At 44.5% G+C, this 71,293-nt stretch overlaps 2 protein-coding genes across 4 annotated transcripts; one reads left to right on the forward strand and one right to left on the reverse strand.

Moving 5' to 3' along the window:
• Positions 1–6,045: 6,045 nt before the first annotated feature.
• On the reverse strand, positions 6,046–24,209 carry CD48 (CD48 molecule). Its single transcript, XM_017966404.4, has 4 exons — positions 24,100–24,209; positions 11,941–12,246; positions 8,352–8,618; positions 6,046–6,417 (listed from the first exon to the last, which is right to left on the reverse strand). The coding sequence occupies exons 1-4, from the start codon at positions 24,179–24,181 to the stop codon at positions 6,338–6,340; spliced, it is 735 nt and encodes a 244-aa protein (XP_017821893.1). The 5' UTR covers positions 24,182–24,209; the 3' UTR covers positions 6,046–6,337.
• A 20,531-nt stretch (positions 24,210–44,740) lies between these two features.
• Positions 44,741–58,817, forward strand: SLAMF7 (SLAM family member 7). 3 transcript variants are annotated; one of them, XM_002760177.6, is made up of 7 exons: positions 44,741–44,827; positions 51,201–51,521; positions 53,134–53,406; positions 53,595–53,714; positions 54,613–54,716; positions 56,190–56,252; positions 57,100–58,817. In XM_002760177.6, exons 1-7 carry the CDS (start codon positions 44,773–44,775, stop codon positions 57,169–57,171), a joined length of 1,008 nt encoding a protein of 335 aa, XP_002760223.4. In that variant the 5' UTR covers positions 44,741–44,772; the 3' UTR covers positions 57,172–58,817. The 3 variants fall into 3 exon arrangements, with proteins under 3 accessions (XP_002760223.4, XP_008982992.4, XP_054103648.2); XM_008984744.5 differs by lacking the exon at positions 54,613–54,716; XM_054247673.2 differs by lacking the exon at positions 51,201–51,521 and having other exon boundaries at positions 53,134–53,443; positions 53,593–53,714.
• The last annotated feature ends 12,476 nt before the right edge of the window (positions 58,818–71,293 follow it).

The following is a 71,293-nucleotide window of genomic DNA, read 5'->3' on the forward strand; positions in this document are numbered from 1 at the left end:
ATCGTTTCTCATCTTTTACAAATGCAAATGCTTCATATTTGGCCAGATGCTAAGTGAAATTCTCCTTTGCTCACTCAAAGCTGATTTTAAACTGGGGAAAGATAAACATGTAAAGGATGTAAAGGATGAGGCAGAAAATGGGTCCACTGCATGCTAGCTGAATCTCCCTACCAGTGAGATTTTCTCACTAGTTTTCAAAAAAAATAAGCAGGCCTCAGTCACATTAGGAAAAGAGATCTCTCTCATGAATATGACTGATTTTGTGAAATCATAACCCCAGAATTATTAAGACAAAGAACATTTCATACTTTGAAAACTGCTTTACTTTTTCAGAGCCCCCAGCCAGGATGGTTATTCCCATCTGGAAATTAGGCAACTGCTTTATTTAGATATCTTTTTATGGAAATCTTTCCAGCAACCAGATTGTTTTGTCCTTCTAGGCCATCCCTGCAGCCTCCTCCTTGAAGGATTTTCCACACAGACTCCCCTGACCTGTCTAACACCTCTCCTTCTTCAGTCTCTGATTCCAAAAGGAAGCTCTCTCTCTCTCTCACCCTCAAAAGAAGATTCAATCTTCCTGACTTATCTCAGACTTAAATAGTTCTTCCATCTAGCAATTGTCAGATTTGACACATGCAGCCATTGACATTATTGGAATTAGATTACTGATTTTCTTTATGGTGATCTTCCAGATGAGAATGATACATGTAGGAAGGCAAGAGCTATGCCTGCCATTCTCAGTGTTAAATCTGGAAAGGTGTTTTACTCATAGCAGCTGCTCAGTGAATACATCTAACCACTTTTTTGAACAGTCTGAACTTGGTTTGTTGGGAGCTGACATCAAAGAATTATTTTCCCCCATTCACATGAGGACTATGTCAAATCTGCCTCCCATCACTTAAGGATGTTTTGGGAAAATCATTCAGTTTCATTTCTAGCATTTCCAGTAACTTAAGAGTACAGCTCAGATGTAAAACTCCCCTTTTACTTTTTCCTGTCACTTCAGCCCAGGCTTGTCTCATGATCTAAAAATCTGTAATAGGGAAGAGGGTGTGGTCTGATCTTTCCCCTTCAATTGTATCTCATCTAGTTCCAGCTTCTCAAATGATATAGGGCCAGGAGGAGAGGATCAAATTATGTCTTAGTTACCTGGCTCCTGGTGGTTGTCTCTGTTTTTTGTAGAGCACAGGTGCAACGGCTGTCAGGGTGGGGGCGGGGGACTCTCCACTGAAAAGTGTGCTGATGTGGGAGATCTCTGGCTTGGCCTCTTCCGGCCCTCCTCCCACTCAGCTCCCACCAATGATGTATCAATAAAACTTCTTGCCGCTGGGATCTGCTTACCTGGTGGCTAGAGTGGCAAGACAACTGAAGCTTGACTATGCCTGCAGTCCAAACCACTACATTCTTGCCATGCCAAACAGTGGGTGTGCAGGCTGCTCCCGATCCTGCTGCAATGTCGTGTTTCTGTCATGAAGAAAATCAACAGATCCACTACGCAACCAAGAAATGAGACATTAGTCTCCCTTTCTTTTGCATTCCTTGAACCTCTCACATGGTACTCTTGGAGGTCTCTTTCATGTGGCACTATGGGTGGAGAACCTTACCCACAGGGAGGGAAGGGGAAAGCTGCAGGTCTCCCCAAACTCCAACACTTTTGATCCTGATCATCCTCTTTCTCTCTTCTCTCCTTAGACTTCTGTTTATAAAGTGGGGGTAAAGAGCACTGGGATAGTAAAACCAGTTCGGTCACCGCCCCCCAGCCCTAGAGATGGTGCTGCCCCCAATTTATTTGCAGCTTCCTAGAATGTGAAGTCTTTTTGTCCTAGTTCTAAATATGAGGCATTAGGGAAAGTGCCTTTGGGAATCCTATTGCAAATATCTGTTGAGAGAACCAACCAATGTGTTTGCTGCATTGTCAGCTCCTTAGGGAGTCCCTGTCCAAGTTAGTCATGGGGATGGGAGGCACTTGTTGAGGGGACTATGCTTCCTATGTCAGTAAAGGAAGAAGGAAACAAACCAAGGCATTGCCTATCAGGGAATGTGCAGACCTTCAAGGGCAGCTGAAACATTGGAGGCAGAATTGGCATGGTGAGGTCTGAGTGAAAAATGGGAGTAATGAAAAAAATGTATCATCAGGATGGAGTCGGACAGAGGAATGGAACAATGAGAGATGGAAAGATGATGGGAATAGAACATAATGGTGACAAAAATTTGTAGAAGGTGATGGAAGAGAGAAGAGGAAAGACAGATAGGCTGGAGTTGGGGGAGGGGACTAGGCAAAAGGAGTGGGCTCTGACTCGCCCAACTGGAACAAAGGGCTGGGCAGAGCAGCTGGTGAAAGAGAATAGAGCCTGTGGTTAGCATTTGCCAGCTGGTGCAGGTGGCTCTGAGCTAAATCCATCCTCTGCCCCATCATGCAGTCTTCTAAAGAAGTTAGAGATGGGGGAGGAGGAGTGGAAAGAATTGTGGGGAAGAGAGAGCACACTCTCCAGGTTCAGGGGCTGCCCCCTTCACAAATGCACTTGAACATAGCCCAAGAGCACTGTGGAGGAGGCTGATCCTTTTATTCCTGGACAAGAAGTGGCAGTGAACAAGGGAAGCTTTCTAAGGCTGCTTTGTCATACCAACAGTTGTGTAAAATTATCCTGGCCAAAGAAACCATTTAAAGTCCAAATCCTCAGTAAAGACTTTCAGAAATACTTCCACTCCCAACACCCCGCAGCCCTGTTCCATAAAGAAAGCCGTTCGGGTAACGAGCTCAGCACAGAGCTGGGCTCAGTCAGTGTTCCTTCTCAATAAGCAGCTTCCAGCATGAGACCCCTAGCATAGGTAGATACTTGCTAAATATAGGTGGTCAATGAATGAACTCATTGATCTATTTATTTATATGTGCCCCTACCCGTTCCCAACACAAGGGCCCAATCCAAGCTGTTGGTTTGTGCAAAGCCAGATAGGAGGGTTACATTCTCTTAGTTCACAGGAGCTCCTGGCCTTGTCTACCTTCCATGTGTAACCTCATGCTGGCTGTTGAGACAAGCTGGTTCCCACCCCAGACCTACTGATTCAGAGTCTGCATTTTCACAAGATCCCCAGGTGATTTACTGGCAAACTGGAGTTTGAGAAGCCCTGACCTAATCCAAGCCTTTAAGTTTTACTTAAACTCGCTGCGGGGGAGCCAGCAGAGGGCAGTGCAAAGGAGCTTGCCTGAGCAGCCTGAGGGACGGGTGAAGCACCTTATCCTGAGCCCTCAGTTCACAAGAGGATGCTCATGACTAGAACTTGAGGCAAATTCTGGAGTGTCCTCTTTGCACAAAGACAGATGGGCTTGAGTATACTGATAAGGGAACACACTAACCCCCCCACTTTTTTGTTTTTAATATACAGGGTCTTGCTTTGTTTCCAAGGCAGGAACAGCCGTGGCTTTTCCCAGGCATGATCACAGCACACTACAGCCTCCAGACCCTGGCCTCAAGTGATCTTGCGACCTCAGCCCTGGGAGTAGACGGGACTCCAATGTACGCCATTGTGCCCAGCTTCTCATTAACTTATTATTATTATTATTATTGAGATGGAGTCTTGCTCTGCAGCACAGGCTGGAGTGCAGTGGTGCCACTTCGGCAGAGGTTGCGGTGGTTCCTTAGCAGCTGAAGAATGTGCTTATTTGTGACAGAAAGTGGTATTTGTTTCCTTCTTACCACTTGTTTATTCCTCTGTGTGTGTGTGCATGTGCGTACGTGTGTGCGTGTGTGTGCGCGCGCGCGTGCCCGTTTGCATATAGCTCCCCAAAAATCTTTTTCCACTGGGGCCGGGCGCGGTGGCTCAAGCCTGTAATCCCAGCACTTTGGGAGGCCGAGGCGTGTGGATCACAAGGTCAAGATATCGAGACCATACTGGTCAACATGGTGAAACCCCGTCTTTACTAAAAATACAAAAAATTAGCTGGGCATGGTGGCACGTGCCTGTAATCCCAGCTACTCAGGAGGCTGAGGCAGGAGAATTGCCTGAACCCAGGAGGCGGAGGTTGCAGTGAGCCGAGATCGCGCCATTGCACTCCAGCCTGGGTAACAAGAGCGAAACTCCCTCTCAAAAAAAAACTTTTTCCACTGAAAAAAGTGAGGGGAAGGGGAAGGGTGCTGCTTGCTTACAGAAAGAACAAGGTCCACCTGGAGGACGCAGGCTGCTCACAGGTGAGTTGGGATGGGACTGCAAGCTGCTCACAGGTGAGTTGGGATGGGGATGCAGGCTGCTCAGAGGTGAGTTGGGATGGGGATGCAGGCTGCCCAGGGGTGAGTTGGGATGGGGATGCAGGCTGCTCAGGGGTGAGTTGGGATGGGGATGCAGGCTGCCCAGGGGTGAGTTGGGATGGGGATGCAGGCTGCCCAGGGGTGAGTTGGGATGGGGATGCAGGCTGCCCAGGGGTGAGTTGGGATGGGGATGCAGGCTGCCCAGGGGTGAGTTGGGATGGGGATGCAGGCTGCTCAGGGGTGAGTTGGGATGGGGATGCAGGCTGCCCAGGGGTGAGTTGGGATGGGGATGCAGGCTGCCCAGGGGTGAGTTGGGATGGGGATGCAGGCTGCCCAGGGGTGAGTTGGGATGGGACTGCAGGCTGCCCAGGGGTGAGTTGGGATGGGGATGCAGGCTGCCCAGGAGTGAGTTAGGATGGGGATGCAGGCTGCTCAGAGGTGAGTAGGGATGGGACTGCAGGCTGCCCAGGGGTAAGTTTGGATGAGGATGCAGGCTGCCCACAGGTGAGTTGGGATGGGGATGCAGGCTGCTCACGGGTGAGTTGGGATGGGACTGCAGGCTGCCCAGGGATGAGTTGGGATGGGGATGCAGGCTGCCCAGGGGTGAGTTGGGATGGGGATGCAGGCTGCCCAGGGGTGAGTTCAGAGAGGGATGCAGGCTTCCCAGAGGTAAGTTGGGATGGGGGTGCGGGCTGCCCAGAGGTGAGTTGGGATGGAGATGCGGGCTGCCCAGAGACGAGTTCAGATGGAGATGCAGGCTGGTCAGAGGTGAGTTCCATTGCACCCACTTTCTGTTGGGCAGATCCCATCACATGGTTCCAGCTAAACAGAGATAGCTGGGAAAAGGAGTTTTTCACTCACCCAGGGAAAAATGGAGGTCTCTTTCATGTGGCACTATGGGTGGAGAACCTTTCCCACAGGGAGGGAAGGGGAAAGCCACAGGTCTCCCCAAACTCCAACACTTTTAATCCTGATCATCCTGACAGGCAAACAGCACTGTCACTGTCACTGTCACTGAGGAGTTGGAGTGGGGTGGGGATGGCCACGAGGGGAGTGAAAGAGACTGGTCTGAAAGCAGTCTGTGGTGGGTGGTTTTCTGAAGGGTAGTGCATGCTGTGGCGACCCTCTCAGCTCCAGGCACATGAGGAGACTTAGTGGCGGGGACATTAAGCAGAAACCCCAGGTGTTATGTCAGTGGTGAACCTAGGGGATCCTATCTGCATATAGTAGATGACTCTGGTGAGACCACTGTGTCAGTCTGATGGTTTTATTGGATCCCATGACACAACTAGGAGTTGAGGAGTTGCCTACACAGCGACAAAGGAAAAGAGGAGCAAGAACTGAGCTCCCTGCGCAAGGCGTGTGGGGCGGGAGGGCTTCTTCTTTTTTTTTTTTTTTTTAATTTTTTCTTTTATTTAAAAAATTAAAAAAATATATATGGAACGCTTCACGAATTTGCATGTCATCCAAAGCTTCTTAGGAGATACAGCTGCATCCATCCTTCTGAGGACGCAAGCCTGAACCCATGTTCACAGGAGACTTAAGGAGAGTGGTCCTCAGAGAGGCCAGAGCAAGGCAAACCACTGGAAAGGAGGTGAAGGCTTGACAGGGGAGCTGGAACCCCGGGAGGCTTGGCATGGATTTTGGAATAAGGATCAGAGGTAGCACAAATTGGCTTCTCGGCTGAGCTGACACACAGGAGCCTGTGGCCCCAGGCTCTCCCCCGTGTCCTCAGATTCGTTTCTCCCAGCTGATGGAGCAGGCACTGTCTGACAGATTTGGGACAACTTCAGGAATCCAGTTAGTTAACAATCATATCCAGTATTTATTTTTAAAAAACAAAACATTCACATAGTGTTGTTACAATTTTTGGTGGGAAAAATGCATGTGTATCTCTATATGTGTACTAGAAAACTAAAAGACGATATAAAACTAATTAATAGTCAGTTTTTAAACATTAACCTGAAAATTCTCAGATATAATTCAGCAGCACACGGCTCATCCTTTACAGCTTCGGTCCCGGTGAGGAGCATGGTTACTGGCAGGCAAGATCCTCTGGCCTCGGAGTTTCACTTGAGGTAAAAGAGCTCATCTCAGGTAAATAACAAGCCAAGAATGGTGGGCACGGTGATCACTAGCCAACTTGCAATCCATTCCACAGCAAAGGACCGGACTGAAAGAACAAGAAACCCCTATTCTTAGGCATCTTAACTGACGTGTTGAGAAGGGTCAGGGGTACTGGACACTGGTGTGGGAGCTCACAGAGCAAGGGAATGAATTTCTTCCCTGAATCCAATCCCATTTGCCTGGGACATCTTCTTCCTCAATCTTCTCAAACATAAAGTATAAAAAGTGCAGAAATTTCTTAAATAGCACTGGCTTAGCTGGGTCCTGTGCTCAAAGGTTACCTTGACATATCTGTGGCCTGGGAAAGCATCACCGCCATACTCTAGACATTGAGATAGGGTAGGTTTTCGGGTGTAGACAGATGACTGCATGATACAATGCACAGCTGACGTTAGAGAGAAAAGGACCATTTCCTTTTCTTATTTCTCCACCCCACTAAGTATCTGCACCAACTAGAAAAAAGAAGGGAAGGGAAAGGAAGACAGAAAAGGAAAGAGAAAGAAAGAGGATGGAAGGAAAGCTTAGATGCTGGGGTGGGGCAGGGCCGAGCTGGAGAAAATCAAAACACAAAAGGAATGGGTGATACGATAGGGAAGGGAGGCTGAAGGTGCTTTCTAGAATAATTTGGGTCACTAAAAAGTGACAGATGGGTTTACCCTTTCAAAAAAAATGTATGTGTTACTGCTTTTATCTTCTCTTCGGATGAACATTCACACCCATTTTATAGAGGACAGGGAATGTGCTTCTTCCTTTTCTGGATCTCAAGATGTGATATTGATATGAGGGTGGTGTTGAAACCACCAGCCAAATTGTGGTCAGAGTGGGTCTGTGGTGGCCGGAGAGCAGGCCATGTCAGGAGAGGCTGGTAGAGACAGGGCCAATTAGTCAGGAAGAATAAGGAAGAGCACGCAGGCTCCGTAGTCCACACGTGGGAGTAGAGGTAAAGGAATCAGTGCAGATGAGGAGGGTAGACCAAGCCCAGGAAGATCACAAAGGATCAACATTCTCAGAGGCCAGGATCCCTGATGACAGGGTCACAGGTGAATGTGAGCACCTCAGGTCTGAGTTATTCTAGAAGAATATGTACACCAGGGCTCAGGGATCTGACTTCAGGATTGTGGAGGTAGGGGGCCCAGAGTGCTGGAGATATTGATCCAGGTTTATTAAGGGGTCCCCAAAACTCTAGGAGACTGTGTTTCATTTAGCTCCCGCTTACTAAGGACCTGTCAGGCACTGTGACAGGCAGGTTATGTGTCTTGTCTCATTGAATCCTTAGCACCAGATAAGAACTGTTATTCTGCCCTTTATTTAGGAGGAGCATGACTTGGGGAAACTACGTAACTTGTTTAGCTAGTGACAATCCTAGAAGTGACCCCAAGTGTGACTGACTCTAAAACCCATGGCCTGAGCTGTCCCACGCTAGCACCAGTTTAGGCCTGATCTAGAGCCAGGTGTGATACTCCAGTGAGTGGATCCTCCCAGGAGACGGGAATTTGGCTTCCTAACTTCACCTAGGTACATCAGCCTGGGGAGGAGAAGCTTCGCCTGAGGCTCAGGCTCTCACGCCTGCTCCATGGCCTCTCTCATCCCCATCTCCTCCGTCCCTCTTTCCTTGGCTAACTTCGTCTGTCTAGACAGCTGCTCTCCCACTTGCCCTTCCTTCTCCCTGCTCACCCTGATGTTTCAGACTGCTCTAGGATGACCCTGGCCTCAGATGTTAGGACTATGCTTTGTTAGAGCAGGAGGGAGAAGAGAAACATCAGGGGTCTCTGCCAAACACCCTTTACTGGTGAGGACACTGAGCCCCACGAAGGTGAGGCGAGCCGAATGGGAGGTGGTGGTAGAGCTGGCAGCAGAACCCATGTCTCCCAGCTTTCCCAGACACCACCACACCGTGCAAGGAGGCTGAGCAGGACCCCCAGCCCTTCTTCATTACCAGTTACCCTGTGTGCTGCTCAGCTCCCCAGGGATCCTTCTTACCCAGGGTACACGGTGGACTGAAGCAGACTGTGTCATTCTCGCTGCTCACGGGATTGCTGACTTGGCAAGTGTAACACCTGGAGTAATCCTGTGACTTAAGGGTGGTTTCCAGCACACCGCTCTGGAACTCCTTTGGGAAGGGCCCTTTGTCCCCGTACCAGGTGTAGTTTACAGACTCGTCAGGTATCACACATGACAGTTTCAGATAACAGTCATCCTCTACTTTTGCTGTCTTCTCAATTTTGATGTCAGGCTTGGGTACAGGGTCTGAAAGTGAGGAGGATGTTATAAAATGAGACAAGGAGGCATTCATGCTGTGAGAGTTTAGCCAACAAAGAGCAAAGGGAGCCAGGGAAGGGGCCTGACTGTCCCAGGAGGCAGAGTCTTGAGGAAGAAGTCCTACAGAGGGAGCCAGTGAGCAGCCTTGACCTCCTGAGGCCTCACAGACTGCAAGAGCATCTCCTAGGCAATGAAATTAAGCTGGGTCCCAGAGGGGGCGCCAGAGTCAGTTACATGCTCTGGGAACAAAATGGGGTTATGATCATGTGTGAACCTGAAAGAACAGCCCAGAGACCTGCTGGGGTCAGATGCAGTGTACCAATTGTCTGAGATGCTCAGGGCCCCTTCTCTAGCAATGCTTCACAGTGGGCACCTTGGCTGGTCTGCCTCTCAAGAATTCTCGGGCTCACATTCATCAAGAGTTCTAGGTAAGCCGTACCTGCCTGCACATGGCAAAGCCCTTTGCGCAACCATCCAGTGCAGGTGCCAGCCTTCTGGACTCTGGCAGAGCTACAGAGAAGAACTTCATGTAACTTCCAGCCACATCAATGGTGATAAATGGGTTGGTCTGCTGACTTTGGGATCTCTGTGTCTAGCACAATGCCTGCCACATGGCAGGTATTCTACAAATATTTCATGAAAGGATGAATGAATGAAGTAGATATGAGATAGAAAGGATAAAACAGGGCCGGGCGCAGTGTCTCACACCTGCAATCCCAGCACTTTGGGAGGCCAAGGTGGGCAAATCATGAGGTCAAGAGATCGAGACCATCCTGGCCAACATGGTGAAACCCCATCTCTACTACAAACACAAAAATTAGCCGGGCATGGTGGCATGCACCTGTGGTCCCAGCTACTCGGGAGGGTGAGGCGGAAGAATCGCTTGAACCCAGGAGGTGGAGGCGGTTGCAGTGAGCTGAGACTGCGCCACTGCACTCCAGCCTGGCGACAGAGCAAGACTCCGTCTCAAAAAAAAAAAAAAGAAAGGATAAAACATGGCCGGGTGCAGTGCTCACACCTATAATCCCATCACTTTGGGAGGCTGAGGCAGGAAGATTGTATGCAGCCAGGAGTTAGAGACCAGCCTGGGCACAATGTTAGTAAGATAAAATGTCACCTGTCATGGAGAATTGCTTTTTGCAGAGTGTAAGTATTGCAGCAGACATTCTAGAGGTCACTTTACCATTATTACTGTTGTCCTGCTGCCAGAGAGAGTGGGAGATAGTCCCAGTATCTGGTCCTTCCTTGGCTAAAGCTGGTTTACCTGCAATCCTCTGAGATCTTTTCATTCTGCAAAACATCTGTAGAATCAATGCAGCTCAAATTCCAGAAGGTTAAAAGATGGCAGAGAATTCACCAGATAGGAGCTTGCCTCTCGACGGCATGCGGGGCTCTAGAAGCTCTACCTGTCTGGATCCTGCAACTCTAGTTTTATCTCCTCTGTGAAGCCGATCTCAGATTGCTAAGAGATTGTTCAGACTACAGAGGAGTTACAAGTGAACTGGACTTCCCCTACAGGCTTTAATTGAGCAATTCTTATCCTGATTTTCCCCATTTCCTGTATTCTGGCCTCTTATCTTACACTCCTTCTGCATATCCCACGGTGATCAGCACAGCACTGGACACTCTACTGATGAAATTAATCGACCGGCTGGGGTTGTCCAACTCTGAGGTGCTCACTCTGAGCTGTCAAATGCTTGGGCTGAACCAAGCATTTGAGGACTATTTTTCTGCCAATCACATCCTGAAAATCTTATCCTCAGGCAGAATGTGCTTTCCCTCAGGCAGGAAGCTCAAGCCAGTTTGTGGGTTTTTAAGTATTCAGAAATTTTGCAAGCTTTTTGTGAAACCATTAGTTTACTGAAATCAACTGTGGTAGTAGTATTTAAACCACAGAAATTACAAGTTGGTAAATGATACCAACTTTAGGGCTTTTTTTAAAAAAAATAATTTATCTTGGAGAGCTTGTTAACACCACTGTAAGAGACCTTGAATCTTTTCTGTTCCCAGGACTTTCTGAATTTTCAGGCTATATGACGTGGAAGAAGAGTGAGAAGCAGAATCTGACTGCTTAGATCAGGGACTATCTGGCTGGTGGAACCTGAATATATACAACACTCTTCATTTGCATCTTTAACATTTTTTTAAATGTTTTCATTTGTCTTACCTACTTTGATTCCTATAACATCCTAAAAGGTAGGTAGAATTAGCCTCATAACATGATGAAGAACCCAAGACTCCCAAGGGAACTCCACTCTTAGATATTTAGCCTCCTACCCTTCCACAAGAATGGCATACCCCAACCCCTGGAGACCTCCCGAGATCCATGTTTCTGCCATATAAGCTGACCCTTTCACCATAAATGTTTAGATCAGGTACACACACCTGAACTAAGTTGGGACTGTCAGTTTCTCTCTCTTTAAATTGCCCTGAGAATTGCAACTCAGTGGAGCAAAAGTCTAAGCTTTGAAAGCTAACAAGTATAAAATGGCAGGAATCCAAATCCATAGGCACATTCCAGAGATTCCTGAGGCTAGGGGCTCCAGCCTGATCCTGGTTTTTAATCTTCTTCCCCTTCAGCCCTTCCTGGCTCTTTTAAACTCCTGGAATTGCTGTAAAGAGGCCCAGTTCCTTAAACTAAATTCTCCTTTTTTTGGTAAAGGTACATTGAATTAGTCTCTGTTACTTGCTATCAAAAGAATCTTACCTAATATGGGCACAGAGATGTGAAGATCTTTTTCCAAGGTTGCACAGCCAGTGAGCAACTGACCAGAGTTTTGAACCCAAGTCTGTCTGACTCCAAGCATAATGCCCTAGTCCTTATTCCATATATACTGGTTAGACTGGAGCTGTGAGTGGAAGTTTTTTTGTCCCGCTCATTATGAAAGGTGAAAAATTCTCCTAGTAACCTCTGTCCCATCCTTTATAATAATACATTCTCTCTCTTTTTTTTTTTTTGTTAAGTCCAATGAAGCCTAAGTTTAGAGATATAATTAAGATGAGCTGAGCCAATTTAGGCTGATCACAGGGCAGAATGAAGACATAGAAAAAAATCTCTAGTTTTCCTTCTCCTCAAATATTAGACTCACTAACTTCAGAAGAGGTGTTAAGTGTCCCAAGATTGTTAATTTGGAGATCTACTGACCTACACTCACTCTCAAATAGAACTGGATCCAGGAAAAATGAACCAAACCTGTCCTGAGGTTTTTCTCTCCTCCTCCCCGAGTGGCCCATGCCTCCCAGGAAGCCCCACAGTAGTCCGTCTGGGGCCCCTGGAGTGGGGATTTGCTCTCTGGTTCCCCTGACTCACCGAACACCTGCAGCCTGACGGTCCATTCTTGCTCAAACATGGTCTCCTTCAACACCCTGAAGATGTAGATGTTGGCATCCTCTTTCTGGACATTAGACATGTACAGTACGCCACTTTGAGCATCGAGTCTGACCCTGCCTTTAAATCTATTTTCATAGTACCTAAGTCTTCTGACATCCCAGTCTGCAATCTTCAGGTTGTAAGTATAAAACCAGGTTATTCCTTGGAGGTTCTCAGGTAGGCTCTCAGAGATGCTCAGAGTCACATTGCCGCCGGAGACCGCGTTTATAACTTCTACCGAATCACCTGCCAATGAGAGTCAGAGTGAGACCTGTCCTAGAGAAGGCAGTGTTGCTGAGAGGCCCAGGGTGTAGCCTGGGCTGATGGAACAGGTGAGAAGGAAGCGATTTCTGCTTAGGATCAGCGAGTATAGTTTTCACTGGTGGTCCAGGTCACCTGCTCAGGAACTCAAGAAAAGTTGGAGATTGAAAAGTGGACGTGAGGGGAGGGGGTGTTGCTTGTAATTCATCTAGTGCTGCCTCCAGAAAATAAAAGAATTGAGTCAGGCCAACTGAGGTTGGGCCTGGCTCTCTCCCTTACTCTCATACCAGTAGACTTTCAAATAAACTGATGACAAGTCGTATCTCCTCTCTGGTCTTGTGTTTCCTGTCTGTTCAATATAGTGCAATAAGCATTTTGTTAGTTCCTAGAGGCATAGACATAAAAAGCACATGATTCTATTTTCAAAGATTTAATACACCAATGTGGGAGGACAGACACACAAACAAATAATCCTAATATCTTGGTAACTGTAATACAGTTAATGTAGGAGCCAAGGAAAGCTTCCCCTTCACCTTCTGAAGATTTGCCAGAAATCACTGACAAGAGGCAGATTAAGGAGAAAAGGCATCCAGATGAACTAAGGTGTACGCAGAGCCTTCAGAAGAGCCAAAGACACAGGGCAAATTATCCATTTTTACGCTTAGGTTCAACAAAGTACGGACAGTCATGGGGAAATATGATTGGACAAAAAGGATATGATCGAATGCTAATAGACTGATGGGGGGAACCCAGCAAGGCCTGCTTGGCCTTTCTGTGCCGCGTTCCTTCCTTCCTCCCGCGTGTGGGGCAGGCTGTCTCTGGAATGGGGGTCTCATGAGTCACAATCATTCCAAGATAGGTCAGATAATTTCTTTGTGGCCATTTTATTATTTTACATAGAAAGGCTCAAGGAAAGTTAGGGTAGTATATTTAAGTTCTACCACTGGCTTTGGGGAAAAGAGGTTTGGGTTTATATGGCCTGCCTTGGAAAAGAGGGATTATAGTGTCTATGGCTAGCCTAGGAGAGGACAGGACTGAGAGGCAGAAGGGCAGGAGAAGGTCAGAGAACAACTTTCACTTCTGAGGCTGCTTCTGAGGCCATGATTTTGGGGCACTGTTTTCTGAGTCCCGACAATAAACACAGTGTGCTGTGGGAATATATTCCTATCGAGGGTAGGGATAGACATGGAGAAAATACTAAGAAAAATCTCTTTGGAGGAGATTTACCTTACCACTAAGGTAAGCCAAAGGATGATTAAAAGCTATTGTTGAGAACTATCTGTCAGGCGCTATTTGAGACGCTTCGGATACATCACTGAACTAAGCAGCAAAGATCCCACCTCAGCAGAGCTTACATTAGAGGGGAGTGAAAAGACAGGAAGCAGTAAACACACTAACGGAACACACCGTCTAGCATGTAAGGAGGTGATAATTGCCATAACAAAGGAAAAAACCTAAAAGAGGGTAAGGGGAGTCACGAGTGCTGGTAGGTGGAGAAGGGTGAACTTCATTTATAAGGTGATAAGTAGGTCACATCTAGCAAAGACTTGGAGGAGACAGGTGGCCAAGCAGATATCTTGGGTAAGAGGGACCCACATAGAAGAAAAGAGCCAGAGCAAAGGCCGTGGGGCAGGGGTGTGCCTGCCACATGTCAACAAAAACAAGGAGCGGCAAGTAGGTAGTGTGGAGCCAGCAAGGGGAGTGGGTGTTGAGAGACACAGTGAGAGAGGAGTGGACTGGAGAGAGTGGAAGAACACATTTTAGCTTTATTCATAATGTTTCATCCTGTAAAAAAAAAAAAGTTACCCTGTAAAAATGGCTCATGTCTTGTGTGCGCATTTACAATGTGTTTAGAAGCAAGTTATTAGAAGGTAAGAAAGTGGAGACTGTATAAATTATTATTTCACAAAGTTTGGATCAGAGGCAGATTTCCTGGAAAGGGATGAAACTGAAGCTTCGGGGCTTTTTGGTTGGCCCTGGAGGAGCCCTAGCAGTGTATTCATGTGATCCGTTTTGCAAAACATATCTTTAAACACAAATGATTAGACCACTGCCTCCATCTACGCTAAAATCCCCTTCATCACATTGCTGTTTTTGTTGGGTGACCTCTCAGTTACGGGCATTTTGAAGTCTGGCCAAGGGGAAGTAGAAATGGGGTTAGTTGGGGTTAGTGGGATATATGTATGAGGGTTGCAAAAGCTCGTGTGTGAAGTTCCTGAGGGTTGCGGAATCTTGTGTGTGACGTTCTTTTACATTGCAGTGCAATCTGAAGGTGAGGAAGGAGAAACGGTAAAAATAGACTCTTCTCTTAAGACATTCCCACTTGAATGGGGAACAAAATGCCAGGGCATTGTGTAAAGGTTCATGAAAAGATAGAGAGTATTTCGTTTTTGTTCTTAGTGGTATTTAAGGAGGGAAAAGGCCTAAGCTATGGTAGGCCAAGGAAAGGAACCAGTGGAGGGAAACATGAAGAGAAGAGAGGTGATGGATGAGCCTGTGCTGGTGGGGCTCAGAGCAGAGTTGATGGCTGGGAGGAGAGATACTTCACCCCCCAAGGAAAAAGAGGAGGAGGAAAAGTGGGGGAGGCGATGGAGAGAAGTTACCAGTTTGAAGATAGAGGGCATATCTTCATATGTATGAGGGTTGCAAAATCTTGTGTGTGAAGTTCCTTCACTTCTGTGAAGAAATAGTATCCAGGAACATTCCCGCTGCCCTCCGCACTGACTCACTTGCAATGGCTGTGGACATGTTGCAGTTGGGCTGCAGGTGGGAAGTAGAGGAGAAAGCAGATTGGAAGTGAACAACAGCTGGAGCTATTCAGTGGCCAAGTACTACAGAAGCGTGAGGCATTTCACTAACTGAAAATACGGGGCTATTTTTTCTTCCGTCATGGTCTAAGTAGTATTTGTATTTTTTAAACTTGTACTAATTCCTTGGGATTTCTTTTTTATCTAATTGACTTTATTTTTGTTCCTATTTTTATTTATAGTTTTGTTCTTTTCTTTTTCTTTTTCACGAGAATACTCCAAATTGTCTGAGCCTCAGGTTATTTTTAAAAATCTAGTTTGGTTAAGGTAAGGAGAAAGGAAAGATGATAAGGACAAGGTACAAGGTGAAGGGGGGTCTGCTGGCTCTTTCTGTGGAGGTGGAACTTCGAATATGTATACAAAGGCTGAAAAGAGCAGGAGGAAAAAACACTCAAGGTAGAAGAAGAGGAAACATGTCCTATATCACTCTGGTGTCACATGCTGCCACACACAAACTCAGTTGTACTCTTCAGCATGATCTATACTAGCTGTTCACTTTACAGATAGCAGTCATTTCCAAAAGCATTCTCAACCACTAAAAATAAAAATGTCTGTGTCCCCGGAGGTTTCAAGCTCCTGTTCATTCACACTTCCAACCACTCATCTATCTATTCAACAAACATTTATTAAGCACTTACCCTGTCCTGGTTTCTATGCAGAAACACCTAGGCATTCATTTCTACAGTGCTTCTGGTTGGTCCAGCTCGTGTCCTATAATCCCTCTGAAAGAATCAGTCCAAGCCAACAACAGTCATCACACAACCACAACACGCCTGGCACTGTGCTAGACTGTGACGTCGGGAAGGCAGATAGAGTCTCCAGCCTCTTGGAACATACAGCCTAGGAGGACATTCTTTCCAGAATTTTAAAATCGCTAGACATATTCCAGACTTGTTCTCCTTCTGTTACCTGTTTCCACATGAATTAATAGAAGCGATCATAGTAGGCAGTCTAGAACAATGTTTTTCAGTCTTGACGTTATTGACATTTTGGGTCACATAATTCTTTTATGTAGGGGCTGTTCTGTGCATTGTAAGACGTTTGCCAGCATCCCTGGTATCTGCGCACTAGGTGCCAGTAACACTTGTTCAGTTGTGACAGCCAAAAATGTATCCGGATATTGTCAATTGTCCCTTGAGGGACAAAATTCTCCCATGCTCACCCTGGTTGAGTAGTACTAAGCTAGGTCATCCTTGACAGACTCCCCAGAATGAAGACAGCATAATCCACTGTCTGATGGCAGAGGCAGGTAGTAACACCAGACAGATCATTTTAAAAGAAAAAAAAAATACATACATATATATATATATAATTTATTTATTTATTTATTTTTGAGATAGAATTTCGCCCAGGCTGGAGTGCAGTGGCACAATCTCAGCTCACTGCAACCTCCGCCTCCCAGGTTCAAGTAATTCTCCTGCCTCAGCCTCCCAGGTAGCTGGGATTACAGGCATGCACCATCACACCTGGCTAATTTTTTGTTTTTAGTAGAGACAAGGTTTCACCGTGTTGGTCAAGCCGGTCTCAAACTGTTGACCTTAGGTGATCCACCCGCCTTGACTTCCCAAAGTGCTGGCGTTACAGGAGTGAACCACCATGCCCGGCCCATTTCAGTATATCATGACTGCTGATGACAGGTATGCATACAGCATTGTATGTTTCCTCTCTCGCTCCTTAACTATCTATGTGTACCCATTTCAAAAAGCTGTCCTGATGGTTGACTGTGACTTCTTATTGAGAAATAAAGAAGTGATTAACTGCTGCTAAAATCTTGATTTGCCTTCTTAACAATTCCATCTTTTAGGAAGTAGGTAAAACAACCTTTTAAAAAACCACTGTTTTGATTTAATTCTAACAGGAAGTAGTTGGTGATATGTCTGGATGATTGGGATGAAGGAACACTGTTAGGGTCTACCTGATTTCTCCAGAATTTGGAAACTATTTCAGAGTATTCTTAACTTATGGCAATACAGTTATTTGCATAAGTCTAATATGACTCTGTTTCCTTTTGCAACAGGATGCAATTGGAAAAACTGGTTGTTCTACCAAGGCTTTGACTAGAATGGTGTGCTTTCCTTTAAGGAATCAAAATTCACTTACATAGCTAATAAAAATCCCCTTGGGAAAACTACCTTATACCTTGTCTACACAGTCCCTGTGCAGGGTTTCTGACTTGTGGTAAGTAAAGAATCTCATTTTCTAACAGGCCCAGGAGCTCCAAGTTATCTTGAGACCTCAAGAGGACAGGAATTTACTCAACTCATAGATATTTGAGGGTTAAAACCTGTGGCTGAGCTTGGCTTTAAAAAAAAGCCTTATCTGAGATTCCTTGTGGAAAAGAGTTCCATCAAAGCCAATTTTTTAAAAGCCTATGTAAAAAATAATTATTCTTGCTGCATGTTAATACAAATAATTGGGTCAAGTATAAGAAAGCAAATCGGGCCGGGCGCGGTGGCTCAAGCCTGTAATCCCAGCACTTTGGGAGGCTGAGGCATGAGGTCAAGAGATAGAGACCACCCTGGTCAACAAGGTGAAACCCCGTCTCTACTAAAAATACAAAAATTAGCTGGGCATGGTGGTGCGTGCCTGTAGTCCCAGCTACTCGGGAGGCTGAGGCAGGAGAATTGCTTAAACCCAGAAGGCAGAGGTTGCGGTGAGCCCAGATCGCGCCATTGCACTCCAGCCTGGGTAACAAGAGCAAAACTCCGTCTCAATAAAAAAGAAAAGAAAAGAAAGCGAATCGGTCTTACCATGGTCTGTCTTTAGTAAAAATGGGAGACCGGAGAGAAAGAGAACTATGTTTTGAAAAGTATGTTATACCTGTCATTACATTCTAGTCTCATCAGTTGTTTTTGAATTTTTTTCTGCAATTTAGACTAACCTGCATATTCCTGTGAACCAACCAGTGATACCTGGCTGCAGCTCAGAAGAAGCAAGAGGAATGGGTAACGTAAAAATCTGGATCAATATTCTAATTCGAGGCACATTTTAGAATCAGCTAACAATCCTGTATCAGCTTGTTTTCAACAATTGTCCAGTTCACAGAAAGCCTTCTAATTTAGTTTACTTGGGATAATTTGATTTATTTTGCTCTACTCTTGTGAAGCATATTGTTGCTGTACTATGTATAGAAGTGCAGGATAAGCTTACTGAATGTTTTCCTAAATACCTATTAATCTTCCAAATATCACCTTTTGCCAGAACTCAGAGTTAGGAATGGTCTTCACCATACTGATGCTTTCTGACTTGAGTTCTCTGCCCTGAATACAAGAGACCCTAATAGTTAGGTGGGAATATCATCACCCCCATTCAGCCTGAAGAAGTTACTTTAGTTGGATTTTTGTCCCTCTACAACCTGTAAGATTAAGGGTTCTTTCATAAAAGGGAGGGGGAAAATGTCAGAGGCGTTTGAACCGGAGCAACTCTATATTGAACAGGAGCTGCATGAAATAAGGCTGAGAACTGCTGGGCTGCATTCCCACGAGGTTAAGTCATTCTAAGTCACAGGATGAGATAGGAGGTCTGCACAAGATACAGGTCATAAAGACCTTGCTGATAAAGCAGTTTGCAGTAAAGAAGCCTGGCAAATCCCACCCAAAACCAAGAGGGCAACAAAAGTGACCTCTGGTCATCTTCACTGCTCATTATACACTAATTATAATACATTAGCATGCTAAAAGACACTCCCACCAGCGCCATGACAGTTGACAAATACCACGGCAACATCCAGAAGTTACCATATATGATTTTAAAAGAGGAGGAACCCTCAGCTCTGGGAATTGTCCATGCCTTTCCCAGGAAAAATGATAAATCCACCCCTTGTTTAGTATATAATCAAGAAATAACCATAAAAATGAGCAACCAGCAGCCCATGTCATTGCTCTGTCTATGAAGTAGCCATTCTTTATTCCTTGACTTTTTAAATAAACTCATTTTTGCTTTTTAAAAAAGAAAAAGAACCAGATTCTGCCTGTGCTCACCCATGTTTGTTGTCTTTAGAAAAACAGAATTGTGAGGGGAGAAAAATCAGGTCAAAGGAAGTCATAATCCCATACCAAAGAGTCTCCCCAAGAAAGAGAAAGGTTTTAAAGAGTAAGTTCTGGCTACTCCGAAAAACCAAGACACATAGTTGGCTTCTTTGGTTTTCTTGTATATTGAGAAAAATAAAAATAATAAAAACAAAGCACATGGTTTCTAGTAAAATTCTTAAGGAAGAAAAGAAGATGAGTTTTAAAGATGTGGAGATAAGAGTTACCTAGAGCTCTCTCATAAGATTAAATATTTAGCAAGCCTATACAAACCTTTTTAGAAAGTAATTTGTCAATAGCTACCAAGACCCCAGGTTTGTGTCTTGGTGAGAAGCTGAGTGGGCTACTATTTTCTGAGATGGGAAGTATAATGTGTTCAGTAGGCAACACTGCAACGCATTTAAAGGTGAGGAAAGAGAAACAATAAAAATACTCTTCTCTTAAGACATTCCCATTCGAATGGGAAAAAAAAATGGTAGGGCATTATGTAAAGGGTCACGAAAAGGTAGAGAGTATTTTGTTTTTGTTCTTAATGGTATTTAAAAAGGAAAAAGACCTAAGCTATGGTAGGCCAATAAAAGGATCCAGCGGAGGGAGACATGAAGAGAAGGGAGGTGATTGCTGAGCCTGGGCTGGTGGGGTTCAGAGCAGCACTGATGACTGGGAGGAGAGATACTTCCTCCCTGGAGGGAAAAGAGGAGGAAAGGTGGAGGAGGCCATGGAGAGAAGTTGCTAGTTTGAAGAGTGGGGAGGAAGTTGAAGGGCCTCCTGCCTAATGGTCTCCAGTTTCCATTTCTTCTGCAAAGAAGGAGGCACGTGCTTTGCTTAGAGGGCAGAGGACTGAGGTAAGGGGCCTTGAGGATAAGGGTGAAGGCTTGAAATAGTCACTGTGGGAAATGGGAGAAAGAATTTATTAGGGCCAGTAAGAGCTACTCTGAGATCCCAGCTTGTCTAAAACAATGACTCAAAACTTACTCCTTCCCTCTTTCCTTTGCTCCTTTCCTCCCTCCATTCGCCCGTCTCTCCACACATATGTGTGTACGTGAACTTCCTCATGTAGTCACTCATCTAATAACTACACAGTAAGCACTTACTATCTGCTAGTCTCTGTATGCATACAAGAGATGGATGCAGCTCCTTCCCTTGAGCTTCCAGTCCAGTGAATCAACACAATTAATCAGATGCTTTCACTATTGACAATAAGTGTTAGGAAAAGGAAAATATGGAACGCTTAGAGGACATATAAAAGGGAGCACATCACTTGAATTTGGGGGTTGAGAATGGCTTCTGTAAGAGTAATTAGTCTGAGTGGGATTAAGCCAGGGAAAGGTTAGGACTGGGGGTAGTGAATATTCCAACAAGAGGGGAAAAGAATTAAATGCCCAGAGACACCAAAACGAGATTTATTTATGGAATAGAAAGTAGCTCACTGGTTAGAACATAGACTAAGGAGGGCAGGAAGTAAGCTTATTACAAAATGTAAACTTTACACTCAGAACTTCTGCTTTCTCATCTCCCACAGTGGCTGCTCAAGAGTTTTAAGCAGGAGAGTGAAGTAAACAGAGAAGCATTTTGGACAATGTATACTCACAGCAGGGTAGAGAACAGGTTAGCTAGAGAGAATGCAGTAAATAGAGCAGTTAGGATAGCAGATCACTGTGGAAACTGGTGATAACAGAAAGTGGTGGCTTGATAGGTAGCATGGGGGTACACGGAATGGGACATATTTGAGAGATATTTTTGAAAATAGAATTAACTGGACTTAATCATTGGCCATGAGAAGCAAGGGAAAGAAAAGAATCAAGGATGACTCTTAGAATTCTGGCCTGAGCAACTGGGCAAGTGGAGATGCCATTTATAGAGGTGGGGAACAGGAGAGGAGCAGTAAGTTTGGGGAAAAGAAGGACTACGGTAGGTTTTTTTTTTTTAAGTCTGTAAATTGTTTGACAGTCCTCTCATCAGATGATGGACTTTGTACCCCTTTTCCTTGAACTCGAGTAGGCTTGGTGATGGCCTCAATGAATGGAATACAGCACAAGTGTGACCTGCAAAGCTAGCTTAGAAAACACTATGCACCGTTTGCCTGTTTCGCTTGGGACACTAACTCTGGAAGACTTGTGCTGGATGATGCCAGCCACCCAGCTCTTTGAGTCTCCCTCAGTTCAGGCAGTAGCCCTGTGAGTGAAGAGCCCTGCATGCCTCTAGGCCACACCATGATCTGATTGCAAGCACATGAAAAGCCCTGAGTAAGACATAAGGTACAGTCTTCCCCCAGATCTGTGGGCAAAGTAAATCATTGCTATTACTTTAAGCCAGGGTATTGTGGCAGCTTGTTAAACAGCAACACATATCGGGAATAGGGATGATGAATCAACTTTTAGACTTGTGTCTGGAGATTCTAGAGAAGATGTTTAAGAGATAGAAATTCAGGTCTTGGCCTCAGGCAACTGCTTTGAGCTTAGGAATTTACACATGCTCTTCCCAGACTTTCATCTGTATCAGCTTGTGTGCGTGTCATGATTTCAGAGCAATTGCAATTTTTTTTTTTTTTGAGACGGAGTCTCACTCTGTCATCCAGGCTGGAGTGCAATGGCGCGATCTCGGCTCACTGCAACCTCTGCCTCCCAGGTTCAAGCGATTCTCTTGCCTCAGCCTCCTGTGTAGCTGGGATTACAGGTATGTGCCACCGCACCCAGCTAATTTTTGTATTTTTAGTAGAGATGGGGTTTCAACATCTTGACCAGGCTGGTCTTGAACTCCTGATCCAGTGATCCTCCCGCCTCAGCCTCCCAAAGTGCTGGGATTACAAGTGTGAGCCACCGCGCCCGGCCCACAGATTTTTTATTTGATTTGGTCTTAATAGCAACCCCTTGAAGAAATGAGGAACAGATTATTACACCCATTATAGAACTGAGGAAATAGTATTCCTAGTACAATACTATTTCTCCTCTATCCTGTTAAGTGTTCTAGGCAGATAGGGAATTGCCTGGTTGTGGAGTGTGCCCTGAATCATTGCCTTGAAACCAAAGAACTGAGAAACCCAAGTCTGAGGAGAGAAGGAAGAAGAGAGCTAAGAGTGCTTCTTAAACTTTTCCACAGAAGCGTCCCTTACTGCAGAGGGGAGAACTACTTCACTTTCCGGGAATATATGGATGTAGAGCCCAAAGGGAAGTTTTTTGAAGTTGTTCATTCATTTGTGTAACAGTTATGTATTGAGCACGTGCCACACCCCAGGCACTGTGCTAAGTTCAGCAGCACAACACTGCACGTGTTTCTGTCCTCAGAAAGTTTCGGAAACAGATGATCACAAACCATAACCTGGAGCCGGAGGTTCCCGCGTGACCATGTCTTCAGAACACAGTCACAGGCAGACAGTCCAGGAAGAAGTCACATGAAAACGGAAGCTTAAAAGACAGGCAGGAAGAGAGGGGAGGGAGGAAAATCTAGGTGGAAAGAAGGCATGGACGTAAGCCCAGAGGCAAGAGAAAACATCTCTTTTAAGGCAAACAGTAAAATTAAGAGATTTAGACACATTGACCTTCATCAAGATTCCCCACTAGGAAAAGCATACTTGTAATAAAATGGTTTGGAAATTAGACCTGTGTGCCCTTAGACGAATTTCTTAATCTCTCTGAAAGATAATATTCTCATCTGAAAAATGCAGATAATAATAGCCACCTCACCGTTTTCTATGAAAGTTAAATGAAAACATATGCAAAATGCCTAACACAATGTCTGACAGACAGTAAATGCTTAATTTGTATTTTACTTACCTAGGTTATAGAAATAGATAACCTAACCTCATCAAAACCAATATTATCCATTCAAAGGAAAACATAATCAGGTGGGGTCTGCATGTTTCAATCAAAGAAGAATCAATGACCAAGATGAAGCCTAGGGATGACGAACTGCCAGGACGTTTTCAGTATGCCCAGAGAAAGTCCTGAAATATTCCAGTTCTCATTGGCAACCCTGTGTTTGCCAATAGTTAGATGAATACTTCATGTCAGCCCCCCACTCCCAAGGCCATACCAGTGTCCTAAGCATTGAGTCAGCCCCACAGAACCCATACAGCTGTGGACCCACACGGTCATGAACCAAAAGACTGCCAACCTGAGAGGCAGAGTATGTGAGAGCCCATCTTCCACACATTCTATCTCATCTCCCTAAAAGTTACACTCTATCATGATTTTATGCCACAGTGTAACTATCCCATGTTTGTTCACTTTTACAGTTTTACTCACAGTGGTGAGCATTAATGCCCTTTAAAGTAAAAAGACCTGAGTATTTACTTGGGGGAATAGCAAGAAAGTCAAAAGTTTTACTGCTGTTTCTCAGCTGGCAAAAGAAGACAGGAACTGGATGAAGAAAGAGAGTGAGGCAGCTCTAATGGGAAAAGGAAAGTTTGCGCTCAGATGAATGGACCTTAACTCTTAGCAATCAGATGTGTTAAGATTCCTTTGATCCTGATATACTTCCAGCCTCTTCTAAGACCCTCATTCAGAGACCACAGATGGCAATCCTTTCCAAACTTTTCTTCCTACAATTTTGATCTGTCTTTTATTTGGGTCAATGACAATATCATTTATCTTGGCTCAGAACATAATGCCTCACATATGCAGTGTTCTCAAAGAATGCCTAAGGGAGTACAGCATGTCTGAACACAAAATGTAGCAGCTTCTTCTTATTCAAAATGCAAAAACAAACACTTTCCCATAACTTCACGGACCACCAGCCATGAGACAAAATATGAGGGGCCTATTTCTCCTTCCCCCCAGAGTCCTGTTTTAGTCACATCCCCTTAGGAAAGGAGATAAAGCTCAATTCTTCAGTGCTCAGGAAGGCTCCCAGCCATGCCATGGCCCTGCTACCGGAATGAAAATACCTGCTCTCCGGACCCCAGATCCCACCTCCAGGGTTGAACCACATCCCATCTCCCTCCCCTTTCCCAGCAGACCATGCCTTCAGTGCACAATCACAGGCAGACTGTTGATGGAAAGTACCTTGAATGCTGGTAGCGAGGACTAACAGATGCAGCAGTAGCAGTTCCAGAGCCAGACACCAAAACCAACCTCTGGAGCACATGCTTCTTTCCAGAACTTTCCAAGAATGCAGCAGACAGTTGAGAGCCTGGGGAGAAAGGGATCAGGGCTAAAAAGGGAACTTACCAAATAAAGTTACAGGAAAATACCCACTGAGCTTTTCTCTCCACCCACCACACTTACGTGGAGCCTGCAGAAACCAAAATAGGAAGTCTTGTAAATTTTTTTTTACTAAGAAGCAGAACGGAAACAGACCAATTTTGTTTGAATGTACATGAGTGCTTTTCTGTAGGGAGAAGATTCATAGCTTCTGCTGGACTCTCAGTGGGGCAGTCAGTGCTCAGAAAAGATTAAGGGACTCTAATGCAGAATCTCTGCCTTTGGTTTCCAGGCAGGGATCACTGATTAATTCAGGGTCTAAGACATAGGAGGTACTCACTCAAACCTGGGTAGGTGTCATTCATAGCAGAAAGTCTGGGACGTCAGACCCACACAGCCGTAGTGTGACGTCTCTTACCCTCAGCACCACCCTCTAGCTCTTCCACCTTTATTATAATCCACTGTTTGAAGCTTGACATCAGTCTATCCACTGAACATTGGAAGAAAAGTAAGATTACTTGGTCCAAAATAATGGATTCCCCACCCTTGTGGTCTGTATTAGTGTGTTCTCACACTGCTAATAAAAACATACCCCAGACTTGGTAATTTATAAAGAAAAGGGGAGGTTGTTTTGTTTTGTTTTTGTTTTTGTTTTTGAGACAAAGTCTCACTCTATAGCCCAGACTGGAGTGCAGTGGTACAATCTTGGCTTACTGCAATCTCCACCTGCCGGGTCAAGCATCTCTCCTGCCTCAGTCTCCCGAATAGCTGGGATTGCAGGCAAGCACCACCATGCCCTGCTAATTTTTGTATTTTTAGTAGCGTTTCACCATGTTGGCCCAACTGGTCTCGAACTCTTGACCTCAAGTGATCCACCTTCCTCAGCCTCCTAAAGTGCTGGGATTATAGGCATAAGCCTGTGCCCAGCCAGGAAAGAGGTTAAATTGACTCATAGTTTAGCATGGCTGGGGAGGAATCATGAAATCTACAATCATGGCACAAGGGAAAGCCAATACATCCTTCTTCACATGGTGGGAGGAAGGAGAAGCACCAAGCAACAGTGGAGAAAGCCCCTTATAAAACCATCAGATCTAGTAAGAACTCACTCACTATCACGAGAACAGCATGAGGGTAACTGCTCCCATGATTAAATTACTTCTCACTGGGTCGCTCCCATGACGTGGGGATTATGGGAATTACAATTCAAGGTGGGATTTGGGTGCAGACACAGCCAAATCATATCATGGTCTAAGAAATTTCAAGCCCATTCCTGTTGAATCTAAATTAGTTATTTGCCCACCCAGGACCCCTAGGCAAGCCCCAGTTCCTGATATAACACATTTGTAATCATTTTTTTAATTGGAAACATTTCTGATTTTCAACATGGAGATGAATAACACAATGTCTGCTCTCCTCAGTACTCAAACCTGGAGGACATTATGTTAAGTGAAATAAATCAGGCACAGAAAGTTAAATACCACATGTTCCCCATCGTATATGGAAGCTTAAAATAAATGAGCTCATAGAAGTAAACAGTAAAATTGTGGTTATTAGAGGCTGGGAAGGGCAGGGGGGAATGGAGAATGGGGATAAGTTGATTAAAGGATACAAAGTTACAGCAAGAGAAGAGGAATCAGTTCCAGTGTTCTGTAGCACTATAGGGTGAATATAGTTAAGAATAATTTATTGTGCTCAAGCCTGTAATCCCAGCACTTTGGGAGGCCGAGGTTGGTGGATCACAAGAGATCGAGACCATCCTGGTCAACATGGTGAAACCCCGTCTCTACTAAAAATACAAAAAATTAGCTGGGCATGGAGGCGCGTGCCTGTAATCCCAGCTACTCAGGAGGCTGAGGCAGGAGAGTTGCCTGAACTCAGGAGGCGGAGGTTGCCATGAGCCAAGATCGCGCCATTGCACTCCAGCCTGGGTAACAAGAGCAAAACTCCGTCTCAAAAAAAAAAGAATAATTTATTGTATATGTTCAAAAAGCTAGAAAAGAGCATTTTGAATGTTCCCAACACAAAGAAATGATGAATGCTTGAGGCGATGGGTATCCTAATTACTTTGACTTGATCATTGTATACATTGTATACATGTATCAAAATATTACTCTGTACCCCATAAATATGTACAATTATTATATGTCAAGTGAAAATGAACGGAAAAAAACATAAAAGTGAAAAGAGAGAACCCTGCAAAGCAAAGTTCAGGACAGCACCACAATCAAATTCCTCTTGGTCAAATTGGTCACACGTTGGAACTGTGTATTTTTTCCAAGCAAATTGACGGGACACAACCCTGCTCCTTCATCAAGAAAAAGATAACACTGTTAAATTTTTTAAAAAGAGACACTGTAAATTAATGTTATATTCTCTTTTTGAGGGGGAGGAGGTCACAGGCTCCTGCTCTGTCACCCATAGTGTAGTACAGTGACCACTGAGCTTGGCTAATTTTTTTTTTTTTTTTTTTTTGTAGAGATGGGGTCCAACCATGTTATGTTGCCCCAGGCTGGTCTTGAACTTCTGAGCCATGGGATCCACACTCAGCCACTGGCTGGACTGGGCAGCCTGGGCAACATGGCAAAACCCCATCTCTACTAAAAGTAAGGAAGCGTGCCATGACCTGCTCCACCTTGGGCATCAGTGTCTAAAATCGGGGAACAGAGTGGCACTAAGAAACTCAGAGTTGCCAGCAACTATGGAGCCCCAAAGGGTGTTATAGCTTTTGCCTGGGGAGTCCCAAGGTCTGAGACCCCAAGAAATGCTACAGCTCTCTCTTGTTCCTGCCACCTGCAGCTCAGCAAACCAGGGCATGTCACAGCTCTTATTCAGTCTTGCTGCCTGCAGCTCAGGAAATGGGGGAATGTCACAGCTCTTATTCAGGGCATGTCACAGCTCTCAATTGGTTCCAGTGCCCCACAGCTCAGTAAACAGGGGCATGTTACAGCTTATTCCTATCAAAGAGTCTGCAATGTGCCGACAAGAAATGGAAAACACAAAAAAACCACTATGAGAGTGATGTCGACCTGAAATTAGGAACTCAGAGAATATGGGGTCTTGAGTAGCCCACAAGTGTTCAAGGAGGAGTATGGGACTGAGCTGAGGACAGAAGACAGATGTTCTGGTAGGTTAAGCAGGGTGTTGAATGCCACAATGGGCCCAGCTTTGGTAGCGCATGAAGAGTGAGAGAAAGCCAAGTCATTCCAACGAATTTTCCCCCAAAAAATTAGAGCAAAGATAGGGACAGGGTATATCTCCAGGAGACAGAATTGATGAGAACAGGTGGCTAATGTTAGAGGAGGTAGTCAGGCAGACATGAGCAGGGCAGGAGAGAGCCTCCCACACCACCGGTAATGACAGGCAACCATCGGGCGATGGTCAGGCCATTGTTAAAGTGCCTCTCTAAAATAACACTTGGTCACGGCCAGCACCAGGGAAAGGCTGTCTCCAAATACATAGAAAGTCTGAAACTGGTGATCAGCAGCTTCCCAGTAAGCTCTCAGGAAGTGTGTGAGTGGGCTCACATGTGCACACCAAGAGGGAAAATGGCGAGTTTAACTGATAGATCACCTTCCTCTAGGAACACTCAACTGGTAAGAGAAGAATGCCTGGCCGGGCATGGTGGCTTATGCCTGTAATTCCAACACTTTGGGAGGCAGCGGCAGATGGATCACTTGAGGCCAGGAGTTTGAGACCAGCCTGACCAATATGGTGAAACCCCATCTCTACTAAAAATACAAAAATTAGCCAGGCGTGGTGATGAGCTTGTAATCCCAGCTACTCAGGGGGCTGAAGCACGAGAACTGCTTGAACCCAGGAGGCAGAGGTTGCAGTGAGCCAAGATCACACGACTGCACTCCAGCCGGGGAGACAGAGTGAGACTCTGTCTCAAAAACAGTCAAAATGGAAGAAGGACGCCTCAAGTGAGCATGCATACAACTCCAGTGGACACACTGCATGTGTGGCCCCTCCTAAGTGCTAGCAGGCCACTGTGCACACAGATAGCCCACCCCAAGGGAAGAATCAAGGGAGAAGGGACGCTAAGGTACTTTGGTCCTGTGACTCAGATCTGTTCTCTGGCAGTAAGAGATTTCCTCGCCTTCTTTGGCTGACGGCATTCAACCCCCGTATGTGGGTTTCTTCTCCCCTTTGCTCTCCTTCTTACTAACCAAGCCCTAGAACAATTCCTCTCGGCCTCCCTGGACAGGAGGCTTGCAAGACTCCTAGGGCTAGAGCCTGAGACTGGCAATGTCTGGAGTTTCCTCTGTTTTTTCAACTACTATTGGCTCTTTCCCCAAAACCCGCAGTGCCTATTCTCCTGCCTTCTGACATGGCCTTGCACACCCACTGAACCATCCAGCTCAGGGGCAAGTCTGCCTTTTCTGTTTTCATTTTGCATGTCATGTGACTTCTTAGACACACACTCCCTGTTATTCGTGTGTCCATGGCTCTGGCTGTGTTTGCGTAGCAGCAAAGACATGGGCTCCCTTTTGCCTATCCCCTGAGATTTACACTTGTTCTCCCCCAAGCAGCTCAGATGACCACCAACCCTTCCCTGTCTGCTGGCACATCGCCAGGACAGATACTACTGGGAATCCTAGCTCTGCCAACTCCTTATGACTTACTATACACTTTTTATCCCCATTATGTCCCAGAGCCAAATTTTCTGGTGCCTTCTGAAGCAGTTTGCTCACCTGCATGAACCTCACTCTGTAGCCCTTTCAACAACCCCGAGTACCTGCTTTTTTTGAGTTAGCACCCTTTGGAAGCAGGGAAAATTCTTCCTTTGCCATTTGTGACTTCTTTCTCCAAGCCTCAAGTCCTCCAGAAGTTACTACCTTATGTCAAGAGGGCAAATAAATGTCCTCTCAAATCCAAAGGCTGCCGTTTTTGTGAGCACATGAAGACTTTCCATGAGTATCTCCCTCACTTCCTCCTGTAGCCTCCATTTCTCCAATCACTTCTACTTCCTTCACAACATGCATGAAGGCCTTCGAGGCCATAGTCAAAGAAAGGGAAGTCCAGCTACTTGCAACAGTGAGCTGAAAAACAGGCTTCTGGGAGGCTGAGGCAGAACAATTGCTTGAACCCGGGAGTGGAGGTTACAGTGAGCCAAGATCATGCCTGGCACTCCAGCCTGGATGACAGACTGAGACTGTGTCTCAAACCAACAACACAACAGCAGCAACAACAGTCTTCCTAGCTCACTTAAGACCTAACAGTCTTACTTACCTAGTAGTAAAGTTACCTACTACTTCTTACCTACTTTTAAAATGTGGGCAATGGGAATCTGAGAAAAGAATCATTTTGTTGCTAGGATGTTCCAAGCAAGAGTCACTTTAAGGTCCAAGGCCACAGGAGTAAGAGGACATAGGACAGAGAGGAGGACTGGGCCCAGGCAAACAGACGGCCATTAGAACAGAGATGAAAGTAAGATTAGGGGCACATGGTAAGACCGGTTTATTCTGGAACCCCAAGGATGAACAGGGGGCCCCCCTGTTCAGTCCAAGGGCATTCCTGCTGAACTAAAGGAATAAGCTTAGGCAAAGCTTCAGACTCTACAGTGCACTGGATAGCCTTAAGTAATTGTTGCAGAGTATTAAAAAATACTTTCTGCTCTTTTGTCAACCTGTGACCCATGGTAATCCAACCCCTGGTATTACACGCATTGGTCCTATCCTCCTGAAAACAGGTGGGGACTGTCCCTTACCAGTATTCCCCAAAGACTGGTGCGTTATCCTACTCCATGCGTAATTTCAAGGTGACCACGTCGGGGTCACCCCTTGCAGTTTGCTCTGCAGTGATCGCAGAGAAATAAGTATTCAGACAATTACTGCTGAACGGGGGAGGGAGCAGCTCCTCTGAGGGAGTGCTGCTCCAAGATCTGTCCGCCAAGTACTTATTGAGAGGCTTGTTAAACTACAGACAAACAAGAGACATCCACCAGGTGGCTTTTTGCAGTCGTGTCATGAGGCACATATGGCCTTGTTTGTTAGGTCTAGAAGCACTGAAACCATATTCTCAGAGGCTGTGTTCAGCGCTCATCACACATTCTGCTCCTTGTCCTGTTTTCAGGGTCAAGGAGTTACAGTCTCATGCACAAACAACATGCACGCAGTGCCTCATTATTTTTCCATGCCTCCACCTCAGATGCCTTGTACACAAGCTTGAATGTGCTGCCGTGCACCCGCTACACTGGGCACATGTTGGAATTGGCAGCAACCTCAAGCGCCCAAGACTTAGCAGGCATGACTGCAGCCACCAGCTACCTGGGTGTGTCAGCAGCCTCGGGATTTTTTGGAGCTGTCCTCAACGCCTTGTTTCATTTTGACATCTCTACTTGTCCTTTTTGGTCTATGTCTTCGATATCTAATAATCTGATTTGTGTTCTCTCATCTTCAGGGCATCCAGCTCCAAATGAGCATCAGTGAGGAATACGTCCTCTCAACATTCAAGAGTTATCCTTCTACACCGAGCCCTTAGACTGCCCATCAGTGGGACATTTGAAAGGGGTTAAGTCCTGCCCCTTTCTCCGTTGGACCTGGCTGGACACTGCTTTCATGAACCCACAGAGTCGCTCTGCCCTAACAGCTAGCAGGAGGCCAAGACCCACAGATAACCACTGCTGCTCTTCTGTGAGCAGGGAGCAGTTTACAGAAGACTGATCTTTGTCCATTTTCCTCCCCAAAACTGGGTACTGGACCCTTGAGGGGGAAAATGTTATAGTAGGTAGTCAGGCAGACACGAACAGGGCAGGAGAGGCCCCCCCCAGGAATGTCAGGTAACCATCAGGTGATGGTCAGACAGTTGTTAAGCTGTCTCTCTAAAATAATAATTAGTCACAGCCAGCGAGAGGGAAAGGCAGTCCCCCAATAGATAAAACGAAATCTGAAGCTGGTGATAAGCAGTTTCCCATTAAAATCTCAGGAGCTGGGTGAGTGGGCTCACACATGCGTACTGAAAGGCAAAATGGCGGCGTTTAACTGGTGTGTCACTTTCCTCTAAGAACACTCAACTGGTAAGGGAAGAACGCCTCAAATGAGCATGCGTACAACTCCAGCGAATACCCTGGGCATGAGGCCCCTCCCAAGTGCTAGCAGGCCGCTGCGCATGCAGATAGCGCACCCCAAGGGAAGAATCAGAGACAGGATGCAAGACCCCGGCAGTACGCCAGCATATGAAACGCCAAGTCGAAGGTCACACAGTGAACTTGGTCTCTCAAGCCACCTGCCTGACCCTCTTCCAAATGCACTTTAAAAAAAAAATTCCAGCTCCAAAGCTTTTCCATAAGCTCTCACTCCCACTCTAAAACTTACCTTGCTCTCTCCCTCTGCCTTATGCCCCATGGTTGAACTTTTTCTTCTGAAGGAACAGTAATTGAGGTTGCTGCAAACCCATATGAATTCACCACCTCTAACACTAAGACGCAAAAAAGACGCCTGCCACCTCTGAGCTCCAGAGTCTAGAGTGAGAAAAAAATGGAGGTTGAAGAGCCCAGTCAGAGGACTGTAGTCCTCCTGTCAGGAGTCTTCAGAAGTTCTACTGCCCAGTGTGTTTGCTCAGACATTTGATGCTTTAGTCAGCAGAGAACAGGAAAACCTATTGTCACCCCCATTAGGACTAGGGCCACTACTATTCCTGGCTGGCTTTTCACAGGCTCCAGTGTAACCAAGTGCCCCCATTATTCTAAGAGATATAATGCTTTATTTTACATAATGTTTATATATTTTATATGTTTAATTGCTCCCCACCCCCCACTTTTCCTTTTTCCTTCCCCCTTTCCCTCTACTTCCTATTTAGCCATTTTGAAATGCAAAATAACCTCTCACCTCCCCCTCACCAGACACTCCCTACAGGGCAAGATCACCTGTAGGCTCCAAGACAGATCTGTCAATTTGCAGATCAAAGCGTGTCCCCAAGGAACTCCTACCTTGAGTGGGTGGGGTTGCCTCAGAAAGGCGTGTGGAAAGCATGCCTATTGGCCACTTTTACAACTTTCTCCTGCCTGGGAAGGCACCAACTGAACTGCTCAGTAATTAACTGCCCAGTAGCAGGGAGACCACCCTGACCTTGACTTTTTGTGCCCAAGGCAAAGTGGCACATTTAAAAGAGGACAGTTTGTGCCCTCCTCCCAAACTAGGTTTGGAAATAAATTCACTTTTCTTGTGCCAGGCTTCACTCTTGTTAATTGGACTCTGCATGTGGTCAGCAACTAACCTGCTTTTCAGTTACACCAGTAGGGGGCAGTACAACACTGCCTGAGTAGGATCCAGCTTGGCGGCCATTCCGGGGGAAACTAAAAGAACTGGGGGGCTGAGGACAATTTCCTGGGTAAATTTTTTTTTTTTAGATGGAGTTTCACTCTTGTTGCCCAAACTGAAGTGCAATGTCATGATCGCAGCTCACCACAACCTCCGCCTCCCAAGTTCAAGCAATTCTGCCTCAGCCTCCCGAGTAACTGGGATTACAGGCATGCACCACCGCGCCAGGCTAATTTTATATTTTTAGTAGAGACGGGGTTTCTCCATGTTGGTCAGGCTGGTCTTGAACTCTCGACCTCAGATGATCCGCCCACCTCAGCCTCCCAAAGTGCTGGGATTACAGATGTGAGCCACTGAGCCCGGGAGAGGGTTTATTTTTATACTCCTTACTACTCGAAGAACTTGGCTAATTCAGAAAAATGAGGATATTTTGGCATGACTGAAATAAAGACTGGAAAGCAGGTCCATTTTCCAGACTGGTCCAGATCACTAATATCTTAGTGCACATGATGAAGGGTTTAGATTTTATTTTGAAGGCTTGTGAAGGGAGGTAATTAAAGGATTTTGAGATTAGTGATATACTCTGGTTCACGAGTTAAAAAGAACATTCTGGTAAACAGGAGAATGAGACTACAAGCAAGGGGGGACATTCTAAGGCTATTGGAGGGATCCGGTTAAGCAATAATGAAGGCCTTGGCTTCATTATTGCTCAGCTTGGCTGAAGCAGGGCTGGTGGTGTGAAGGGCAGGGGTTCAAATGAGCAGAACGTGATACCTGGTTGCATACGGGGGTAAAGGAAGAGGGAAGAGGAAGAGTCTGGTTCCTGACTTGGGTGGTCAAATCCGTGAATAGGATAAGGGACAAGGTGGGACATGAGAGATGGTAAGTTCAGTTTTGAATATGTGAAGATTAAGATGTCTAAGAGGCAGATGAATATATGTATCTGGGGCTCAGGAGAGAGATCTGAGCTATGATGTACCAGCACACAAATAATTATGGCATACAAATTCTTACTCTGAAAGAATATGTCAAGTGAAAGAGGGTTGGAGATGGAATCCCCTGGTAATACCAACCTTTAAGGGATGGCAAAGGATGAGCATGTGCAAATGAGACTGACAAAGATTTACTAGAAAAGAATAAAGAAAATAGAGCATTTTAAAGGAAATGAAAGAATTGGGGGAATTGAGATGTTCATGGTGTTGAGTGCCAGCAGCTTTTACAGGCTCATGACATAAGAGGCCATGGCTCTACTCGTGTCAAGTGTTCCTTTATAGCAAGGCAAACTGAACAAACATGAGAAAATGATGCCAAGAGTTGGGCATTGCTGTCAAGGTACCTGAAATGTGGAACTGGCTTTGGAACCTGGTAATAGGCAGAGGTGGGAAGAGTCTGCCGGGCTCAGAAGAGGACTAGAAGATGAGGGAAAGTTTGGGACTTCTTAGAGACTTGGTAAGTGATTATGAACAAAATGCCGACAGAAGTAAGAACAGTAAAGGGCAGGCTGATGAGGTGTTAGATGGAAATGAGGAGGCTACCGGAAACAGCAGTCAATGTCACCCTTGTTGCGCCCTAGGAAAGAGCTCGACTGCACTGTATCTGTGTCCTAGGAATTTGTGGAAGATTGAACTTAAGAGTGATGACCTAGGGTGCCTGGCAAAAGAAATTTCTAGGCAGCGAAGAGTTCAAAGTGTTGCATGGGTGTTTCCAACAGCCTATGATCAGACATGGGAGCAGAGGAATTACTTAAAGTTGGAACTTAACGTTTTTTTCTTTTTCTTTTTTTTGAGACAGTCTCGCTCTGTCACCCAGGCTGGAGTGCAATGGTGCACTCTCAGCTCACCGCAACCTCTGCTTCCCGGGTTCAGGCAATTCTCCTGCCTCAGTCTCCCAAGTAGCTGGGATTACAGGTGCGTACCACCACACCTGGCTATTTTTTGTATTTTTAAGTAGAGACCTGGTTTCACCATGTTGGTCAGGCTGGTCTCGAACCCCTGACCTCGTGATCCACCTGCCTCACCTTCCCAAAGTCCTGGGATTACAGACGTGAGCCACTGTGCCTGGCTGGAACTTAGGTTTTAAAGGGAAGCAGAGCATAAAAATTTGGGAAATTTTCACCCTGGTCATGTGGTAGAGAAAGTAAACCATTGAGAAACCCTATGTGGGAAGAGAAAAGGATGAAAAACACAATTCGGGGAAATACCGATAATAAGAATGACCATGGAAAATGGAATCAGTGGACAAAGTAGGAGTGGTGTTATGGAAAACTAGATAACATAAACTTCTGTGGAAGAAATGACAAATGGGTCAAATGCTCAAGGTAAGTTGGGAAGATGAGGACTAAAAGCAGCCATTCGATTTGGCAACGGGCCATAGCTTGGGTGCTTTGGGAGGGCAGAGGCCTGTCTGTCCTGTATGGGAGAGGAGGAGACAGAAAAAGCAATTACACTCTTCTCTCAAAGAATCTGATTTCTGCAGGGAGGAAAAGGAGAACAGTCTCAAGAAGGGTTTTGTTTCTTTTTAAAAATGAAAGTGAGCAGGTCATCTTGATAGATGCCACCATAGATAGACACCCCTTTTACCTGACGGGCAGAAGCAAGGTCAAGGTGGCTTACATCGATTCCTTCTTCAGGGCAGGCAGATGACTGAATTTTAGAATTTAAAGCCTCAGTCATACCTGTGGGGTAGGCAAGATCATCAGTGTAGGAAGGGAGATGCAGTGTGATGGTGTGTGATGTGTGAGTGCGTGTGTGAAGGTCTGCACCTGTTACCAAACACCAGGGGTTCACTCTAGGTCCTGCTGCTCATCACACAAAAAGCAGCAATGAGTGTTGCCAAGAAAGAAGGCTTTATTATTTTACTGGTCATATCAATCATAGACATGAGAGCCATACCTCAAATTTGCCGCTCCCTCTTGACCAAATGCTCTACCATTCTCAGGTAATTTACAAAGAAAAGAGGTGTATTTGGCTTATGGTTCTGCAGACTGTACAAGAAACGTGGTGGCAGCGTCTGCTTTTGGTGAGAGCCTCGGGAATCTTCCATTCATGGTAGAAGGTGAAGGAAGAACAGGCAGCCACATGCAAGACGGAGAGTAAGAGAGAGGGAAGAGGAGGTTCAGGTGAAGGCAGAACAGGCAGCCACATGCAAGACGGAGAGCAAGAGAGAGGGAGGAGGGGATTCCAGGCTCTTTAAACATCTAGATCTTGTGTGAACCAATTACTGCAGGGAGGACAGCAAACCATTCACGAGGGATCCAACCCCGTGACCCAGTCCCCTCCCACTAGGTCCCATCTCCAACCCTAGCATCAATTTCAATATGAGATTTGGAGGCGACATACATTCAAACCATTTCAACTTTGAACTTGCAAATTAATGTTAGAAGTGAGAGAGTTCTGGGGGAATATCCACTAATTTCACATTTGACAAAACTTTGCAGATTCTTTCTGGAGGTTGAGGGAGTACGGAGAGAGGTATCATTGCCTCCTCCCTTTTTGGATCTTACAGAATTACAGGCACACTCGATCGTCCGAGGTGGGGATTCATAACAAGGGAGTTAAAACTCTACTCTTCTGTGGTGGTGGCAATGTACCGTAAGAGATTAAATTGTGTTCAGGCCGGGTGCAGTGGCTCAAGCCTGTAATCCCAGCACTTTGGGAGGCCGAGGCGGGTGAATCACCAGGTCAGGAGATCGAGACCAGCCTGGCCAACATGGTGAAACCCCGTCTCTACTAAAAATACAAAAATTAGCTGCGTGTGGTGGCGTGCACCTATAGTCCCAGCTACTGGGGAGGCTGAGGCAGGAGAATTGCTTGAACCCGGGAGGTGGAGGTGGCAGTGAGCCGATATTGTGCCACTGCCCTCCAGCCTGGCACCTGGCAACAGAGTGAGACTCTGTCTAAAAAAAAAAAAATTGCATTTGGTTGTTACTCTGTTCTCTTGGTTACCCTCCGCTGCTTCCATTATTTTAGAAGAACTTTTTATAACTGATTATGCTGTTATATTTTCAGGAGGTAAATTCCTTTCATGATCCAGTAAACATATCATTTCCCTTTTGTGCTGGTCTAACATCATGCCTTATATCTTAGTTCTTGCAGTAGTTGTGCCCGACTTCAGACCATTCTGCATGACTTTCTAAACACAGTGTTCTATGATTTCAGTCCAAGGCCTTCCACTATAGTACTTGAGATAAATCTTTAAGTGCTCGGGGTCAGCCTGTGGGGGCCCAGTCACACCAGCCACTGTCCTTGAGACAAGGAAGGAGTAGCCTTCCTTCCTGGAGCTCCCTTCCCAAAGGTCATGCTGTGTAAATGGTGCAACCCAGACAAAGAGTGTGAGCAAAGGGGTGTGGAAACCGGAATGCACAGTAGACATGTGACATCTGAAATGGATCTGCTACCTCCGCCCACTCGGAAGTGACTCGTAGAAACTGGGAAAGTTTAAGAAAAGCACAGTAAACTCATAGTGCACTGAGCTAGACACGTGTGACAGTCAAGTTTAGCCCTGTGAGTAGGAGGGGAACTAAAGCCCCCAGAGGAAAGGAGTGTGCTCCAGCTTCAGGCAGCTCAAGGTTTCATTGTGCACCGTTACCAACAGCAGTGTAGACTGTGGGTATGATGCAGCACGGCCACCGCCAAGGAGGAAAACGATAGTTAATCAGGTCTGTGGCTTTCCGTGAAGCCTCAAGTATTAAACTGTGAAAGTTACCTGCATTCTCGGGAAGGCTTTAACACCAATATCAATATTTCACAGTAAATGGGAAGTATTCTATTCAAGATGTCCAAAAGTTGGTTAAATAGTGATTAAAATATATTAGTGGCCAGGCGCTGTCACTCACACCTTTAATCTCAGCGCTTTGGGAGGCCAAGGTGGGTAGATCACTTGAGCCCAGGAGTTTGAAACCGGCCTGACCAACATGGGAAAATGCCCATCTCTACAAAAAATACACAAGTTAGCCAGTCATAGTGTCACACACCTATAGGGTATTCCCCAAGAACTCTCTCACTTCTAACATAAATCTACAAGTTCAAGGATGATATGGTTTGAAGGTACATCCCCTCCAAATCTCATATTGAATCCCAGCTATCCAGGAGGCTAAGGTGGGAGGATCACCTGAGCCTGGGAGGTCAAGGCTAAGGCTGCATTCCAGCCTGGGTGACAGAGCAAGACCCCGTCTCAAAAAAATATATATATATAATTACATATATATATGTAAGGTATTCAAATGTTCCTGTATTTCTTTTTAGCTTAAAATTTAAAGTTTTCTATATCATGTTTTAGTGTCAAACTTAGTTATTTTATAGAGATAGTTGTTGGCTTGTGGTTGTTTGTCTGTTTTGAGAGAGGGTCTTGCTCTGTCACCCAGCCTGGAGTACAGTGGTACAATCACAGCTCAGGACAGACTCGAACTCCTGGACTCAAGTGATCCTTCTCCCCCACCCTCCTGAGTAGCTAAGAGTACAAGTGTGCACCATCATAATGAGCTAATTTCTTTTTAAATTTTTCTGTAGAAACAGGGTTTTATTATGTTGCCCAGACTGGTCTTAAACTCCTGGCCTCAAGACATCCTCCCACCTCAGTCTCCCCAAAGTGCTGGGACTACAAGTATGATGCATCTAGCCTAAATAATAATGTTAGATGATAATCGAGTGCAAAATCACATTCATAAGAAGGTGACTGCACACTATTCACAAGAACAAAGAAGTGGAATCGACCTAAATGCCCATCAACGGATAAAGAAAATGTGGTACACATATACCATGAAATACTATGCAGCTATTAAAAAGGATGAGATCAGCTGGGTTTGGTAGCTCACGCCTATAACCCCAGCACTTTGGGAGGCCGAGGCAGACAGATCACCTGAAGTAGGGAGCTTGAGACCAGCCTGACCAACATGGAGAAACCCTGTCTCCACTAAAAATACAAAATTAGCCAAGCCTGGTGGCACATGCCTGTAATCCCAGCTACTCATGAGGCTGAAGCAGGAGAATCGCTTGAACCTGGGAGGCAGAGGTTGCAGTGAGCCAAAATCGTGCCACTGCACTCCAGCGTGGACAAGAGCAAAATTCCATCTCAAAAAAAAAAAAAAAAATGACGAGATTATGTCCTCTGCACAGACACGGATGGAGCTGGAGGCCATTATCCTTAGCAAACTAACACAGGAAGAGAAAACAAGACACCGCATGTTCTCACTTATAAATGGGAGCTAAATGATGAGCACATGTGAACACATAAAGGGGAACAACACACACTGGGGCTTTTGGAGGGTGGAGGGTAGAAAGAGGGAGAAGACTAAGAAAAGCAACTAATAGTACTAGGCTTAATACCTTGGTGATGAAATAATCTATACAAGAAACCTCATGATGCAAGTTTACGTATGTAACAAACCTGCACTTGTATCCCTGAACTTAAAAGTTTAAAAAAAAAAGAAGGTAAGTGCTATGCTTGCTATAAACATACTCTATGGATGGTCTGAAAAACAGGTGGTTATTGAAATGCTATTTTTAAATCCACATTCGTTGTAACAGTACTGTAAGGATGGCTTAAATAAGCAACAACATTTCTCTGTTTGAGATGACACAAACTCCCCTCCAGGAAAGCAGAAGCATTCTGTCTAAATTTTCTGGGGTTTCTAAATTTCTCCCCACATTCTGCCCTACCGTCATACCAGTCTCACTGAAGGTAGAATCCTGAGGGCCTGAGAAATCAAACTGTTTCATGCTTCCAATTTTTTTCTCCAAATACAAAGAAGGAAATGCTGTGTATCATTCATAATTACTCAACTTTTATTGCTCGGGACACATGTTTGCTCATTTCACATACGTGTTGAAGGTCTGCATATACCATGCACTGTTCTAGTTACTGGGGACAGGGCAGTGACCAAAGCAAAGTCCATCTTCTGATGCTTCTTAGATTTTAGGATAGCAGATACTAGAAGGAAAAAATAATAAGTCAGGGTAAGGGGATAGAGAGTAAAAGATCAGGGAGTGATGTTTTCAGGGGCACAGGAAGCCCTGTCTGATAGGCGACACTGAGTTGATCTTAAGAAAGTAGGGAGTGATGTTTTGAGGGGCACAGGAAGCCCTGTCTGATAGGCGACACTGAGTTGATCTTAAGAAAGTAGGGAGTGATGTTTTGAGGGGCACAGGAAGCCCTGTCTGATAGGCGACACTGAGTTGATCTTAAGAAAGTAGGGAGTGATGTTTTGAGGGGCACAGGAAGCCCTGTCTGATAGGCAACACTGAGTTGATCTTAAGAAAGTAAGGCCGGGCGTGGTGGCTCACGCCTGTAATCCCAGCACTTTGGGAGGCCGAGGCGGGTGGTTCACGAGGTCAAGAGATTGAGACCATCCTGGTCAACATGGTGAAACCCCGTCTCTACCAAAAATACAAAAAATTAGCTGGGCATGATGGCGCGTGCCTGTAATCCCAGCTACTCAGGAGGCTGAGGCAGGAGAATTGCCTGAACCCAGGAGGCGGAGGTTGCAGTGAGTCGAGATCGCGCCATTGCACTCCAGCCTGGGTAACAAGAGCGAAACTCTGTCTCAAAAAAAAAGAAAGAAAGAAAGAGAGAGAGAGAGAGAGAGGGGGAGAGAGAGAGAGAGAGAGAGAGAGAGAGAGAGAGAGAGAGAGAGAGAGAGAGAGAGAGAGAGGGAAAGAAAGAAGAAAGAAGAAAGAAAGAAAAGAAAGAAAGAAAGAAAGAAAGAAAGAAAGAAAGAAAGAAAGAAAGAAAGAAAGGAAAGAAAGTGATAGCCAGCCAGGTGGCTCACGCCTGTAATCCCAGCACTTTGGGAGGCCGAGGTAGGCAGATCACAAGGTCAAGAGATCGAGACCATCCTGGCCAACATGGTGAAACCCCTGTCTCTACTAAAAATATAAAACTTAGCTGGGTATGGTGGCACACCCATAGTCCCAGCTACGGGAGGTTGAGGCAGGAGAATTGCTTGAACCAGGGAGGGAGAGGTTGCAGTAAGCCGAGATCACGCCACTGCACTCCAGCCTGAGTGACAGAGAGAGACTTCATCTCAAAAAAAAGAAAAAAAGATAGTCATATAGCCATCTGGGGGAAGGGCCCTCCTCTAGTGCAAACACCTTGGAGTGTGCTTGGAATATTCAAGAACATTGAGGTGGTTAGTGTGACAGATGTGGAATAGGCCAGGGGAAAATGATGGGAGACGACATTAAAAAGGTAGCCAAGAACCATCATACAGGGTCTTGGAGGCCCTGGGAAGAACTTTGCATTTTATTTGAAGTGCTGTGGGAGACAACAGGCAAGCAGAGGAATAACATGATCCGACTTATGTGTTTAAAGAATTGCTTTAGCAGCCAGTGAAAAATACATTATAGAGAACCAAGATAGAGGCAAAAAGATTAGGTGGGTGGCTGTTGCAAGAGTGCAGGTGAGAGATGGTAGTGGTGAAGGTAGTGAAGACAATGAGAAGTGATCAGGCTCTGGGCATTTTTTTCAAGGCAAAGTCAATAGAATTTTCTGATGGTTGGATATGGGGATGAGAAAGTGAAGTCTACATGTCTGAAAAACCTGAGTGATCGGAGCTGCAGTTTACTGAGTTGAAGACAGAGGAGGAGGTAGAGGGTAGGCAAGCAGGAGTTTGATTTGGCTCATGTGAAGCATTAGATGCTTGTTAAATATCCAAATGGAGATGCTGAGTAGGTGGTAGCGGGATATACAAGACTTGAGTTCAGGAAAAAGGTGAGGGTTGGAAACAAAATTGGCTATTTCAAACCAAGAAACTGAATGAGACCACCTAAGGAATCAGGATAGATTAACAAAAGAGTAAGTCTAAGGACTGAACCCAGAGACATTTTGCATTGCTATAAAGGAATACCACGACTGGGTAATTTATAAAGAAAAGAGGCTTATTTGGCTCGTGGTTTATTTGGCAAGTTATACAAGAATGGCACCTACATCTGCTCAGCTTCTGGTGAGGGCTTCAGGAAACTTATAATCATGGCAGAAAATAAAGGGGGAGCGGGCATGTCACATGGTGAGAGAGGGAGAAAAAGCGAGAGAGAAGAGAAGGTACCAGGCTCTTTTAAACAACCAGCCCTCCCATGAGCTCACTTACACCATGGGGGAGGCAGCAAACCATTCATGAGAGATCTGCCCTCATGACCCAAACACCTCCCACTAAGCCTCATCTCCAGCACTGGGGATCACATGAAATTTGGAGGGAACAAATATCCAAACCATATCACTTGGGAAGGAGAGACTTAGAGAGTAAAGTCTCACAGGCCAAAATGTCTCAAGAAAGAGGGAATGATTAACTACCAAATGTTTTAAATAAAATTTCAGCTTACAAAGGCAATTACTTTCAAATTCAGCATAGACTTTACTTTCTTTTTCAGTTCTTCTCTAGATGTTTTTTGGTGGGGTACCCCCAGGACTTTTCACTGATCTCATTCCACCCAGTTCAGGCCCCTTTTCATTTCATAATCGTTTTTCTCCTTGTCTTCCCAGAAACCTTGGCTTGGCAGGTGTAAGGAAAGCTGAGACATAAAACAAAATAGTAAAACTGTTTGAATGAAAATGAAATATGTGCTCCCAACCCACCGCTGGGTACATTTATACAGGATATCTACTCTCCATCCTCATTCTGTTTGCCAAGATTTCTAGAATTCATAATCACAGCACTTTTTACTATTTCTGCCATTGCCACATTTTTACCAGTATCTTGCACAAATGGCTGATACCTCATAATGGAAACATTACTGGATTTAAAGTCATCACAATGCTTTAGTTTCTGTCTGGGCTGTGCTAATAAAATGCTGTGTAACGTTGGGGAAAATGCCTCTCTGGCTCTTAATAAAATGAGATCAAGATGAGTAAACAAGTTGTCAACCTGTGACCCTAGTTAAAAAAATGTCTTCTTTACAATTATGGTCAGATATTATGCTCAATCTCTTCTTATTAGTTCTCATAGTTTGTTTGCAGATTCCTTTGGATTTTCTACGTCCACGGTGATGTGGTCTGAAAATAACAATTATTTGTCTCTCTTTTTCTAATCCAGTTATATCTTTTTTTTTTTGTCTCATTGTTTTGGCCAAGACACCAGTTAATTAATAAATACTATCAGTGACTCGAGAAATCATTGTCTTATTCCTGACTTTGATACTATTTCTTCTAAAGGTTCAGCATTAAGTCTGATGTTTTATAAAGTTTACTAAAAATTTTTCAAATTATAAATCCATATTTAATTTTATCAAAGATTTTTACTATGTCTTCTGAGATGATCATATTTTGTTTTACATTTAATCAATATGATGGACTATGCTGATAAATTTTTGAAATATTGGCCCATTCTCACATTCATGGGACAAATGCCATTTATTCATGGTGTGTTTTTATATGTCAACAGCTTTGATTTGCTAAAGTGTCATTTAGGATCTTTCCAACTATTTTCATAACGATGCTGGTGTGTAATTTTCTTTTCCTGAATTTGCATGACACTTTTCAAGGGTTGAAAGAAAAGAACTGTCAACCTAAAATTTTATATTCAGGATAAGGGTTAAATCAAGACATTCTCAGGTGAAGGAAAACTAAGATAATTTGTTAGCAGTAGCCTTGTCATAAAAGAGTGCCTATAGAATATCTTGAAACAGAAAGAAATAATTAAAGAAGAAAACTTGAAGGCCGGGTGTGGTGGCTCAGCCTTCAGTAATCCCAGCACTTTGGGAGGCCAAAGTAGGCAAATTACCTGAGATCAGGAGTTCAAGACTAGCCTGGCCAACATGGCAAAACCCAATCTCTACTGAAAATACAAAAAGTAGCTGGGAATGATGGCATGAGCCTGTAGTCCTAGGTACTCAGGAGGCTGAGGCAGGAGAATCACTTGAACCCAGGTGGCAGAGGTTGCAGTGAGCTGAGATCATGCCATCACACTCCAGCCTGGATGACAGTGCAAGACTCCATCCAAAAAAAAGAAGGAAACTTGAAACATTAGAAATAAAGAAATAACAATGAAAAGAGTTAAAATATGGGTAAATATAATAGCTTGTCCTTTTCCTCTTGAACGTTCTGAATTATGTTCAAAAACTGAAGCAAAACTTATATTACCTGATATGGTTCTCATTGAATATAGACAATATATTTAAGACAAGTATAAAGATAGAATAAAAAAGAAACCTAATATAGGTAAGGATTTTATACCCAGTTGAACTGGTAAAATGTCAACAGAGGTAGATGAAAAGTTAAGTATGTAGAATGTAATGTGTACAGCAACCACCAAAAAAACTCTTCAAAAAGATACACTGTAGCTAAATCAAAATGGGATTATAAAAAATATTCCTATAACACACAGGATGGCCAGGAAAGTAATACAGAGGAACAAAACCAACAAACAAACAGAAATCCAGAAGAAACAAAGAGAAAACAACATAATGGCAAACTTAAGCCTGATATGTAAATAATTATGTAAGGCAAAGAAATAGGATAAATAGCTCCACAAGATACTGCTGATTTTTGACAAAGACACAAAAATATTTCAATGTAGGAAAAATAATCTTTTCCATCTCGTGGTACTGGAACAACAGAACACCCAAAAAAAAAAAAAAAAAAACAAACCTGAATCTCAACCTAAACTTCATACCTTATGTTAAAATTAAGTCAAACTGGATCATACATTTAAACATAAAACTATAAAACTTTCAGGAGAAAACCTTCGGGCCTTAGTGGTGGTTAGAAAAAAACTTATAAGTTGAATTTCACCAAAATTATAATGTTTGCTCTGCAAAAGACCAAGAGACCCCATTAAGAAGATGAAAAGACTTGCTACAGACCAAGAAAAAGTATTTGTAAACCACATATCTGACAAATGACTCATACCTGGAACATATAAAGAATTGTCAAAACTCAACAATAAAAAAAAGAAAGAATCTGATTATAAAATGGACAAAAGACATAAACAGGCATTTCACCAAGGAGGATATGGACATATAGATGGCAAATAAGCACATGAAAAGATGTTCAACATTATTAGGCTTTAGGGAAATGCAAATTAAAATCACAATGAGGTATCACTGCAACACCTATTAAAACAGCTAAAATATAAAATGGAAATATACTAAATGCTGATGAAGATGGGGAGCAACTGAATCTGTCATAGATTGTTGGGGCAAAGTAAAATATTACATTCACTCTAAAGTAGGTAAGAATTACTCAGTTTCACGTGTTTATGTCGTGACCCCTCCTACTTCTTTTACACATCAGCTGAGGAAGAGAGAAGTGGCTTCATTTCAGTGGCTGACTTCCAGAGAGCGATATGGCTGGCTCCCCAACATCCCTCACCCTCATGTACATCCTTTGGCAGCTCACAGGTGAGTCCAGCCAGAATCTCTTCCACTTTCCTGTCTTCCCCATCCTGAAGTGTAGTTCCAGGTTTCTTGTTCCACTCTGGGCCTCTGGCTCAACTCAGGAGGCTCTGTGTTCTCTTCTAACATTTGCTTTTTACTAACCTCTGATCTCTGAATCTCGGGTCAGGAAGAGACTAGAGGGAGAGGGGAAAATGGCTGTGGGAATGGTCTCCCCTACTGACTGTTCCAGGAATGAAGGATCTGAAAGAAGTGGTGCTGGGTATCAGAGACTATTTTTCTAATCCAGATTCTGCCATGAGTTAGATAAGGAATGTTTAAGGTTTCCTGGGCCTCAGAAACTTTATCTGCTAGCCTCCCCTCCTTTTGAGAGCAACTTTAAGAGCAAAATAACTGTACAGTTATATATTTTATTTACTTATAAATGTATTTATAAAACTGGTTATACATAACAATATAAATGGAAACAACCACTTGAATTTTCTCTCCTTATTCAAGCAATCTAATCAGTCTCTACTTAGAGAGCCAACTCATGTCATAGACACTTTATGTTTAATCCATGGAGGACCCAGGACTGTTCTGCACCTGTCAGGGGTATTCCAGTCTTTGAAGATTTTTGTATCCTAAGGGCTCTCAAAAAGGAGCCCCGTAAGTGAGAAATATCTCTTCTGTCTTCAATCTCATGGAGTACCACCATGAGGTCACCCTCTGGGGACTTCACATAACTGCTTCATTATGTGTATGTGCACCTGAGCCTGCCTGAAGTGACCTGCCCAAGACCACACAGGCAACTGGTGTCCCCAGTCCTCTCCCCTGCATCACCTGGCCTTGCTAAGTGATCAGCCTCAGCAGACTCTGACCTGCTTTGTATTCAACAGAAGTTTGTATTTTGGGAAAATACCTTGGGATTCATCAGAAGTACCAGGTGGTTCTGAAATAGGCTCTCACTTTAAAAAAAAAAAAAAAAAAGCCACTCCCTGAATGAAAACGGTGAGCAGAAGTGGAACTTGAGGGAAATAGCGTGGAGGGTTGTGGGGAACGACAGAAATTCTGAAAGCACCAGGTGTCCACCAGTGGGCGAAAGGGCACAAGTATGAAAAACTGCCATGCAGGTCCTGCTCTGTCCTGCTCTGGCGGCTGTGGGCAGCCTGTGTAGTGCACCTCCTGAGGCTGAAAGGAGGCAGAGATTACCCTGGAACTTTGACTTAGTAGCTGTATTATTGTGGGCAAGTTACTCTTTCCCTCTGAGCCTTGCTCTTCCCAGGTGTGTAACAGAGAATGAAATCTAAGCGGCAGAATGTTTCTGACATTTTAAATGACATATCGAATGCAAAATAATTATTAAAGTAATCACCATTTATTATGCTACTACATCCATGGGGTTTTTCATACCATCTCCTGCAATTCTGCAGGACAGATGTCTTTATCCCTGTTTTATAGATGAGGAAACCTAGACTCAGCAGAGAGATTACGTTTCTTGGGCAAGATAACACAGCATTTAAAAGGTAGCTGGAGTTTTCAAAGCCAGTGCTTTTTTCATCACAAGCTGCTTATCCCTGGACGTGGCACCAGAGAGGTGCTCACTACATGTGCATTTGAGCTGTATCTTCCTCAGGGAGTACCAATTGGGGTTTCTTCCCTCGCTAGGTACATAAATCTGAGGTAGAAACTGGAAAGGCCCAAGAAGGACAGGTAGCTCTGTTTCTGGGACATGGAGGAATCAACAGGGAGCTACCCTGGCTAAACTCAGAGGGGCCAAGGAGCAGCTCTCATGGCCTCAGTATTCTTGTCTGAAAAAATGGGCACAATAATTTGCCAATAATCAGATGATACAGTAGTGTTGAAAAGACTATCAATAAAAAGAAAACAAACAAGTGGGTGAGAGGAATTAGGAGAGTGTTGAAAAGAACCAGAAGAAACAAAGACGGGGCAGGAGATGAGTAAGAAGCAGAGAGGTGGACAACGTAAATGTGAATGTGGTAGGTTAAGGCTACAGTGTTGGGAAAGGTGTGTGGTGAACTGCGAAATTTTCTTTTCTTTTCTTTTCTTTTTTTTTTTTGAGATGAAGTCTCACTCTGTCGCCCAAGCTGGAGTGCAATGGTGCAATCTCGGCTCATTGCAACCTCCGCTTCCCAGGTTCAAGCAATTCTGCCTCAGCCTTCCAAGTAGCTGGGATTACAGGTGCCCTCCACTGCACCTGGCTAATTTTTGTTTTTTTTGTTTTTTTTGTTTTTTTAGTAGGGACAGTGTTTCATGATGTTGGCCAGGATGGTCTCAAACTCCTGACCTCATGATCCACCCACCTCAGCTTCCCAAAGTGCTGGGATTACAGGTCTGAGCCACCGCACCTGGCTGAAGTGGGAAATTTTTCAGCTCTGTCACTGCCTTGCATGGCATTGAATTATAATGCTCTTTTGTGAGTATATTCACTAAGGAGAACTTGAGTGAAGTTCAATACATTTCAAACCACTTTGGGTTTTTTTGTGTTTAATCCATGGTTTCTTTTTATGAAATGAAATTTTACACAGTGACAAATTCATAAATGACTCTGTGGTAGAAGCCTCTCTAACGGAGGTAAGTCCCATAGCCTCCTAGCCTATGCTCACCCCGTAAACCTCCTCCTGAGCTCCCCAGAAGTACACTGAGGCACTGCCACAGCCTTCTAGGGTAGCAGGGGGGCACAGTCTGTAAAATCCTGCCTTCGGAGCCTTGGCTCCTAATCCTGACCTTCCACTGGCTTGGGAAACATCACCATAACCCTCTGAATATCAGCCTTCTCATCTGTGAAATGGGATCAGACTAAATATCCCTAAGACTCCTCCCAGCTCTGAGACACTCTGGTCTGTGGTTTCCATGAGTAGAGTGCCATAACACACTAGAGCATTTGGACAGAGGCACCAAGTGCTCAGAGAAGTGCTTGGGGACGGGACTGGAAAGCCGAAAGTAGGCTTACTGCTGAGTCACCACCCCTTGGTTCTGACTGCACTGATAGTGTACCTTCCTCATCATCAGGCTCCTTCCCTCCACTCAACTCTTGAGACTCTAGGGGACAGGACAGGAAAGGAGGTAACAACCAAGAGGAAAGGAAGGTGGCAAAGGGCAGGACCTGTTAACCCTTCCTGTTAGAGGGCATCTCACAGCTGACTTCCCTGATGCAAAGACATCTGAGTCTTGGTTGGGGCAGAAGACAAAGCTCCCTCCACCTCCAAAGGTAGGCGGGGGACAGCCATCTTAACCTTCTGGCTCACTTTGCTGAGAAGCCATCCAAAGGTGTTTTGGGGTATCTGTTTCTCATTTTTAGCTATCCATGCAGAAATAAAACCAAAGATGGGAAGCCTCCTCAAGGCCTGCTCTGTGTTGCCATTTCCTGACCTTGTCACCCACATCCCACTTTGTTGTTAGGCTGGCCTGTACCTCTCAAAACGCTTTCAAATCTGTATTCACACTTCATCTTCCCCAAATGCCTGGAAATTAAATGTTGTTATTTAGTTCCTGTATGAGGGTTCAGAAACCAAAACTTGAAGTGGTAAATGGTGAAGCAGTAGTGGAAAAAACAGACCTCTGAGAAGGAGGAACTAACTCCTCATCCCTATTCCAACACTTCTTCATTGGGGGCTTTTGGAAAGTCACACCACTTCTCAAAACTCCAGTGTCCTCAGTTATAAAGCCGGGCTTAAGCTCTAGCTCACGGGCTATTCTAAAGATCAGGAGAGAGGATGCCCATGGATCTGGCTTAAAAACCATGAGTGACACCAGGTGTTTGTTGCTGTTGTTATGACTATGGAGGCACCAGAATGGATCCAGGGTCATGACTCCCAGTTTAGGCCAGAGTCCTTTCTCCCTCTGCCACATGCTGGAGAAGGAGAAGCCATCTCTACCCCTCTCTGGGCAGGACTTGCTGACCCCATCACTGGGCAATCTTGCCTCTAATCCTGTGGACCAATCATTGGCTAATTCACAGCAAAATGATATATTCAGTTACCACACGGGGAGGGTATTTCTTTCTGGAGAATTTAAAGTGTTAATGAGGTGAAATCAGTGGTAAAGTTTCAGGGGATATGCGTGAGGAAGAGTTGGAGATTTCATCAGGAAAGAGCTTTGAACTAGAATTTACAGGTTTGAGTAAGATTGAGATGAACAGAGAGGACGACAAAGCACAAACCACGGTGTGAGGTAGAAAGTGAGCTGAGGATCAGGAGATGGAGGGGGCCTGGTTGTGTGGTGGCCACACGTCAGTGGCAGTCCCGGCTACGTATCTTTCCACAGTAATACATTGTCATCATTGATTGGCCTTATACGATCAACCCATGTCACGTGACACCCCTGAATTAATTACTGTGCAGGAGGAGGGCTACCCCCTGAGCTGGGCATCCCAAACTATCTAGCTTCTACGGGAAGAGGAAGGGGTAAAATGACTGTAGAAGAGGCACGTTATAATCTTCACTGCACTGACTCAGATGAAAGGTTGGCACCTGAGGAGAGTGGATGAATATCATGGGACCCAATCCTCTCGGGCCTTGTGGGCAGAGGCTGGTATCCACTCTGTCTCCAGGGTCTCACTCTGTCATCCAGGGTGGAGCGCAGTGGCACAATCACGGCTCACTGCAACCTCCACTTTCTGGGCTCAAGAGATCCTCTCACCTCAGCCTCTAAAGTATCTGGGACCACAGGTGAGTGCCACTATGCCTAGTTATTTTTTTCATTTTTTTTGTAGAGACAAGGTCTGGCTATGTTGCCCAGGCCAGTCTCAAACTCCTGTCCTCAGTGATCCTCCTGCTTCAGCCTCCCGAAGTGCTGGATTACAGGTGTGAGCCACCAATTCCAGCATCTTCTCTTTTCATAACACATGTGGTTACTTATTTAGTGGTGGCTATCTACCAACTCCATGAGTGCCAGAATAATGACTATCTTGCTCTCCAGTCATATCCTTGGCTCCTAAACAATGGGAATTAAATAAATTCTTGTTAAAAGAAGGAATGACTGAATCCGACAAGTGTGACCTGCTTAGATATGGTAAAACTCTATAGGGTCACACACTGCAGATGCAAAACCATCACAGAAAGAACTTCAATTCAGCCTTGGACAGCTCAGAAAAGAAGTCTCTTATTTCTGGATCCCATTTCCCAGTCAGTTGGGAAGAAGAAGCAAAATTGGTTTGGACTCTCCAATCCTGCCCCTATTCTCCGAGCCTGCATTCTGAGAATGGCATGGAGCTACTGTTTCCTTTCGTTACCCCCTCATCTCACCCTGGAGATACATTTATGATAGAACAATATGCTATCTATAGGCTCATATTGGTAATTTGCCCTGTGTCATCCTCCAATTTTATTCTAACAAGAAACAATGAATTTGGTGACATTCTTGTATCTCACCCAAGTCATGTCCCTTGTCACTTACCCCAAGAATACAGCACTGTGGAAGGGTGAAGGGAGCAATTGCACACATGCCAGCAACTAAAGCCACATCCTGGTCGTTTTGCCACTTCGTCACCTTAAATATTTCTCCAGAACGAAATGTGAAAATGAAATTACTTAGAGATTGCCCTAAGTGTAGAAATTGCATCCACTTAGGGACAAATGATACCCCATCTTTATTTGACTTCAAAATATTTACCACTTTCATCTTCGCTGTTGAAGTAAAAGAACAAATGCATTAACTGATCAGAAATTCAGAATAAAATTAATTTTATCTGTAACATTCCCTGGCACTATTTCGACTTGACACTCCTAAAGATGAACAAAGAGAGCAGTTGAAAAACCATCCTGGCCTTAATATTAAGGAAGCAGAGAGAATCGTTGATTTTTTTAATCAGATTACTGAATGGGTTGATTTGATAAAAGCTTGAGTAATCCAAAGTATATATGTACTGACTGATACATTACAAAGGGGAAAAATGGATGTTCCTAAATGATACTTAGGAAGTAAATTGGTACTTTTAGAGATACGTTTATCATTTTTATTATAATGAGCAAAGGGCCAGTTTGAGGACCAGTAATATCAAAATGCACATGCTCTCTACAGGGCAATAGCTTTGCTTGAATGAACTCCATCACAATGCAAATGCTGAGGCTCGTTGTATGGACTCTAGAGTCACCACAGGGTTACTGCCTCCTGAGAACACAGTTACTACCTTGCCTCACCTTTAAGGATTTAATCTTAGTTTCTGCATTTCTATCAGCCTTAAATAAGTTGTTTTCATTTCTGCTATTTAGTTTTCTCATCTGAGAAAACTCGTGTGAGAAAATTCCAAAAGGTTTCCCAGGAGCTGCTTGTGTTGGACCGAGTGGGTTTCTCAGCTCTCTCTAGGACCCAAAGTGGGTGAGTAATTGGTGGCAAGGACAGGGAATCGGGTTTATTTTATGGTTCCCTGTGTTTATAGGTTCAGCAGCCCCTGAAGCCGTGAAAGAGCTGGTTGGTCCCCTTGGTGGAGCCGTGACATTCCCCCTGATGGCCAATGTGAAGCAGGTTGACTCTATTGTCTGGAACTTCAACACAACCCTTCTTGTCACCATGCAGCCAGAAGCGCCCACTATCATAGTGACCCAAAATCGTAATAAGGAGAGAGTATCCTTCCTAAATGGAAGCTACTCCCTGAGGCTCAGTGAACTGAAGAAGAATGACTCAGGGGTCTACCACGCGAAGATATACAGCTCATCCCTCCAGAACCCCTTCACCCAGAATTATGTGCTGCATGTCTACGGTGAGCAGAATCCGTTCCAATGGTGGATGGCTGCCTTGGTGAGGTGGTGAGCTCCTTGACATGAGAATGTTTAAGCAGAGGCCAGATAAACACTTGGCAAGAATGTGGGAGAGGGTACTCCTTCATGAATGAAATAGATATAGCTGATCCCTGAGGTCCCTGACTACTCAGAGATGCTATAAGAAGTAGCGTGGGCCAGGCGCGGTGGCTCAAGCCTGTAATCCCAGCACTTTGGGAGGCTGAGGCGGGTGGATCACGAGGTCAACAGATTGAGACCATCCTGGTCAACATGGTGAAACCCCGTCTCTACTAAAAATACAAAAAATTAGCTGGGCATGGTGGCACGTGCCTGTAATCCCAGCTACTCAGGAGGCTGAGGCAGGAGAATTGCCTGAACCCAGGAGGCGGAGGTTGCGGTGAGCCGAGATCTCACGCCATTGCACTCCAGCCTGGGTAACAAGTGCCAAACTCTGTCTCAAAAAAAAGAAGCAGCAGCGTGGTGCAGTGGATGGCTGATCCGTGCAGTGGCCATCATACAGATCAAGGTCAAATGCTGGCTTCTTTATTTAGTCACATGACGTTAGCTAAGTTACTTAACTTCTTCAAGTCTTAGTTTCCGTATCTGTAGTGGGGAGGAAAGCAATACCTACCTTAGGAAGATTTTTTGGCCAAAGTATCGATTACACCTCTTCCTCTGCAGATTTCAACCAATTGATATATAGATGCAAGAAGGAGGGGACAAAAATATCAGCATTATTTCTGGTAAATGTAGACAGGAGAAATGCTTCCTCCCAAGTCTGGACTATGGCACTCATCCAGGGAAGTTAAAATTACAAAACAATTACTCAAACAGCTACAAGAAGAATAGCTGCCTCACTCACTGAGCCACAGTATCACTGACATCAGGAGACGGGCCTCCAGACTTGCTTGTAGGAGGAAGGCCTGCACCTGATCCAGGTGTCTTCCATATAGACATGGTTGAAGGCAAAGGAAGATAAGCATTCTGCAGGGTAACTAGCTGCAGGGTAACTAGCTGGGGGAGGAGGGAAAAGGGCAAACCACATTTGAACAGCAATCTTTAACGTCTCAAACCCATGAGAAGAGAAAGGTAAATGATGAGTGTCAGACTCTTACCATCTCCCCAACGAACCAATTACTCATCCTCTGATGCAGGGGAGTGTGCGCAAGGTAGAGAAGGGGGCCAGAAAGCCTACTCTAATACTATTTTCTCCTAGAGAGTAAAGCGAACTCTCCTAGTAAAGGGAAGCCTGGGGACAGAGACTAGGGAGCCTCTAGAATAGAAAATATTAGCGGACATCTAACATGCGTTTAGCACAGTGCTTCCCATGTGGCTATGCTTAGCAAATGGCATTACATTCTTACTGTGTTATTATTTCTGTCATTCTTGTTGTTACTGTTATTATATACCTGTGGGAAAGCAGACTTAGGTCATTCTCCTTTCCAGGTAAGAATGAGAATTCTGCTGAATTACTGCTTTTTCTCCAGTCTAGAGCTCCTAGAGAGATTCAGGCCCAAGGTATCCAAGGCTCATTCAGAAAAACGAGAGCTATAGGCAGAGTTTCCACCCCTGGTTGTCCTTTCTCTTTCACAGAGCACCTGTCAAGACCTAAAGTCACCATGGGTTTGCAGAGCAATAAGAATGGCACCTGTGTGACCAATCTGACATGCCACATGGAACATGGGGGACAGGATGTGATTTATACCTGGAAGGCCCTTGGGCAAGCAGCCAGTGAAACCCATAATGGCTCCATCCTCCCCATCTCCTGGAGATGGAGAGAAAGTGATATGACCTTCATCTGCTTCGCCAGGAACCCCATCAGCAGCAACTCCTCAAGCCCCATCCTTGCCAGCAAGCTCTGTGAAGGTAACTACCTCTCCCCTCTCCACAGAAGCCTCTGCCCAGAACCTACACCTTCTTCAGCTCATGGAAACTGGAGGCTACTGGGTGGTCAACGGGCTGGGAGGAAGGTAGCAGGTGCTCCAAAGGCTGGGTCGTTTTTCTGAGCTGACTTTTCTCCCTTCCCCATACCTCTACCCATCCTCTCTTTAAAGGTGCTGCTGGTGACCCGAATCCTTCCATGGTCCTCCTGTGTCTCCTGTTGGTGCCCTGCCTGCTCATTCTCTTTGCTCTGGGGCTATTTCTTTGGTTTATAAGGAGAGAGAGACAAGAAGGTACAGTGTGTACTATTTTTTGTCCTTACCCATATTCATGCTTTTCTCCTTCCTTGATTCAACAAGCACATATAAAGCTGTATGCCAGACTTGGCATGAGGTGTTGAAGCTTCAAGAAGCACACAGTCAGTCTACAGTCCTTATTTCTGGAGTAGAGAAATGCTGGAGGCCTTTCCTGAGGACATGATTCTCCTAGTTCCCTTTCCAAGGCCTAGTTCTCTTCTTCTCCCAGAGGGACATCCTGATGTGGCTCTTCTGTTGATACCCACATTGCTGACTGCTCCCCTGACCTGGGAGGTGATGGCCTCCAACTCTGAAGTCCCCACAGACCAGCATCTTCCAGTCAACCCTTCCTATCCCTTTCCCTGTCAGAGCCCACATACCACTCCCACCCTCTCTACAGGATCATCTTGAGACCTTGCTTTACTACCCACCTCAGTTTAGACACATGGCTCCTGGAGAAGCCCTTCTCCATCTCTCTCCAGCCGTACCCTGTGCTGTGTTCCTAAACCCTGCTGATTGGTCTTCTGGGTTCCCACCATCCATGTGGGTGACGGGGAGGAACCTAACATCAGTTGGGTATGACCTGTAGACTTTGAAATCTCCCTTCCCTCCTGGAAGCCCCTCTGAAAGTGTCTTTGACTTTCTCTACTTCCCACTTTGACCACCTTGATCCAGAGATCAGGAAGTGAAGTGATGAGGGCGGCCAATGCACCCTGTTTTGTTCAGGATTTTCCCAGTTTTAACACTGAAAGTCCTCTATCCTGAAAACTCTTCTGTTACAAGGAAACTGGGATGCTTGGTCACCCTAAATGGGTCATCCAAGAGAAATGGTGGGTCAGTGGGAGTGGTGAGTGGTTGGAGAGATGGCTTTGATTCTCTCCCAACTTGCTTTTAGAGTCCATTGAAGGGAAGAAGAGAATGGACATTCGTGAGGAAACTCCTAACTTATGCCCTCATTCTGGAGAGAACACAGAGTACGACACAATCTCTTACACTAATGTGAGTCCCTTCTCATCTTTCCTGGGGACTGATCCTCTCTATGAGGCTCTCCTTGTGAGGTTTTTCCATGGGTTTGGGCAACATGGGAATGAAGAGGGGAGTAAGGATATATAGCCTTAAAGCCCAATGCACCTGTGCCTCCTCCAAGTCTTCATGGATTCTCTTCTGTGCAGAAGAAGCTGGTGGTCTCTGGAGCACCTGGTTCTGACTCATAATGCTCATGCTGTGATCTATGAAGTCACCTGTTCCCCCTCCACAGTTCATAGCGGCCACTCAAAAGGCCAGATTCCTTTTGCATAAGGCAGTGGGTAGAAGAGTGTGACTTTGACAGGATGTTTGAATCATGGTGTCAGAAGACTTCTCTAGAGATGCCTCTTCCTCTGAAGTGACTGAAGGAGCCATCACGAGAAGGATCAGGGCACTTGTGGTGACTCTGGGTCCCCACTCAAGGCACTGCAAGTGTAGTCACTGAGTGGAGTGAATGAACACGGTTCATTCAAAGCAGTCTCCGAAAAGAAAATCTTAAGAATAAAGTTTCAAGAAACTCAAATAACAAAAGACAGTTTGGAGAATGAAATAAGTAGACAACTTCAAAAGTCTCCCCAGGGCCAATCCAATCACTGCAGCCCAGGCTGGGCTAGCTCTTTAGAGGTCATAGAGCCCTTTATCACAACGGCCAAACAGTGAATAAATAAAAATACTTTGGATCTCAAAACCCCAGTTTTACTCAAACCTTTGGTGCGTCTCAGTCAGGTTGCATCTTCCTACATTTATTTGCCTACAACATTTACCTACGTTTACGCCCTACAAAGAGGAAATGTTACCAAAGTCATTAGTATTCTAAGCGCTCTTTCCTTTCTCACAAGGGAGGCTTCTTTGTGCTCCATTTAACTGGTTTAAATCAAAATTTATTCTTTATTGCCATGTTCTTTCCTTCCCTGCTTAAGATGCATCCCCATAGGGCTGCAGGACTGCCCTGGATGTTTAGGAATAGACTTAGCCAACCCAGGATATTTACCTGTGGTTGGGAAGGAGTTTTCGTTATTGTTGTTCTTGTTTTATTTTGTTCCATTAGTCTTTCCTGATTTTCTCCAAGGGCCCTTTGACCGTCGGAAAAGTTTATTTGAGCATTAGCCATATTACTTCAAATTATCCTTTAATCCTTTTAGGAGGCTCTAGCTAATGAGACTTGTATATGTATCTTACATATTTTTGAGATTCATTTAAACACAATACAGTTTAAAAATAATGCAATGGCCTCCTGAAAAAAGTTACCAAAAATTATTATAACAGCAGTCACCAACAAGAGAACTTCCTACTACCCCTCCCTGTTCCAGAACCCTCCTTTCCTTTCCCCATCTCCTCCCCTCCCAGCTTTCCCCTCCCTGGATTCTCAGTGTCTCTCTGGCCTTGTCTATGTGACTCAGGAGGAGGGTGATGATTTCTTTTGTTTGTTGTTTGTTTTTTTAATAGAGAACAATCCCAATGGAAGATCCAGCAAATACAGTTTATTCCACAGTGGAAATACCCAAAAAGGTAAGAAGCTTTAGAGCTGAATTTCATCTTAATGGTTCCGTTTCTTTTCCTGCTTCATATGTAGGTCAAAATTTCTTGGGGCCCAGGAATTTCATATTCTCTGGTATCAAAAAGTACCCTAGTAATTCCCCATTCCCTTTGCTTAGGGTAATATGAGAACATGGGGGATGGAAGAAAATTGTGTTTTAGGAGTCGAACTGGGCAATCTGAAACAAATGGAGTAGGAGAGAGGTTCTAGATAGGAATAATAGAGAAAATCAAAAGGCTTCTGACTGAGGTTATAGATGAGGAACAAGACCAGGCTTAGGTTATGCATGGAATGAAGAGAATAGCTGGGAAGGAGACTCCAGTTTGCTCCTGAGCCAACAGTAAACTGTAGGAGAGAGAGATTTCTACTTTTCACCTGCAGTCCAACTATGTTACATCTGGTCTGCATCCTCTCCTCACTTAAACTACTAATTCAGTAGCTTTAATGCTTATTCCTTCACAGGATATGGTTGGCAGAAATAATGGTACCTTTCTGTCTCCTTTCTAGTCCTCTCCTGAACAGATCCAAAAAGATAAGAATCATTAAAACAATTTCCTTAGTAATAGAAAATGTTGGTTTCATGAACTATTACAAGGAAAGTTCAGTTCATTAAACATTCAACAAAATAAATATGGGTTAAATTTAAAGAATAGTTTCTCTAAGCTAGGGGTGATTAAGATTAACCAGTGGGAGCAAGTGTGGCAGCCGATTTGGGTTGGGTAACCTTGGAAATAAAGTTTCCTGGGTGCCGGGGTCTCCATGGAAGATCCAGAGCCCTGTTCTCCTCCCTCACTCTGCTTTCTTATTTTCTGTTTTCAGATGGAAAGTCCCCACTCACTGCTCACGATGCCAGACACACCAAGGCAATTTACCTATGAGAATGTTATCTAGACAGCAGTGTACACCCCTAAGTCTCTGTCCAAAAAAACCAAGTCTCAGCCCAAAGAAAACAATCGAAAGAATTCATTGATTTGACTAGAAATGCCAAGGAATAATGAAGAACACTGACTTTTTTCCAGGATAAACTATCCTTGATGCTCCTTTAGATTTGGGAGTTCATAATTCCATCCACTGCTGAGAAATTTCCTCAAACCCAGAAGGTTTATCCCATCCCCAAAATGGGATTGTGAATTTTGTCAGCAAACCACAAGAAAAGTGCTTAGAAAAGTGGTCCTATAAAAAGGTAAATGCCGCGTCACACATATTAATGACAGCCTGTCATATTAATGAAGGCTCCAGGTCAGTGTCTGGAGTTTCATTCCATCCCAGGGCTTGGACATCAGGATTATACCAACAGTCTTGCTACCAGGAGAGTAAGAAGACCAAAACAGACAGACATGTCCAGCAGAAGCAGATGTACCTGATAAAAATGGATGTATTCATTGGCTCCGTAAACTATGTGCCTGGCACTATGCTCAGCTTACACTAATTGATCAGACATGCTCTTTGCTCTCATGAAATTGGCTCCAAATGAATGAACTACTTTCATGAGCAGTTGCCATAGGCCTGACCACAGATTCCCTGAGGGCCAGGTGTGGATCCACAGGACGTGAATGTCAAAGCACACAAAGATGAAGAATCCAGGGCAGATGATAATGTTTGGCAGATACTATGATGGAGACACAGAAGCATGTATGGCCCAAGGACGATGACCCCAAGCCAGGCTTCATTCATGCACTTGTGCTGCAAAAGAAAAGCCTAGGTCTAAAGGCTATGCCAGAGCCCATCCCAATAAAGAGATGGAGTCTAAAGTCACATTTTAAATCTAATATGGGAGACTTAGAGTCAAGCTGTAGAGACTGGTGGGGCACGCGGGGCAGTGATTACTTGTAAACCGTTAAAGATGGTTAATTCATTCAATAAATATTTATTAAGAACCTATGAGGTTGGGCACAGTGGCTCATGCCTGTAATCTCAGCACTTTGGGAGGTCAAGGCAGTTGGATCACTTGAGGTCAGGAGTTCAAGACCAGCCTGACCAACATGGTAAAACCCCATCTCTACTAAAAATACAAATTTGCTGAGTGTGGTGGTGCGTACCTGTAATCCCAGGTACTTGGGAGGCCAAGGCAGGAGAACTGCTTGAACCCGGGAGGTGGAGGTTACAGTGAGCTGAGATCATGCCACTGCACTTCAGCCTGGGAGACAAGAGTGAAACTTCATCTCAAAAAAAAAAAAAAAAACCTATGCTACATCGGTCTGAAACATAAGATGAACATCCCTGCCAACATAGAGCTCACCACCTCTTTACTTAAGTGAAAAACATGGGGGGGAAAGGGGACTGGCGGCTTTTGATGTGCTCCCTGACACATATCTTGAATGGAGACCTCCCCACAAAGTGTTGAAAGTGTTGAAAAAACTTAAAAACATGCTTGTTGGGCAAGAATGGGATTGAGAGTATCTTCTCTCAAAAAGGCCTTGTAAAGGAACTGAGCCAGATCTCTTCCCTTACTCCAAACCTACTGTAGGAGCCCCCCTCGCAAAAAGTCTTCTTTACTATCTTAACAAAATAGCTATTGTGAAATTCACATACAAAAAGATGCATTATTTTGCTATTTGCAATAGTGAAATTCTGGAAACTGCCTAAGAACCTGACCACCACAGGTGAAGGTCTGTTCACAGACGGACATTACGAATTATGGGTTAGACTGGGTGCGGTGGCTCACGCTTATAATCCCAGCACTTTGGGAGGCCGAGGCGGGCAGATTACTTAAGGTCAGGAGTTCAAGAACAGCCTGGCCAATATAGTGAAATCCCATCTCTTCTAAAAATACAAAAAAATTAGTCAGGCATGGTGGCAGGCCCCTGTAATCCCAGCTACTCAGGAGGCTGAGGCAGGAGAATCTCTTGAACCAGGGAAGGGGAAGTTGCAGTGAGCCAAGATTGTGCCACTGTACTCCAGCTTAGGTGATAGAGCAAGACTCTGTCTCAAAAAAAAAAAAAAATATGAGTTATATTCAGCATCATGAAATAAACCCATGTAACAAACCTGTACATGTAGCTTCCAAACCTAAAATAAAATTTAAAATAACAACTTTTTAGCACGTGCCTGTGATCCCAGCGACTCGGGAGGCTGAGGCAGGAGAATCTCTTAAACTTGCGAGGTGGAGGTTGCAGAGAGGTAGAGGTTGCAGAGAGGTGGAGGTTGCAGTTAGCCGAGATCACATCACTGCACTCCAGCCTGGGTGACAGAGTGAGACTCTGTCTCCAAAAAAAAAAAAAAAAGTCTTTTTGTAAAAAAAACTTGGGTCGACCAGGCATGGTAGTCTGTAATCCCAGGACTTTGGGAGGCTGAAGTGGAAGGAGTTCACTTGAGCTCAGGAGTTCAAGAACATCCTAGGCAACATGGCAAAGCCCCATCTCTACAAAAAATACAAAAATTAGCCAGGCATGGTGGTGCATGCCTGTAGTCCCAGCTACTCAGGAAACTGAGGTGGAAGGTTTGCTTAAGCCTGGTAGGTTGAGGCTGCAGTGAGCTGTAATTGTGCTACTGCACTCCAGCCTGGGCAACAGTGAGCTTATCTCAAAACAACAACAACAGCAGCAACAACAATGGGTTGTAAAGTTAGGAAATGTTATGACATCACAAATTTTAAAATTAGAATGCAAATTTTAATGTGTTCTATGATTACAGCTGTGTTTAAAAAAAAATCTATGCATGGAAAAATTTGGAAGAAAAAAACATCAAAATAGTAACAGCAGTTGCTTAGGCAGATGAAAGCTTAGGTGGCTTGGTTTTCTCCAATTTTTCTTTATTTTCTGAATATTCCTTAATGGGAAAGTATGTATTACATAAAGGAGTGGAAGAAGTTTTAAATAGATGTTCGGTGAGAAAAAAGAGGTGCCACCCACTACGTGGGGTTGAGGGGAAAGTCTGGACCCTCAGGGTGAGGGTGCGGGGGAGGATGGAAAGACCTCCTCAAGTGAGAGTGGGTGGGGAGAAAGGAGGAAGCCCTTCACACAATGACACAGGAAAAGATGGCTTTTCCTCAGAGAGGGCTGCTGGAGGCTGGGGGGAGCTTCACAGTGTGTGGAGAGGATGCATCTGTTCTGCCTTCCCCTCTCTTTACAGCCCATTCAGATGGTAAATAATTATACTTTGGGGTTAATCATACTTTGGGGTTTTTTTAAACCAGCGACTGAAACAGGACCTAGGAAGACCAATAGATCTGGAGTCTGGACACTCAATAAATACTGTCCCAAAGCTGGCTGCAGAAAGAAGCTTCCCCTCATGGGCTCAACCAGCAGGCAAAGGAAACCACCAGCTCTTTAGGGGTGAGAAGTCACCTCACCTCCCAGCCCCATCACATGCAGCCCCCAAAGCTGTGTGGTTTGAAACTTGTGAGGTGCGAATAACAAATATGTAAACGCTGAAACCTTGCTGGGAAAGTAAATGTTATCTGTACCATTTCAGCAAGGCTTTCACTCGTTCATTTGATCATGCTTGCATGCATTCATTTATTCATTCAGCAGTACTAACTGAGCACCACTACGTGCTGGGCGTTTTGCTGAACTCAGGGAATACAGCAGTGGGTCACAACAGACGTCTCTGCCCTCAGGGTACTTACATTCTAATGACAAAGGTCAAAGCTCAAATATCCTTTAAATAACTCGGCTGGGTGATGACCGCTATGAAAGAGAGGTGTGTGTGTGGTGCCAAGAATGGCTCATTTTCCTGTGGTCAGAGACGGTATCTCCAAAGTGGTGAAGATCAAGCTGAGATCTGAAGATGAGTAGGAGCTACTTACAAGAAGTAGGGAGGGAAAATAAAACCCTTCTAGCCAGAGGTGCAAAGGCCTTGTGGTGAGAAGACACAAAAGAATAAAACTCAGTGTAGCTGGCAGAGAGGGCTGTGCTTTTAAAATTTCGTTAGTTGCAGTATGCAAAACAAATTGTGGGCGGTCAAGGCTGCATGTAGGCAAACTGCTCCAGTTATGGAGGAGAGAGGTGATGGTAGGTTGGACAAGGATGCTAGGATGGAGAGGGAGAGGGAAGGATGCTCTTAAGAGGTATCTAAGGGATAAGGAGGTTTCTGCTTTCAGTACTGTCTTGGGGATGTTTGCTAATCTGGAAAAGGAGGTGGGAAGACAGGCCTTTCTTTTGATAGCCTCTTGGGACTAGAAGGACAAAATTTGGAGTCTGGGACTTCCAAGGTTAGAGAACTGGTAAATCACTCACCTTTTTGACCTGGAACCCCAAAAGACTTACCCTAGGAGATTTACCCTTCTTGTAAACAAGAAGTACACCCGTTTTAAGTCATTTATATAGCCAAGAAAATCTCAAAGCTGGTAGTAGATTAATGACACCTAAGCTTATTAGTGTCCACGGGTACACTAAGCAAACAAAGACCATCACTAAAAGAAAATAACATTCTTAGGTCTCACATTTTTCCTACAAATAATTTTTATTCAGCAAAGTTCATCCTATGTTCAGAGACAACCAGGCCCATGGGGAGACAAGACCCACAAGCAAGACCCTCCCGGTGGGAAGGGACTTTCACAGACTGCAGCCCGGGATGTATCCCGGCCACTTCCTTCTCATTTCATACCAAGAAGATGGAAGGAGGAACTGCGAACCTCCTCAGTGCTGGGGTAAAAAAGGCTGATGCATAACCTGCTTATCTGGCACAGGATGGGAGTTAATGGAAGGCCATGCTCTGTGCTCAAAGCAAGGAAGACCTCTTTGAAGCATGACAATGTGGCCAGACTTGCTGACTCTAGCTGCAGCCTTTCCCTAGCTGTTTACTGATTGTATCTAAAGTAGAGCATGCTCTATACCTTCAAAGGAAATGCCAAACCGCCACAGCTATAGACCATCTGCTTGATGCTTCACTTCCTTTTCGCCCCCCACATTCCTGACCACATGCTTCTTTGTTTAAACACTCAATAATTAGTGTGGGACTCTAGTGCTTGGGGCCTTCACATCCTCCTACTCCTGTCGGCCCCCTGGGAGCCCACCATTATGCACTCTTACTCTTGTCTCTTAATTTTGTCTCCGCTGACCCTTATTACTTCCTAGGTTTTGTCTGGGCTGGTCCCTTGACACCTCAGTTCCTGTATCTGTAGGCAGACTTTAAAGATGTTTTGAGTTCTATCTGACTATAGCCCTAAGCATACTCTTTATTGCAATCTGTCAAGAATATAGCCAGCAACAGAGAAGAGTTGATAAATCATAAGATGATCATTTACAATATTTAATATTTAGAGCCTTCACAATATGCCAATTATTGTTCTAAACTACATGTATGTGTGTATGTATATGCATATATAAATTTATTTAATCTTTATAACAAACATACCCATTTCATAGCTGCGGTAGTTGAGACCAAGGTTGTCTTGTGTCTAGTTGGGTTTTGTGGGTTGTTTTGTTTGGCTCATATATGTTACTGCTCTAGACGGTATTAATTAACTGACCAATTTATTTAAAATGTATTATATATTATTTTAAATGTATGTTGCCCAGACTGGCCTCAAAACTCCTGAGCTCAACTGATTCTCCTGCCCCAGCCTCCCATGTGGCTGTGATTACAGGTGTGCACCACTGTACCTGGCCTTCCTCTGCCTTTTTTACTCTCTTCGGGCCTTCAACTGATTGGATAGTGCTCAGCCACACTGATAAGGGGGATCTTTACTCAGTCTACTGATTCAAAAATAAATCTCTTCTGGAAACATCATCACAGACATACCCAGAAATAATATTTTACCAATTATCCAAGCATCCTTTAACCCAGTCAAGTTGACACTAAAATTCATCATCACAAGTCCACCCTTTGTCAATTTGACACCCATAGCAATCTCCTAAAACTCATACTTAATCTGCAAATAAACAGAATAATAATTCAATCTAGCATGATATAAAAATCTCACATACAACTGAAAACACATTAACCTCTTCCCTAGAAGAAGAGGTAGTCTTTTAGCAATGTTTACTCTTCTCCCAATATTCTGTAACTTAAATATTACGATGTAAAATTAACAATACTTAAATACTGATATAAATTTAATACATCTTATGTTACATGAGAAGGGAATAAGACACGAAAGAAAACAAAGATATTTGCCTAACATATGTACACACAATTGTATTCATAACAAAATAAGGAGGAAATATCCATGACAAATAGTCCTCATTTCTGTAGGGTTATACGGTTGTGGGTGAAACTGACAATTCTCTCTTTCTACTACACATTCTGTATTTCCTTTAACTTCAGCAAGCACCTCAACTGGTTTTTGCTCTTTACCAGGTAGGGTGACCCAGATCTTCATTCCTGAAGGGTCTGGGCCATTAGCAGTTCTGCCTGGATTGGAATGTCGTGGTTTTCCATTGACCTTAATCACAGGGCATGATAATATATAAGAGATGCCCCTAAGGGATCGCTTTGTATTTCAGACATACTCTTCTGTAACTGCTATTGTGAAATACTAGTCTAATTTCCCCCTTGGCAGTCAGGATCGGTATCCCAGCAAACACCAAGGCTCCCTTCTTTGCCTGTTGATTCAGAGGCATGAGGAGCCCCAGGTGCTCAAGTGGCAGCTTTGACTTCCTGTTCAATGGAGCAACTGTTGTGTCTCCTAGTGGAAGCATTCCTCCCTCTGTAACTAAGACATTGAGGCCAGCAAAACAAAGTTGCAGCAACATGAAGCAAAATTTTTGCTAGTGGGTCACTAGGGAGTAATAATGGGTGGTGCCACTCCTGTTGCCACCTCCTTGATTCCACAACCCATGAATACTGGCTATTGGAAGAAAGAACACTATATGTTGAACACTGATTCCAAACACAGACACAACCTTCTGGAGAACCTTGCCCGAGTCTTGTAAGGTATGTGATAGTCTAAAGGTTGGTATCCCAATTAAATTCATATTTGGGACCTGATGCCCAATATGATAGTATTAAGTGGTAGAACCATCAGGAAGTGATTAGGTCATCAGGGATCTAGCCTCACAAATGGGATTAGTGTCCTTAGGAAAGAGGCTTCAGAGGGCCAGTTTGTCCCTTTTGCCATGTGAGAACACAGCAACAAGAACCATCTATGAAGCAGAGAGCCCTTATCAGACACTGAATCTAGGGGTATATTGATCTTGGACTTCCCAATCTCCAAAACTGTCAGCAATAATTTCTGTTGTGAATAAATTATTCAGTTGAGGACATTTTGTTATAGCATCAAGAACAAACTAAAACAGCATTTCCACCTAGCTCATGCTGTAACTGAGTCTTCCAAAGCCCATTGTACTGTTCTATTGCAGGAATTCACTCAAGGTGGTGGCAAAAACATTTAGGGAAAAATATTAGAGAAAGTTACAGAATATAGTCTCAAACCCTTTTAGAAAGCCTAAAGATTTTTTCTATAGTTCTTGGCTAAAGGCAGCCTAAATCCTCTTTATATTTAGTTAATAAGTAAAGCAAATAGCTAAGGTATGTAGAGGAGTTTATCTGAATAACTTGTTTACTCATTGGTCTTAAAACTAACCTTTGAGCCAGGTGGTCCTCTTGAGGGGAGGTTGACCAAGGATATTACCCACTAATGTTTTTGCTTTGGACATCAGAATCTGTGCTATCTTCAACCTCTAGTGGTATTGACTCAAGTCTTGGTCAATTAAACTTTACTAAATAAATGCGAGTCTCACTAGCTAAGGAAGGCTGGTGGTTGCAACTGTTTACAGCACTCTCCAAGTTGCCTGTAAGTGGCCACACTCAGCCGAACTGGCAAAGCATAATATCTGTGTGTCAGTGTACTTTATTCATCTGTCGCTGAGTCACGGTCTGCGGATCAGATCCCACAGGTGGTGACTCCAACAGAAGTGCCCAAATGTAAGGCAACACCAACAGTGGTGCCCATGTGAGGAAAATCGGCAGGTGAAGAGGACCCTGACGTGACCATCACTGCAAAGGAAGAGCAACGGACCCCCTGAAAACAAAGGTGCAGAAGACTACACATCTGAGTCAGTAAAACAGTGAGTCAGTAAGTCATTGGTACCCACTGGGATTATCAAGTTGAGGGAGGGATTGTTCAGGCTGAAGTTTCATCATGGGACAACAGTTACCAGCTCAATAGATAAAAGTATTGAAACAGCTGCTTTACGTCAGTGAAGCATTGATTTTACAGGCTCAATTAAGGTACCTAATGCAAACTGTTGTTTCCCAAAGCCCAGGGTTCCCAGCAAAAAGTCTGGGAACAAGTGGAGAGAACTCTTAAACAGCATGGTACACAAGGGCAACAGGTCCCAGAAATGTTATCACAGGGCCAAAATAACAAAGAGAAACAAAGGTTTTACCTGAGCCCCTCCTCCAATAGATAGGGAAGCAGCATTAGAAGGGGAGCTCTTAGCCTGCTGGGAAAGAGAAACAGAGGTTTTGCCTGAGCTCCCTCCTCCAATAGATAGGGAAGCAGCATTAGAAGCGGGGGGTTCTTAGCCTGCCCAGTAGTGCAAGATCAACAAGGCAATCAGGTACATAAAAAGGTAAGGAACAGCATTAAAGACCAAAGTCTCTCAGCCATGTGAGCAGTAAGAAAACTTGCAAACCAGAAGCCAACAACTTCTCCCAGAAACTTGGCCTGAATGACAGCAAGGGCAGCGGAGAGCTAAGCTCATCATGGCGGGGTTAGCCTGCAGGAAAGTCCACCCAGCAGGCAGCAGCCATCCAGCAGGGGAAGAAGCAGCAGAAGCAAAAAGTGGCCGTCGTCCCGGGACCCCCACTGCTCCACAGGCTGCCCATGCAGAAATCTCATATGTTCCTTGTTTACAAGCTCTGGTAAGATTTAAGTAACATTTAAGAATTTGTAAGGCCTTTTCCTGATAATGGTCTCTGTTATTCCAACCCTTCCTCTAACATAGCTATCTTAAAATCCTATTTAGGTAGAACAAATTAAAAGCCCACCATGTGGCTTTGTTCCTCAGTAGAAAAGAATTTCCTAATGGACTGAAAAGTAGCAAAGCCTGTTTTCTATCTTAAAGGGCAATCCAGCCCTGGATTCTTCCAGATATTTAAACCCTGCAGCAGAAAGAGAAATCAAGAGACTCCAGCAAGCCAGTTCTCATAGGCAGCTGGATCACATAGATCCGCTTTATTTAATTCAGCTGTTTATTTTTCCTACCAAACACTCCCCTACAAGGTTAATAAGACAAATGGTCCCCAGGCTACACTTCCTAGAATAGGATTTTTGCTCACACACCAGGACTAAAACTCTGTCCCCTATATTCCGTTAATTAGTGAAGTCATCCATTCAGGTCACAAACAATGCAATCAGTTGCTAGGATATGACCCTAATGTCATAAGAATTCCTTAAGGTAAAAGGCTATTTGAAGCAGTGGCGCCCCTCTCTTTATATCTACAAATAGCCTTCTCTGATTACACAAGGCAACTAGAGCAGGTGCTTCCTGCTGCTAAGCTCCTTCAATTCTCCTCGGGTGCTTCTGTGATCTTACCTACAAAGATAGTTCACTCCCCCATACCCAATGCTTTAACACTGTTTACTGATGGTTCAAGTAAAGATGACAAAGCAGCAGTCTAGTGGTGACCACACACTCCCTTGATCTAGATTTACCAGTACTCAGAGAGCTAAAACTGGAGCTTTAATTCTAGCTTTAAAGACTTTTTCCAATCAGCTCATCGATATTATTAGCAACTCTGCCTACTCTGTATATTTATTGCAGAACCTTGAAACAGCTCTAATAAGTCCGCTCTGGAACCCACCCTGTGTGCTCTCTTCCTTCAACTACAGCAACTGCTGGGTCAACACACATAGCCTATTTTTATCACACACATTTGAGCCTACAGCTCACTGCCTGGCCCACAGGCTTATGGCAATAATCAAGCAGACCTACAAGTTATGACATCACTGTTTGACCAAGCCACCCAATCACATCAATTTTTCCACCAAAATTGGATACACTTAACTAAACAATTCAGCTCACCCAAAGACTAGCTAAACAAATCATCTTGCAATGCCTGGATTGCCAGCTCACGGGCACGTCCCCTCCTTCCGCAGATGTTGACCCTAGAGGACTAGAACCTAATCAGGTATAGCAAACAGATGCTACACACATCCCTGAATTTAGAAAACTGTTGTATGTACATGTATCCATTGATACCAACACTAATTTAATTAGTGCTCATGCTCTTCCTGAAGAATCCGCTTGGTATGTCATTAAACATCTTTTTTTAACTTTTGCATTTATGAGGTGGCTCACAAAAATTAAAACTGGTAATGGTACAGCTTATGCCAGCTCACAATTTCAACAATTTTGTCACACATAGAACACCCAACATTCCACAAGAATCCCATATAACCCCCAAAGTCAAGCAATCGTAGGACAGGCCCACTCCACCCTTAAAAATAGGTTCAGAAAACAGAAAACGGGGAGTCTAGGAAACAACCCTGCAACACTATTGGCACAAGCCTTGTTTACCCTTAATTTTTAAAATTTAGATGACAAATTGCAATCAGCTATAGAAAAGCACTTTGCTAAAACCTCTCAAGACATAAAACCTGCAGTTTTGTGGAAAGATATGAACAGTAATGGATAGTATAGTCCAAGTGAACTATTAGTGTGAGGAAGAAGGTATGCTTGTGTCCACATCCCCTCAAGTCCTCTTTAGATTCCAGCACGACGCATGAAACCACACCATGGCATGGTTAAGACTCAACCCAATACCAGAGATGCAGAAGATGACCGCAAGACCCACAACCTCAGACGATGCAGCTTCCGCAGACAACACAAGCCCCGGACATCACCTGGAGGATGCTGAAGAAGACAACTCAGGAGGCTGAATGAGTCAGTCCTACCCCAGAGACAGACACCATTTACTCCAGGTAATCTGTTTCCTGCTGTGCTTTCTGTTGTACATTGCAACTCACGTAAGCTATTAATCCTTTTTATGCTCTCTGTCTGCAACGTATACCTGCTACACTCTAGTAGGCTCATATCTTAGATAGACCTTTCTTTCGCTCTGTAACCTAGGCAGACACCCCCTTCCCAGCCTATAATAATGTGACTGCTTGGCTAGGAAGGATAGATTTACCCCCAGTGAGGTCCCTCAATAATGGCACACATTAGACTATGGTGCCAGATACCACTACATATCACTCCACTATCCTCCCACTGTGTGCAAGTTATAAAGGTTCTAACCCTTACTGTGTACTTGCCCAAAAACAAGTATGGCTACACCATGGCAAAGGATATGCTTTAACATTCTAGCGGCAGACAGGCTCAAACCAGGCAATGCAATCAATGCTACTTTCTCAAACATTCCTTCCTGTGCTAAAGACCAAAGCTGGGAAAATAATAGCTTCTGTAAGGTCTGACCTCGCCTTGGACAGCATGGCGACCCCCGTGAACTGCACGTACACCTCTGGAAGGCCTTCTGGAATTAGAAACCCTGAAGTAGCTGGAAGGAAGCACCATCAACCCCTGCAGCGCCTAGCTAACCCGAGACATTCTTCTATTGTTTCTTATTCCAGCCTCCAATGACAAAGCCACTGGACTTTGTAACTGACCTTGGCCCAATCTCTTGACTCCACACCCTACAACCCCCTCCCAACTTGCAAAAAACCACCCTAAAGTAACTTCTGTAACTTTCCACTGCCCACCCCAAACCTATAAAACCAACTCCTATCCCACCGCCCTTCGCTGATGCCCTTTTCAGCCTCAGCCCACCTGCACCCAGGTGAATAAACAGCCATGTTGCTCCCACAAAGCCTGTTCGGGAAATCTCTTCATTCAATGCATTTAATATTCGGTACCATTGGACACGAATAACAGAATTCCACTTTAGCTAAGAAGTCTGTCACAGAAAACAAGTCCATAGCCTCCACTTAGGCCATTATAACATCTTAGGCTGGAGCCCCCATGGCGATTGCAGGGGACAGGCTTGGTTTGCCTCATGTATCACTCATCACAACGTATCTAATTTAAAAATTACTAGTGTCATAGTATTAAGGAGACAATCTGAGGCATTCCTACCAACCTTGCTAATGTGACACATGATTGGCAAGCTTCCTTTGCCCTTTCACCTTAGAATGTGCCCTGTTCCAGGTCAGACACAAAAGATTCATAGTTACACTCAAAGCCATAGTCACCCTGGCAACTGCCAGCATTGCCATGACATCTGTTACTGAGTCAGTACAAACAGCCGCCTCTGTAGATAATCTGGTCAAAAATGTGTCTAATGAACTTCTCTTACAGCAAAGTATACATCACAAAATTCCTGTACATCTGCAAGCCCTTGAGGCTGCTGTGGAATATGTGGGGGAGCAGCAAGATACCCTGGCATTCTGACAGCAATTAAGCTGTAAGAACACAAACGTATCTTTGTTACTCCTCTGCCATGGAATCAATCAGTGTATAGTTAGGATGAGGTGAAACAACACCTCTGAGGAACCTTTCATGACAATTTAACAGCAGATGTAAAGCAACGTAAAGCTAAGATGTTAGAATCCCTTCACACTGTAAATCTCAGCACCCAACAAACAGCCGTATAGAAAGATGTGCAAGACCATCACTCCTCGTTAGACCCCCGCTCCTGGAAGTCACCCTGACTGGAAAAGAATGTTGCTAATTGTACTCATACTTGTCTTATTTGTTAATTCTAAGATACAAGGCCAGAGTACAAGCAATAACTGCCCCACCTTCTGGCACGTGCTGCGTCCCGCGCTGCACAAGCATTCAAAGACCTAAGAGGGAACTGTGGGGGATAAAGAAAAACACAAAGACAAATATAACATAGAGAAAGTGGGGCCAGGCGGTCCGGGAAAATGAGGACATCAAGTAAGAATTTAGTAGGCTTCCTATCTGTTTTTCTTCTAGGAACACCATAATTGCCTCATTAGTGCCACAGGTCTGCACAAGTCAGGCTATTCTGACTGCTGCTTTGACTCTGCTGTCTATTACGGTAACCACTTCCCACTTTGCCTTTGACAGTTCAGTACCATACTTGGCTCCTGCCATCCGGGGTCCAATTATTCCCATTGTGTTTAGGTTTTCCAATTGAGTGGCTGTGGTTCTCACTGTAAGGTCTAATCAAAGTGGACAGTGACCTCAAAGCTCTCCAAGGATGCTGGGGCTCCCCTCACAAAATTTATTTCTCAGAATTTGTCAAAGTTATGTCTTCTGGATACTCTCAGTGTGGGTGAGTCTTAAAGAATATATCCACTCAAATATTGGAATCTCTCAAAGTCTCTGATCCTTTTCTCTACACTAAACGAGGGAGGTCAGGCATTTCCAATTCTTCTGGTGGGCAACCTTTTGGTCCATGATTTCAGTCAATCGACCAAACAGCCTCATAGGCCCTTTTGACCATCATGAGCTTCAACACTAAATGTAGAATCTCTGCCTAGTCAGCATATTAACTAGTAAAGTGAGACCCAACTTTATGTTTCTTCCCCCATTATCCCACACTCTTATTATCCTTCCCAGCATGTTTCCCAGACTTCGCTTATGTAAATTAGAAAACTCACACAGTTCTTTTGGATTGTAGTGTACCTCCTCATGGGTCCCACTTTGTACGTCACCTTTAAGGGCCTGTTGGGACTTGAGTTTAGTCATAGGTCTCAAATCAAACGGGTGGGGAGAGTGGGTCCTGAATCATCAGTGTTTTGCATGGCAGTTGCCTTAGGGGAAGGCATTACTGTTCTCTTTGGCAATGTAGGGCCTCAGAAGGAGGTGGAAAGGCCAAGACCACTGTGTGTGGAGAGGCTACTTTCACTGGGGATGGAAGTAGCCTTTTCCACTGGCAAAGAAGATTCAGAAGCATATAGGGGCTGAATATCCCCAGCTGTATCATGGTGTTCCCAATGTTCCTTTCTCAACTTACAAGATGTCATTCTTTCCCAATGAATGCCACCACTTCAACGGTAGACACCCTGCAAGTTTGGGAGTTCAGCTTGTATTGTAATTCAGCCAATCACAGGATGAGGTTCTGCATTTGGTTTTCAGTCCTTCAGCTATAGGACATAAGTCTCTTCTTGAGGGCATACTACCAGCTTTTAGGTCATTTATGCCACGCTCAAGTTGGG

Source organism: Callithrix jacchus, chromosome 18 (genome assembly GCF_049354715.1).
Source record: "Callithrix jacchus isolate 240 chromosome 18, calJac240_pri, whole genome shotgun sequence".
NCBI lineage: Eukaryota > Metazoa > Chordata > Mammalia > Primates > Cebidae > Callithrix > Callithrix jacchus.

Excerpts from the sequence above, each read along its gene's own strand:
- CD48 (XM_017966404.4), bottom strand. The coding sequence starts at position 24,181 with ATGTGCTCCAGAGGTTGGTTTTGGTGTCTGGCTCTGGAACTGCTACTG. Across the intron at positions 8,619-11,940 it reads CGTCAGGCTGCAGGTGTTCG|ACCCTGTACCCAAGCCTGAC; the intron begins GTGAGTCAGGGG and ends CCTCACTTTCAG. Across the intron at positions 6,418-8,351 it reads CAGTCCACCGTGTACCCTGG|TCCGGTCCTTTGCTGTGGAA; the intron begins GTAAGAAGGATC and ends TTGTTCTTTCAG.
- SLAMF7 (XM_002760177.6), top strand. The coding sequence starts at position 44,773 with ATGGCTGGCTCCCCAACATCCCTCACCCTCATGTACATCCTTTGGCAG. Across the intron at positions 44,828-51,200 it reads CATCCTTTGGCAGCTCACAG|GTTCAGCAGCCCCTGAAGCC; the intron begins GTGAGTCCAGCC and ends CTGTGTTTATAG. Across the intron at positions 56,253-57,099 it reads CAGTGGAAATACCCAAAAAG|ATGGAAAGTCCCCACTCACT; the intron begins GTAAGAAGCTTT and ends TTCTGTTTTCAG.